Source organism: Amborella trichopoda, chromosome 2, assembly GCF_054954075.1.
Source record: "Amborella trichopoda isolate Santa Cruz 75 chromosome 2, AtrichopodaSantaCruz75HAP2 v2.0, whole genome shotgun sequence".
Lineage (NCBI taxonomy): Eukaryota > Viridiplantae > Streptophyta > Magnoliopsida > Amborellales > Amborellaceae > Amborella > Amborella trichopoda.
In genome coordinates this window covers 29,988,914-30,061,002 of record NC_142337.1, presented here as the reverse complement: position 1 = coordinate 30,061,002, position 72,089 = coordinate 29,988,914, and the positions used below count along the sequence as shown (strand labels likewise).

The following is a 72,089-nucleotide window of genomic DNA, read 5'->3' as shown; positions in this document are numbered from 1 at the left end:
CATATGGTTGGAAGATAGTTGAAAGATATTGACTAAATATTGACTTGATATATCTTTGAAAGATTTTGTGGAAAGATTGAGTAGACTTGTGCTATTTTATAGTATGCACAATATGTTGATTAAATTTGTTTTATCTAATTCCTATTGATGAAAAAATGGTTTAGGAAATAGGGATAAGGGTTATAATGTTGATGGCCCATCAATGGAATGGATGGCTCAGATCTCTCACCCTATAAGTCACCCTTAACCAACAGTCCATGTTCAATCTCACAATAAGCGGCAAGCCAACGAAACTTATTGAAGCCTATAAAAAACGAATTGTCTCTACCTAAAATCTCTACACCATATCTTTTTATCTCTCTCTTAAAAAAAATTTCTCTCTCTTAAGAAAGTTTATTTTTCTCATGTTTGACTCGGTCCCACATTATGAAAAGGGCCTAAGGGTTTAGGCTATGAAGTTCTTCTCTCTCCTATCTCTCAACTATGGATTAATGGCTAAGGGTTTTAGGGTTAGCAAAAAGAGAATTCATCTTTATCAAACTAGGTTGCTAAGAGAATTCACTTAGGGTTGAAGTTTGCGATCAAAGGGGTTCATGTTCCATTGATGTGGTTTGACTTAAACTTGCTTTCCCGATTTGAGATTGAAGCAAAATCGTCGATCCCGCGCTATCGGATAGTGGTGACTCGGTGTGGGGTATAATAAGCCCGATTGAGGTAATCTCTGGCCCTCTTCTCTTTGATTTCTTGTAATCTTATCTCTTATTTTTAAGCATAGTGCATAATTATTTCAATGGCATCAAGTTTTAAGATCTTGGTTTTATTGTTATGTTGATTTTATTTTGAAGTATATGTTGTTGTAATAAGACTACCTGTAAGTGATCTTTTACAAAAATAAAGGGGGTGAAATTGAAAAAAAAAAAAAAATTTATTATTCCCCTGTAAATGATCACATAGTTCTTTTTTTTCACGTATAACCTTTTAAACTATATCTAATTCCAACTAGAATTGAACTGGGGTTAGGATTGTCTTTGTTATCATAAACTCTCGAACCATATCTAATCCTTACAAGGTTAATTGGTAGTAGAGTTTTGCGGACATTTATACAGAAATTGATTCAGGTAATGGGGAGGTTCTACCAAAGTTTCAATACAAATGGTTCAGTAAAACTAACTTGTCAAGTATTGGACTAGCCGATAAACAGGGCAGCCACAGTACAATGTTGTGATATCGAATATCATCCAACTGCCCCAAATATGCCCTCCCCCTGCCAGAGAACCCTACGATTCAATAAACCATTGTGGTATTGAAAGTATCGCATCTAAGGGCAACATTGGAAAAATGAAAAAGGCCGTATGGGGGTAGATCTCCACAAAAATTTGGCTTTTTTTTTTTTTACTTTCATGTAATTTCTATATTTTAATATAGTATAGACGTAATTTTTTTATAAATATATAAACTCGTAATAATTTTTTTGTTTTTGAGTAATTCAATGGAGGGAAGACATATTGTTTTTTCATATGGATTAGGGAGTTCGTAAAGTTTGAAGTGTGGGTAGGTGATGGTGAGGCCACCACAAGCAACGTCCTTTTTAAATTGTTCAAGTAAGTAAAAGAAGTCGCGCTTGTCAATGACTCTGTCACGTGAAAGCTGGCTACCCAACCTTTATATCTGTAGAATACAAAAAAGTTACACCTCAAAAACTGAAATACACAAAAGAAGAAAGTTGGGTACCTCAAATTCTAATTTTCGATGGTCCGCAAGGATGGAAGGCACTCCACGACAGATTTAGTTGATGAAATTATTGAAATGATGAAATCTTGGGAGCCCCACACCTCTCTCTTCGCACATCCTTCCACTCAGTTCGTGGTGGAAGGCATTAAAAACATATAAGATACCAACTTTCAAAACAATAGATCTGTTTAAGTTCATGAAATCAGTGAATGAAGAAAGCTTGGGAGCCCTACATCTGCCTTTTGCACACCTCCATCACCTCAATTTGAGGGGGACCATTATTGATGCCAAAAACATTAAAAATACAAATGATACTAAAAAGAACATGGAAAAAATTACATAAATATTCATTTTAGTTTTTGTTATTATTAAAATATCGAATATTTTTTGTTATTATTGAAATGTTTGTTTTTTTTATTTCATAACAATTTTTTTAAAAAGAAATGAAACTACTCATTTTAGATTTTTCAAAAATCAAAATCAAATAAAATTCGGTTTTTGAAAAACCAAAAGTTCTTCAAGAATGAAAACTTTTTCTCTCTCTTCTATACCTCTCTCTATTGACTAATCAAGTTCAAAAGCCGATTTTTTTTCTAAATTCGGATTTTGAAAAATCAAGTTGTTTTTAAATTCGGATTTTGAACAACTGAATTCTCTCTTTATACTCTACTTTTCACCCCACGCTTACCGAGACTTTTAACCTCTTCCCTATATTTATTCATTCTCTCTATGTACTTTACATTTCTCTCTATGTACTTTACATTGGGTGGATTTTCTGAAATGAAGCAAAGTAGTTATAAAAAACGTTCTTCGTTAATATTAGACGAGACAACGTACTAGTTCAGAATATGGAAAGAGTATTGGGAGAAGCAATGAATAATGGATGACTCTTTCTCTCTCCAGATTATTCATTGGGAGAAGTCATGAATAATCTCGACTGCACGCTCACCAGCATCTTGGTTTTCTTCCTCGCCTTCATTAACAAGGATCGAAAGCTCATAGCCTTCAAATTTGTTGACCCATCATAAAAAATTGACATCCAAAAACCTCTCTTAAAGGAAAACTAAAACTCCTCTTTCTCTCTAAAAAAAAGCTAAACTCTCTCTTCCTCTCTCTCTCCCTCTCCCTCTCCCTCTCCCTCTCTCCTCTCTCTAAAACATAAAGATTTAAGAGACGAGCTTTCTCCAATACTCTCTCTCCCACCTTTTTTTTCTCTCTCTAAAAAAACCTAGAAAACTTACATAAAAACTTAACCCTAGCTTAACCCAATACTTTCTCTCTCCATCATACACTCTTTATGATTTTATATCAGAAACACTATCTTTAATAAGAACCGATAAATTTTTTGTCAAAATTGTAAGTCCTAGGTCGCTCTAAGTGAGGACTTTGAAAACCTAAAATACTTGCAAAATATTGTGGAAAATGGAAAGTTTTGGTGTGTTGACAACTCAGCCTGTGATGCCATGCCTTCAAACTTACCCAAAAAGAGAAAGGGGAGAGAGAGTAAGGGATCTCTATGACTGCCACTTTGCTTCATTTCAAAAACCCACCTAATATAATGTACAGAGAGAGAATGAATAAACAGAGGGAAGAGTTTAAAAGACAGGGTAAAGCGTGGGTGAAAAGAAGGGTATAGAGAGAGATATTGGTTGTTCAAAAACCGAATTTAAAAATAATTTGGTTGTTCAAAATCTGAATTTTTAAAAAAAAAAAAATCGGTTTTTGGACTTGATTAGTAAAAAAGTTTTGGTTTTTGAAGAACCAAAAATTTAAAATGTTTGGATTTTTAAAAACTGAAATTGGTTTGATTTAGGTTTTTGAAAAACCGAAAATAAGTAGTTTCGTCTTTTTAAAAAAATATTGTTATGAAGTCTAAAAAATGGATATATCAATAATAACATACACACTTCGATATTTTGATAATAACAAGAACAAAAATGGATATTTATGTAATTTTTCAAACAACTTTTTAAAAAAAAAATATTTGAAAATAAAATTAAACAAAATACTTTAAAAAAAAATGGACTTTCAAAAAACATTAATTTATGATGGGGGTACTTCAGAAAGAAATGATTCTATCCCGTTCAAGAATAGCTCTTTCGTGATGCAATTACATAAATAGATGTACGATTCTTTTTACAGGATTCCAATGCAAATCCAAAAGATACAGTCGGTATTAGTGATTGATCCGGTTAAGGAAATTATTGAATGATGAAATCTTGGGCGCCCCAGGTTTGTCTCTTGCACCTGTTTCCCCTCAATTCGAGGTGGGCCAAGGCCAAAAACCATTAAAAATAAAAATAAAAACAAAAAACTTCAAAGAGAATAAAAAAAATAGAATTATATTTTTTAAATAAAATTAACCAAAATTCATCTTAATGAGGTAAAAAAAGTAGTAGAAAAATAGACCTTTAAAAAACATAAATTTACGATGGGATGCTTTAGAAATAATTCAAAAAGAAGGGAAAATATAAAATATATATTGGTCAAAATAGTTTTCAATTTTTACCAAAATAATAGAAAACATTAAAAAAACACATTGAAAATAAATTTCTTATTTTAAAAAAAAAGTAATAATTTTTTTAATATTTTTCATATCACCAAGTTGTTTTTCATATCACCAAGTTGGACACCTACTCAGGGTGTGTCCCAAGTAATAAAACACTAGTCCCACAGCTTCTCTCTGTTTTTTTTTTTTTTTATTGCCAATTGTTATCTCGATAGAAGCCTTACGTGAAATGAGTTACATCTTTAGAGATAGAAAGAGAGGACAAAAAAGCACCCTCTTTAGCAAGGCAGTTGGCCAAAAAATTTAGTCTCTCCGTTTCTTCCTTTGCAGTCGGCCAAAAAATTTGAGTCTCTCGGTCTCGTCCTTTTTGTTATTAGCCACATGTTCACGTGGCTGCGCAAGTGCTACTGTCCCCTTAAACGAACCATCAATCAACCAGTCTTGTCTCAGTGTCTCCCCTCCCTCTGGAGGACCATTTCATTTCATCACTACAAATAAACCCCTTGCCCTCAGAAACAGGTTAAATGATCCATGGAAACTTCAAAATGACCAGGACGAGAAGACTAATGATACACTCTAACGGTTCCTTGGTCCCCCCATAGAGGAGTGGACCACACACTGCTGGAGAGGGCATTCCGTCGCTGTAAGTATCTTGCCAAAGGGTACGGGTTCGTCTTCTTTACTGAATTACCTAAAAGGAAAAAAAAAAAAACTTGAAATTGTTATATAAGGAGTTTTTCTGTCTGAAAGCAATGTTTTAAATAAAGAATTTTGTTTCATGCAAGCCGGATTGCATTTTTATATATGTGGTCCAAAAAATGTAAAGCATTCATCTTAAAGATGGATACAAGTAGGAGTTCTATCTAAAAACCATGGAAACTAACGGTTCAAATGTTTTCTTATTAAAATTATTTTTTTCAATTTTAAAATTTATTTATTTTTTTATTTTCGTGATCTTCATGTTGTACATGTCTTTAAAAATTAAGTCTTAAAATCCATCTCAAAATTAGATTTATTAAGAGACTTGCATTTCTATATATACGGTCCTTTGGAAAAAACGTGGAGCGAGCTCAAGCCGTTTTCAGGGGTACCAACTTGCTTTCTTTTTCTTCTTTCCTTTCGTTTCTTATTTATTTTGGTTGCATTAAAAAAAGTCCGTGAGAACTAGTGAGCCGGCTTTAGTAACTCTAAGGACCAGTAGCGATGGGTTTGACCCACAAATCTAGCTTTTAAAACACCGTCGGAAAGTATTTGGTAGTTGAAAAATTTATCAAAATACCCATTAAAGACGCACTATTTATCATTTTACACATTTACAACTATTTCAACTCATAATCACGTATTAGGTATTTTGAATTAAATCAAACTATATGGATAAAATATTATTTAGTTAACCTCTCAGACCAAACCCTTGTTTATATTCTGCACGAATAAACGTCTATCAGCCATCCAACTTAATGTGAACAGTAGATAAGCGATAAAAATTGTCAATACTCCCCCAATCAGCACAAAAAGACACACCCCACCCAACTTTATTAGAATCAGTCTATTTATGTAGAATATAAAATTATCAAGCGAAAGGGTGTGGCTTGATTAGGGTTGAGGCCCTAATCAATCAAAATAAAGCGTAGCTTTAAATAGTGTTGAAAAAATGTTATTTTAGTATCAAATATCTTTATGATGGCCTAAACATGGCACACTAAATCAAGAAAAAAAGTTGGGTTATCCAAAACATGACTTTATGTAATCAAGAAAAAAGTTGGGTTATCTAAAACATGACTATGTAATCAAGAAAAAGGTTAGGCTATGAATTGGTTTCACGGGAAGTTGCTAAACACCAATTAAGGTGAGTTGTTTTCGCATGAAATGAGCTTTTCTTTCATAAGGATGTATTTTCACGTGTATTTTATTGAACCAAACATATGTAACGTAAATCAAGATCATCATTCAAACCTTATTACGCGTGAATCAAACTTACCCTAAGCTTTCCATGTGGGTTGAGTAGGCACAAGTAGGGGTGAACATAGTGTACATAGAAACCAACACAAATTGGTGTCCATGGAAATTTATTCAAAAATCGAAATAGATATACACGACTACGCATCTTCTTTTTTTTATCATTCAAACCTTATTGCTTTCCGTTTTTACAAATAAAATATAAAAAGTATACAAAGAGACAATTTACTTTTTTGTATAAATGATATAAGGAAGTCACAATCATTTTTGGCTATTGAAATTCAAATTGGTCGGTCGTGTATCATTGGCAAGATTCAAAGTTTTAAAAACAAATTATTAAAATTTGTGACACACCCTAAACTGATCAAGTTGAAATTGGATGAGCATGTTCGTGACATCTTTATAATAAGGACCTGGTTTTTATGCGGCCAAGCCCGCGTGTGTAGAAATGTGAGCCTCTTATCTGTTTTTTATATGGATTTTAATTCTTAATTTTTAGAGATATGTAATTTCTAACATAAAGATCGTGAATATGAAAAAATCAATATATTTTAAAAATTAAAAATAATAATTTTAGTAAAAAAACACTTAAACCATTAGTTTCCATTTAAAAACAATGAAACACCTACTTGCATCTCCTCTGTTTAGTTGGATGCTTTACACTTTCTCGCCGGTCGGCATGAAACAATTTTTCTTATGATAAGGACAAATAGTACCTCAACAATATCCAATGGAACAGATGGCGGTAAAATGAACATGTTAGCCTAAACTTAGCCCATCTAGAGTTTCTTCACGGGTCCACATTGATTCCTGATTATAACCATTTTCTCATGTGCGGACACACCAGGAGCCACGTTTTGGAAGCCCCCTCGGGATGGTCCACACGGGCGAGTGAAAGAATGAAAAATGCGTTCCCTCCGCGGATTGTCGATTATTACATGAAAATAGTTTATATAAGGCTGCAACCTCAAAATGTAGAACTACACATGCACCTCAAAAATCTATCAAAACAAGTTGTTTTAATATTGAAAAACCTTTTAATTGATCATCTTGACATAGAGATGTATGAATATGAAACAAAAAAAAAGATTTTGAGTTCCATAAATAGTGCATATTGCAACAAAAAAAAACGATTTCTAGATTTTCAAATGTTTATAAATCTACTTGATTTTAACCATTTTGAAATTTAACTTTTATAATTAGATATAAAAATTGATTTTCAATTAATTGGATTGTTTAAGGTTGTAACCCTTTAGAAACCGCACCCATATACTATTGGTGTATATTTCCTCTTAAACAACAGGTTGTCGTTTTTTTGTGTGTAATTAGGGGAAATTTATGTAATGACCAGTTTTTATCCCATTACAATAAAATTATCTAAAAATAAGTTGTTATTATTTAAAAAAGTTAGATCTTTAAATTTTTTTAATATTCTTTTTTAATTTGTTCTACATTCGATTTTTCAAACCTCACACCGATTTCAAACGGATAAAAAATCAAAACCCGAAAAACAAAAATATCAACGCCGTTTCTTCTCCCGCCCTCTCCCCTCTTCCTCTGCAACGAGTCTCTCTCTTTATCCATGCAACTTCGAAAGTTAATAGGGCCACAATATGGACTGGTTAATGGTTCATCTCTGGACACCAAATGACTGAAACAGAGGGATGGCAACCCGGAGTAACTACACTGGAGGCTACGAATCATTGAGCTCTCTACTCAAAACCACGTATTGCACAAGTGTGTCTTTTTTAAAAAAATTTGATGGGTTTCTCTCCCTCTTCTCTGGTTTGATAGAATTCATGGCCTTTATAGTGAAAACCCTAGAAAATTTCAGGGAAGAACGATAGAAGATTACATTTTCATGCCTGCAAATGAGGAGAGGATTAGGGAAAAGAAAAGACAGAACAATGGATTGAGGAGGAGGGTTTGGCATTTGGGATGAGAAAGATAGAGGAGAGGAGGGTGGGGCATGTGAGATGAGCAATAGAGAAAAAGACCCTACGAATAGAGAGAGAGTGAGTGAGATTTGACCTAAAACAACCGAGAAGAGTGACTGCCAATGGTGCTGGCATGAGAGAGAGGAACGGCACACGGTGAGAGAGAGAAGTGTTTGCAGTTGTTTTGGTGGGGTTTGTGATCGAAGGTTTCTATGGGGTCCTAAAGAGAGAGGTTTCTGACATTCGACTGTACACACCCATTACAAAACCTCTACCGCAAAAAAATTGAGAGTGACATCTCTTGGATTCGGCTTTTCTCCCCGAATATTAGTATTTTGGGAAACAATGACGATGACGATGAATATATATAAAAAAGACCCGAATTTTACTATTTTGGGAAACAATGACGATGACGAAAGTGAGTACGAAGAAACAGTATCGGAGTCGGTGGAGAGAATCCCATCTAACATCGAGGAAAAGACGGGAAAATGGTACCCCACAAGTTTTGTTTACTCAAAAAAAAAAAAAAAAAATTGTCGCTGCTATGGGATCGCAGCAGCTGCATTGACATGACTGCATCTCACTCTCAATTTGGACGGTAGAGGTGGAAGGCCAAACTTTAGACTAAATAATGGGTGTGTTCCCCACTATTACTCTTTTAGTTATGTGTGATTATTCACACCACCACGACGCTTCCCAAGACCATGTAATAATTGTCCTAAAGAAAAAGTTTATATAAGGATGCATCTTTATAATGTAAATGCTTTTCAAAAATATATCGAAAATGGTAGTTTTATTGATGAAAAACTTTTTGATAATCTCAATATCAAGATATATGACCATGAAAAATAAAAAACTTTAACTTTAAAAAATAATACGTTTTATAACATATTATCTACACCGTCTATTTTCAAGACCATCCATTTTCAAGATTTTCATATATTTATATATCTACTTGCTTTTAACTATTTTTAAAAATTTAAAACTTTATAATTAGATATAAAAAATAGATTTTAAGATAATCCTAAAAACATTTTATATCAAAATTATATACCATGATAAAGTTGAACGTACACCTTACCTCTACCGATACGGATGCATCCATATGCTAACTGCACCCTTGTTCTAATTGTGCGTCACAACAATGAGAGAGAGACTCAAAAACCATAAAAATAAAACTGGAGATGGAAGTTTGTTATTGATTACTAATTTCTTGAGAACAACCATATGAATGCCTCACCAACATTCTTAAGAAATGAATACCTGCTTTAGTCTTTTGCGCCCTTCTTCTGCAACTGCCTAGCATCCCCCTCTCTCTCTTTATGTGTTTGATGCGCGAGACATGAAAGAATGTTGGGCTGACCTATTTATCTATTCTCCTCACTTAAACTTTCTCTTAACATGTTCCAAGCCAAATGAGGTGAGTTGTGTTAGCTAGGCAGCTAATGTAAAATTTTATGAAAAATTTTCATGAATCTTGAATCTATGCTATCTTCGATGATGACACAAAACATGGGAGAGCAATGTTATTGGACTCAACTAAAAGTATTTCAATTCTAACGTAGTCGTATAGAGAGTGAGATAGCAGTGTTCGCTGTGAAGAGTCTCATGTTTTTCTAAAGAGACTCAGTGTCCATTAAACATATGAATATACAAACTTATCTTTTGTAGACATATTACAGATGACAACAATAGGAATCAATCCCAAATATACATATTACAATATGCAGCTTTCATATTAACTTAGTACTTGGTAGACAATATATACTTTTTTTTCACACTCCCCCTCAAATTCATGATGCTACGAGAGAGCAGCTGGAGTTTGAATATTAATTGCAGAAACAAGCAGTTGGATCTTCATGAAATAGAATAGAGTAACAAGAGCGAGAACTAGGAGGAAAAACCAGAGAGGGAAAAGTTGGGTTATGAGATTTTTTTTTTTTTGTTGGGGGGGTGGGGTCAGTTTTTTAAAAAGGTTTCAGATGGTCAATGACAATATTAGATGAGTGGCGGGGTGAGATTTCAGACAAATTTGGACCATGAGATCAAGATCCAGAGGCAAAAACATACATAGGTTTTTTAGATGAGGCTGATCGGCCGTTTTAAGAGACTATTTTTTAGAAGTGGATTATGTGGCGAGTTTTAGTTGATATTTTAGAGGGATTTTTCAGAAGCCGTTACTCAAAGCCGTTTGATTTATGAGGGAAGGCAGTGATATTAGATATTGCAATTTTCTAGAGGCTATTTTCAAACGCCAATTTTTAGAGGACAGAAAGGTAAATATTTTAGATCTAACAGTTTTCATGGTATTTTTCAATTTTTGTTTTTTTTTTAAAAAAATTGGTCGGCACAATTTACAAAAGTGGTCCATACAATTTTTGTAATTTACTGACACAAGCCTAAAAGATTCATATTTTTTTTCATTGTATCGAGCAAGAAATAATATTAATCACCAACCGTGGCAACACCAAATGACCAAAGTGGTCCATCAAAAACCAATATGGGCCACCAACCCTTATGCAAACCTCACTTTACTTTTAGTGAGACAAAACAAATATGCAAAACGTGCAAACAAAATATACTGTTGAGACGATGTAAAAAGAGAGCCCGAGAGATGAAGGAAAGTAAGAAAAAGATGCAAAGAGATAGTGAGAGAGGGATAGACCAATCAATTCGTCAGGGGTATGATCAGCATTTGCATATCAAACACGAATCATAGATCTAATGATCAAGACGAAATCCAGAGAAACTCGAAACCGTAACACTAGAAATCCAAAGACCAACAAAGAAAGGGAAAATTACTATTAATTGAGAGAGGAGAACGAGATTTAAAAGATGAGAACAATGTCTTTTAGATTCCATGGAAGAGATCGAAGAAAAACCTGAAAGAATTTGTAGAGAGTCGAAACGCGACTCGACAAGAGGGCACCGATTGGGTGAACAACAAACTCGTTTTGAAAATCAGAGACAACGTTTCAGGGACACTGACTAGGTGAGCAACAAATTCGTCTTGAAAATCAGCGACAACACTTCAAGGATGAGGAATGGACAAAGCGAAGATGAATCTTGCTCTAATACAACAAACTCATATTGAAAATCGGCGACAATGCTTTAGGGACGAGGAATGGACTCAACGAAGATGAATCTGGCTCTGATACCATGTGAAGAGTCTCGGCTTTTTCTGAAAAAACTCAGTGTCCATTAATGAATATTAATATATAAACTTGTCTTATATAGACAAATGTAGATGACAATAATATAAATAAATCACACATACCTATATTATACCCAGGCTTATCTTAAAATACAAGATATTATGTTTACCCTTCCTATATATTTTTTATTACAATAAACACATTTCGTATTAACCTGATGTACACTATCTTTCACATTCGCAAACTCGGCCAGTCCAATTTGGAATCGCCTGGTCAAACCAGAACCGGGCACTGGCCGAACTGGTTTTAGCCGGTTTTGGTGGGCCAGTTGGGTATTTAAAAAAAATAAATATAAAATACTAAAAAATAAATGATTTGTTTGTAATATGTTATTTATTGCTTTTTATTATTTTATCAAAGATTGAAAAGTGTTTTGATCATGAATATTTATTTTTTTATATATTTTCCAATGTTTTGAAAAAATCAAAAATACCCTGGGCACACATTTTTATTTTATTTAACTACTTTTTAATTCTAAAGGTGCTTTTTTTAATCATACTTTAAATATATTTTTCATATATTTTTTGATTGAATTGTATTTTTTATTTTGTTAACGCTTTTTGAGCGGTGAGCGGAGAGTTCAACCGACGTGCCAAAGGAAGACGTACATCACTGCTGATCCAAGTGTTTGGACAGTTAATAATTGAGGCCCAATTCAATGCATTGTTTTATATTATTACGCAACCCCAGTGCCCAAAGCCAATGATTTTTTTGTTGAATTTTGTGCTCCCTCAATCATTGAATTTGCTTCGTCGTCTACCATGCTATTGTCTAACGACTAAAGCAATGGTTTAAAAAACGGATCGGTGACCCGGATCGGACATCAAAAAAACCTATCCGGATCGGTGAATCGGCGGTCTGGATCGGGAATCAGGTGAATCGGTCAGAATAAAGCTTAAAAAAGATTCGAAAAAATTATTAAAATTCATTATAAATATTTTTTTTTAGGAATTCAATAAAAAATGAGGGTACTCCATTAAGAATTTTCATGTTTTTGAATGAATATGCGAATATTGATATGTTCTTTCCCTATATGAACCGCCATTCAGCATTTAATTTACATCACACAAAAAGATAAACATAGAATTATCATGGAATAAGTATATCATCATACATGGACTATAATAAAGCATAAAATTAGTAACATATGATCTAAAAATAAAATGATAGACGACGTTATTGTTCTTCTTGATCACGCTGGTGCCATTGATTGAATTCGTTTAACAATTCATTGATTCGATCTAAAAACGAATCATCGATATTACCAGGCGTCTGACTATTCTCAAATCCCTGAGTGTTAGTGTTTTGTTGTGTTCCCAATCTAAAATCCCCAAAGCTTGTCCATCCTTCATGCTCACCTGCACTGTCGTGCTCATCCCTACACTGTTGATGTTGGGACTCGATATGTGAATAATATGGCTGGGATAGGGTGGCCTCAGAATCATCATCTCTCTCATTTTCTCTTTGAATAATATGGATTAAAAAAAAAAATTAACAAATTTTCAAAAAAATCGATCATGGATTAAAAAAAAAAATCACAAATTTTCAAAAAATTCTATCATGGATTACAAAAAAAAATTTGATCATGGATTAAAAAAAAAAAATCACAAATTTTCAAAAAATTCAATCATGGATTACAAAAAAAAATTCGATCATGGATTAAAAAAAAAAAATCACAAATTTTCAAAAAATTCAATCATGGATTACAAAAAATTTGATCATGGATTACATAAAATTCGATCATAGATTACAAAAAAAAACAAAAAAAAAAAAAAAAAAATTCGATCGTGGATTACAAAAAAAGAAAAAAACAATTCAATCATGGATTAAAAAAAATTCAATCATAGATTACAAAAAACTCTATCATGGGTTACAAAAAAAACAAAAAACAAAAAATTCGATCGTAGATTACAAAAAAAAAAACAAACATTTCGATCATGGATTACAAGAAAAAAAAACAAACATTTCGATCATGGATTACAAAAAATTCGATCATGGATTACAAAAAATTCTATCATGGGTTACAAAAAAAAAACAAAAACAAAAAATTCGATCATGGATTACAAAAAAAAAAAAAAAAAAAAAAAAATTTGATCATGGATTAAAAAAAAATCAATCAAGTATTACTAAAAAATCTATCATGGATTACCAAAAAAAAAAAAAAAAACCGTATGGGAATCGCCGATTCTGTACAGTGAATCGGCGAGTCACTGTGCAGAATCGTCCGGTTCTCTCTAGAACCGGACGATTCCCGTTTTTTTCGCCAATTCGTTCCGTTCATGGCGATTCCCAAGTCGAACCGGGCGAGTCCGGTTCGACTCGGCGTTTTTTTAAACACTGGTCTAATGTATAAGGTGTGCCTGAAGAGTCATATTATATAATACTTGCAAAGAGCTCTTAGGGTCCTATTGTATAATATTTAAGTCGCTTTCCTTTGTTGTTCGTAGTTCATTGGGTCGGCAGGCCATGGCTTTTGTCCCGCTGCCATGGAGTATATGTAGTTGCAGAGGAGGCTCCAAGGCTGGAAGCTTGCACTGCATTTCTCCTCATCCTCCTCCTCCTGTTAAGAAGTATCGGTTTCCACGACCAAGGTGAGACGAGATTCTCTTAGTTTGTTCTTGTTTCCATTTTTATACTTGTTTTGTAGTGCCTTGTGGGATCGGTTTAGTTGCATGTTTAGCCTCTTTTGGCAGAAAGCACGATACTTGGCTTTTGCTTTAGCAAATATATAATATATCTAGTGGTGGTTTAAGAAAAATTGAATCGGAACGGTTAATTGGATATGGGTCAAAAGCCGTTCAACCGGCATAACTAGACAAGTCCCAGGTGATTAAAAAAATATTTAAAAAATATAAAATAGAAAAAACTTAATAAAATATGAACGATATATTAAAAGTATGATTAAACAATGCACATCCAAAAATAATTAAAAAATAGATTTTAAGAAATCCATTTTGTCTAGGGACATTTTTGATATTTTCAAGACATAGAAAAATATAAAAATAAATATTAATGGCCAAAGTAATTTCCAATCTTTGCCAAAGTGATAAATTACATTACAAACAAACAATTTTTTTGAGATTTTATATAATTTCTTTTAAAGTTTTTTAAACTACTCAACCGGCTCACCAAAACCGGCGGAAACCAGTGGCTAGTTCCGATCTAACCGGGTCTAACCGGGGAGTTAAAATTTTAAACCCCCAGATTTTGTTCAGGCCAAGTGCTCAACCCATACCTGAGTCCGAGTATATATATATATATATATATAGCGTAAAATCAAACAAAAGCATCACTCGTTCTCGGAATTAGCAAGGACGGCTAATCCTGGGTGACCGATAGCGAAGTAGTACCGGTTAAGTTAAATAGAACATTCAAGCGTACGCTTGGGAGGTTGATCTCTGACTGCGTGCATGCTTGTTGAAGGAAGAATGAGCGAGTCATAATTCAAACTAATAGGCGTGGAACATCTAACTGAGGTTAAAAAGTAGTGAAAAAAATGGAATTAAAAAAAATCAATTGGTGATGGGAGCATTGTAGAAATAATCCAAAAAGGAAAAAATATAAGAATATGTATTTATGGTTACAATACTTTCCAATCTTTGTCATAATGATAGAAAATAATTTTTTTAAAAAAAATATATTACTAATAAACTTTTTACCTTTTGAATTTTTTATAATTTTTAATTTTATCAAGATCCCCAAGTTGGACACCCAACTCGTGGATACTCCTAACTCGCCTAAGTAATGGAAAATTGGTCGAAAAGACTTTAGAAGATATATTTTCAATCTGAAATTTTGGAAACCATCTAAGAAATAAGAATTACTATATGATTATTTTCAAAAAAAATGTTTGAATTTTGAGTTTTTTTACACTTAGATTTCACCTTCCAAAAATTAGACAATCTTTATTCAATCTTAGTTTAGAGAGAGTGCAATTTCGATATTTTTTTATATTAAAGCTAGTCTTTACATCCGCATAATTTGATTTCTTAAAATTAATCCTGGAAAAGATTTTACCCAACTACAAGAGAGGAAATCTTCAGGAAAATGGAAAAATTCATAACAAAATTTTTAAAGATATTAATCCGAAAGACGTCTGGGTACCCCAATCACCATCTAAATCCAATTCCTTCTACGAATTTTGCAGCGGAGGTAAGTAACACACGTTGTGTTTTGGAGTTTGAAGAAGGGGAAGTACAATAAGAATAGCACCAGGCCGTCCTTACCAAGAAGAAAAGGCCCCATTTCCCACAAATGAATCTAACAATGTACGTTAGCAGCCGTGAGTGTCTCCTGCCCACAGGATTCGGTAAAATACCTAGTACCCATCCGTAGGGGTTGGCCGGCTGGCCTGCCCCAGGCCCTAAAAAGCTAGGGCCGCGCGACCACCGCCCGTGGGAGGACAGGGCTTGGGCCAATGCTGGCTGAGTTCTTCTTTTTTCCTTATTTTTTCCTTCCACTTTTTTTTTTTTTTTTTTTTGACCTGGCTTGGCCCAACTGGGCCTAGATTGGACCAGAGCCGGGCCTAGGCCACTGCATCTTTGGCTTTCGGATGAAGCTTGGATTGGCCCCATGGGGACTAGGGCTGGGCCAGGGCTAGGCCAAGGGCAAGGGCTAGCCAGGCCAAGTCCTAGCCCATTGCCACCTCTCCCCATTAGCTATGTGTATACCAAAGTTTGAAAAAATAGATAAGTGACCCTAATCGGCTACTCAGAAAACCGTATCGGATCGATCGATCGGTGATCCATTCAATCGACAGACCGACGATCTGGAATGGAGATCGACAAGATCGGCAAGAGCTGGCATTAAAAATATTTCAAAAAATCAATAGAATCACTTAAAAATCTAGTCTTTTAGGTTTCAAAAAGAAAAAGGGTATTGCATTATAACTTTTTATTATCTTACTAAAAATTCATAAATATTGAGAGCATGTATCATGTCTAAGTGTTTGTTATCCATTATATTCATTTTATAGGCAAAATAAGATTTAAATACAGCTCATTGCAATAAATAGATATCTCTAACTCAAAAATTTTATAGTAAAAGAAAAAAAGAATTGTACAAAATGGAACTTTTATAGTAAAAAATCTTCTTTACAAAACAATCTAATTGTTGGGCTTTTTAGAAAGAGAATCATATTTTAACACGGTACATTTGGGTTTGCACAGGTTTTTCACTTAATATGAAAGAAAAACATATTTCAATCAAGAGACCTATGGGGTTCACTTGAGTTTTTCGTTACGTTACATGGTCATTTAATCAAAGAGTGTGGTGTAAAGCGGCGAAAGAGCCCAAAGAAAATAGTTCTACATTGGGACTTCAAAGACTAAAACGTGTTTAAAAGCTTTATCCCCATTTTAAAATCCACATAGAGTTGAAGATGGCGTGGCCATGTGACGTGTGAAGCATTTGTTAGGCAAATAAAATAAAATGTGGGCCACACCGTACGTGGGCGGTGTTATACATTTCTTACCAAAAATACTTTCACTAAAAATAATTTTCATGTTCAAGGTGTATAACTGTCCAAAATTTATTGTTTACAATTATAAAATATTTTATCGTGTGCGCACCATAACATATATAGAACCCTTATAGGCGAAAATGGAAAGTGATTTTGTCTACCCTTATCACCATCCAAAAAAAAAATTTGAAAACTAAAAATAACAATTACATTAAAAAATATTTAGACCGTTTATTTTTAGTTGGACCACCTATTTGCATCCATCTTTAAAACGGATGCTTTATACCCATGGATCGCATGGTATAGTCATGCGATCAAGCCTGCATGAAACAATTGTTCTAAAACGAATATCTTATAACTCCTATAGTTAATTGTGCCATCAAATTGATGATGTTCATTATTGGGTTTGGGTTTCGTTTCTAATATTTATTCGTTTTACACATGAGAATAAATACGTGGTATTCTCCGGCGGCAGTATAAAACCTTTTGGCCAACTTAATAGCAAGTCTTGTAAGCATGGCTTTTCCGTTTGGAAAATGTTTTTATGTGACCCAGTAAGTTATATGCGACCCCACTTCTTAGCCGTTTGATTTTAAGATTGTTCATACTACAGTGTCACATCAAATATTATTTTATTTTTTATTATTTTTTACAAAACAGTTTTTTACAAAATTTTGGGCGTCCCATCAGAAAATTAGGGCAAACCTGAAAAAATATAAAAAATTCATTTTATGTAAAAATAGATGACCACATTGCCCCTAAAATTTTCAGGGATATTTTGGTAATTGTTCATAGCTAGAAATATTTTTTTAATGTGAGCTCTTGTTATATCTATGCATGCTCAAATTTTGCCTAAAATTTATTTGTAGGATAAAAATAAAAAATATAACATTATGAGCCATTTGATCAAGATCTAACGGTTCAGTGCTAACTTGAGACTTTGTGACTAAAGCCATCTCAGCTATCTACCTAGATATGATGGTTGATACCAGGGATCACATATGCCACATATGTAGGTGGGTTCACATAAAAAGCCATCCCATTGGTTTTTGGCTTGCAATAAAAGCATTGTTTTCTTTGGACGTAGGTGCGATTCGAGTAGTGTGAAGCCCCTCCTGTTGAGAACGGTATTGCTGGACAAGGCAAGCGACATTCTAACAAATATTTACAGAGACAGAGGGGAAAGCTATGGCACCATGCCCGTTGCTCGAGGTGCCCTTTCCGACCTCGTTGGTCGTCCATTGTTCCTCTCTCTATACGACTTCTTTCTCAAGGTCTCTCTCTACCCACCTTGTAAATAAAATAAAAGAGAAAAATTATATAGGTTTTGTTAGGCTACATCATTTGGTAGATTCTACCTTTAAAGTCTTCAACATATTTAAATACTTTGAATTGTAATACAGAATTTTTCAAGTAAGGACATTTTGGTCATTTAGAAGCGCAAATGTATATTTCTATAAAAAAATAGATTATTTTATTAGTAGTTAAAAAATAATTAATGTAGCTTGAGGGTGATATCATTATCCACTATTAGTAATAAATGTTTTTGTTTCTATTAAAAATTTCTATTTTACTCTTGACTAATTACTTAAAATACCCCTAGACAAAAAATTACTATAATATGATAAAGGTATCAAACTGTCAAAAAATGTTGAGGACTTTAAGGGGTCGTTTGGATACCCAGAAATTTATTGTTTGTGAAATATATTACTAGCGTAATACATTATTGCGTAATACATTACCTGTAAATGAATTGTTATTGTTTGGGTAGTATTTAGATGCAACCTGAGAAATACATTGCTATTGTTTGGCTATGTTTGGAAAAAACATAGGAAATACATTATCAACAGTTTACCCGCACAGGCCTATAAACTATCATTTCTTTTTTTTTAATCACAAAATTCCACTAAAGTGCAGAATTATCAGTTATGTCTTTTTTGTCACAAAATTCTACTAAAATATGGAATTAAAATCATCATCACACTATTCCAAAAATATTTCTAATAATAACATCATCACCATTCCAAAAAAATTTTCTAATAATAACTTGTACCATTTTACAATCATCATGACACTATTTCTTACTTATTTTACATACATTTGTCACTTACATGGAATCACATGTCTTTTAACATGACATTGGTTTCAACATGATAAGTCATTGGAACAATATGATTGGAATAACATAATTTTATTATGATAAGCCATATTTTTATTTATTTATTAAAGAATTTTTCAAATGTCTCTCTATATAATTTCAAATAAACAATAAATTTATGATACTAAATTCAAAATCTCTATGGTACGAATTAAAAAATAGGAAGAAGTTTGAGTAGTAAACTAGAAGGTTTAGTAATTGCATTATAAAATTTTGAAGTATTGGATGAGACTAAAATGTATGTTATTTCAATTGAGATTTTAATAATTTCTTATGAGAATTATTTTGTGTGAAATTTTATTATTATGATTGTGTAGTGTAATTTATCATTGATTATTAATTTTTATTTTTATTATTTTTGTTTTTTTATGATAACCAATGCCTTTAAATAAGGGGACGAGGTTAAAAATAGAGGGATCACCTATGCTAGTTATTATGAAGAAAAAGGGTTTACAAAGAGATGATTTTTTTAATCAAGATAGGGTAGACAACAACACACGCGAAAGATTTCCCAAAATTAACCATCACTCGTAATCTATACACCTCGAAGTGCAGCCTAATAAAACCCAATTTTATATTATTCATTTTATTTAGAAGAAGTAGATTTGACACTATCTTAAAGCCACACAACTTCTTTATATGGGAAAAGTTTCTATACTTTCCCTACAGCATAGAAGATCTATGCTTCCCCTACCATCCAGCCATCCAAATTTAATTGGGTGCACCTATAAAAAATATTAAAAATAATTTTTCGATAAAATATAATGGCCAAAATACCCCTTAGAACTTTCAAGGGTATTTTGGTCATTTCATTTTATTGAAAATATTTTCTTTATATTTTCGCTAGTGCGAGTTCAATAGAGGATTAGACATCAAAAATTTTGTGTCAAAATATTTTATAGACAAAAAATTAAAAATAAAATCTTGTAGAGACGTGACATTGTGATTGGGACAATCTTAGCCCTCTATTCAAAATGGATGGTTGGATAAGAGGAAGTATATAAGTTTTCTGCTCTAGGGAAAGGGGGCGGTTTGTATAGAGCCGAGGCTCTAAACAATCAAATTAGAGCCTACCTTCTAATAATGTCGAAAAATATCGTTTCAATACTGGAAATCTTTGTGATAGCCTTAAAATATATTTTCATTTTTATTTATAAAGTTTAAAGCTTCAAACATAGTGTAGATCGATAGATTTATAAAAACTTGAAAATCTTGAAAATTGACGGTCCAAAAATGTGTTACAAAATACACTATTTTCAAAACTTGAAATCCATTTTTTTCTCATGTCTATGCATCTTGATTTCGAAATGATCATTTTGATGATATTTTGGCATCAAAACAACCTCTTCTATTGAAATTTTTTAGGTAGGTTCAAATTTGATTGTTTAGAGCCTCGGATCTATACAAACTTTTCCCTTAGGGGAAACATAGAAAGCTTGCCCTTTTCATATTGTCTTAGAAGACATGTACCAATGTCCATCGTTTACCGGATTGCACCCTTACCCACGAAATTCCACTCTCCTCTAACTCACTCAAGTTCATAATTAAAATATAGAAAATTTTTCGTATAGAACCCTAATTTCTTGTATTATTTTATGATAGACCTTCTTTCTTTTTTTCTTTCAAGCGACATAAGAAAACTCCTAAAGATTTCACCATACCCCATCATCTTATACCTCCCTCATCATCTCTTACCTCCCCCTTTTGTTGACTTTTGACAATTAAAATAGTCCCAACAAATCTTTTTATACAATTTCAACCCAAAAACGTTTTTAACAGGTGGAGAAGGAAAAAGATGGTTAAAAATGTTTTTGAGATGAAATGGTATTAAAGGATTTGTTGGGGTAAATTTTTATAGTCAAAAGTCAATAAAAAGAGCAGATAAGAGATATGGAGGTATAGTGAGATCTTTAGGGATTTCCTCATGTCGCTTGAAAGAAAAAAGGAAAGAGGGTCTACCATAAAATAATATGAGGAACTAGAGTTCTATACGAAATTTTCCCTGAAATATATTGTCTTCCACAAATATGATTGCAACCTTATATAAATCTCACCTTAACGTAGTGTTGGGAAAATCCACACGGGCCGACTACTCAAATCCCCAGTCGAGTACTCGCCCGAGTTCGGATAACTCGGCCCCAGTATTGTAGCACCTGGAAATTAAAATAAAGAAAAAAATTTGAAAAAAAAAAAAAGGAAAACTATTTTCGAAGTAAAATTTAATAAAACACAATTAATTGTGGCAAAAAAAGTAGCAATAAATAGATTTTTAAAAAATGAGTTTGTGACCGGGGGGTATTTTCAAAAAATTTCAAAAATGACAGTAAAATGTAAAAATAATTATTCAGGGTTCAGATACTTTCCAATTTTGCCAAAATGATAGAAAACATAAATAAATATGTTACAAATACATTTCTTTTTTTAGAATTTTTTATAATTTGTATATTTTTTTTTTAAGATTCCCTAATTGGACCTTCAACTTGGGCTCAGCAAAGGCTCGAGCCTGAGTAACTCGGCCGAGTAGAAACTACTCAGCTGACTTTTGCGAACGTTGTCTTAAAGTGAATGGCCCATAAATCTTTCCCTAAAACAATTAAAGTCCGACAGGTTTTTGGGATTTGGTCTCTCCCTCAACCATGTCCACCATGCGTTTATATTCTTTTGAATTTTTTTATTTTTTTTTTAAAAAGGAAAAATATTAACTCAATTTGGGTGGACCAATGTTTTAAAATCTGGCAAATTGTAATTCGAATCGTCGATCTAAATAAGAATCTGTTGGACCGAACCGATTCCAGAATGGTATAGGTCTTGGCACGGTTCCCTCCCTAAACACCTCTCTTGTACATTATTTAATTATTTTTAAGGTTATCTAAAGTTTTCTTAAGTCCCCTCCAAATACCCACATCATAAAACTTATTTTGATTTATTTATTTTTAATAATTTTTTGGATCACCGATTCCTGATGAATTTAGACACAATTTGCATCACCAATCTAATGATGCGACATAGATTCGAGGGTGAACTATCCACCCCACCGATCCGGGGTTTGCAACATGGGAAATGTTTTTATGCTTTCCCCACAGCATAGAAGTTCTATCCGCCCCTTACCATTTAGCCGTCCATTTTTTATCAACAGAGCCACTCACCGTTTAATCTTAGTTCCGGCATCTCAAAGTATTTTATTTTTAGTTTTTTTATACAAATTGTATGAGTATGAAATTTGGTACGTGCCATCTTCTCATTGGGGCGCACCTATAAAAAATATTTAAAATAAATTTTCGATAAAATATAATGACCAAAATACCCCTTGAAACTTCCAGGGGTATTTTGCTCATTTTGTTTTATTGAAAATATTTTTTTTATATATATTTTGCTAGTGTGAGTTTAATAGACGAATGGACGTCCAAAATTTGGTGTCAAAACAATTTATAGAAAAAAACTAAAAATAAAATAGTGTAGAGACGTGACATTGTGATTGGGGCAATCTTGGCCCTCCATTCAGAATGATTGGTTGGACATAACTTTTATGTTGTAGGAGAAGAATAGAAAGCTTGCCCTTGAAACACTAGGGGAAGACTATGTTTTGCCAAACTTATATGGTAACTTTGTGAGCCATGGGTCAAATCCCCTTGTTTGCAAATAAGTTGAGTCTCATTCGAGGGAGTTTGAGCGGAGAAACTCTCAAATGTCCATATTTAACATCTAACGGCTAGGACGTAATAGTCTCAACTGTAGAAACCTAGGTATTGACATAGAATCGTTACGAATAAAATGCAAATGATATCAATGATTAATGAATAGAAAAATTTTATATCAGGTTGCAACTTTATACTATAGAAGTAAGGTGCATATCAAAATCCAGTAAAAAAGAATGCGCCGAAGTTGGAAATTTCCAATTGATCATCTCGACTTCTAGATGTATGGATATAAATGAAAATGAATTTTAAGTCTAAAAAATAGTGTATCTTAAGACAAGTTATCTAGGCAATCTATTTTCAAGATTTCCAACTATTTATAGATCTGCTTGATCCACACCTTTTTTAGAATTTTAAAATTTATAACCATGGTGGAACATAGAGTCTGAAGCCATCATGAGATTAAGATATTGGAACTCCATCTTCCAATAAAATAGGTGCCTTGCAAGTAGGCACGTTATAGCAGTGTCTGAAAAATCAAACTGGAACGGTTAGCCGAAAATGAATAAAATTATGTTCATCAAAAGATATAATTTTAATAAGCGAAATATTTTGTTTCTAGAAGAATTGATTTATCAAAAACCCCTAAAATCAAACAACATTTTGAGCAAGAAATGACCCTCAATATTGAGATAATAAAAAAACTCAACACACAAGCATTTTAAAGGCTTCAATAATCTTTTAAATGCACCAAATCTCTTTAAAACATATTTGGTATATTTAATTTAGTTAAAAAATGGGGGTAATTTCAGATCTATGAAATTTTCATGACATCGTGCAACAAAAAAATTCATATAATTTTTTTTAATCAATCATAAATAGTCATACCTATTTTATTTGACAGATGAAACATTGATGATCAAAATCCACATTTGAATTTAATAAAAAAGACCAATAAATTAATAAAAAATCTGTTTTTATTTTATTTTATCGAACATAGGTTCTGTGAGCAGCAATTTAATTTTTTGAACAAATTGAAACATAAATATGGTAAATACTTCGATTATCTATCAAACCCCCCAAATTTCTTCAAGAACCATTAGGTATTGAAGAGATTATTGAATAAATGGCGGAAACTTTCAAAAACCTAAAAAATCCTTCATTTCAATTCAAAAAACTCTTTTTTTTTAATGTTTCAATCCAAATTCCTTGTTTTATATAATCTAGATAGTGACTTACAATAATAAAGCACAAAAAAGACAAAAAATGACACGAAAATGAATAAACACATTTGTTAATATCAGTTAACCGGTTTGATCAGCAGAAAACCGGCCGGTTAGACAAAAAAAAAGGTCGATTCGACCCCTAACCGGTTGGTTTTTGGCCCGACATTTTAGAGGGTGTACCCTATGCTACTATACACCCAAAACCAGCCTTAATCGGACCCATAGCCCTAACGATTCTGATCTAACCAACTCGTTCCGATTCTAACCGACCGGTTTCTCTCACACTACCTTATACAAACCTCACTCTTCGTGAATTAATCTGATTGCCGCCCAATAACTAATCGTCCAATATTTGGTGTTCCATGAAAAGCACCAACTGGTTTCACGTGGCCCACTCGAAAACGAAACGACCCTATATCTTAGATTCTGAAAAGATACATAAGTGATATTATTTGACAATAAGTTCTTTTGAAAATAAGATTTGAAAATTTTACAAAAAATATTTTTTGAATGGTTTCACGCGCCCACACGAAAAGCAAAAAACGACCCTCAATCTCACATTCTGAAAAGACACATCAATGATATCATTTGACAATAAGTTCTTTTGAAAATAAGATTTAAAAATTTTACCAAAATATATTTTGATTGAGATTGCTTGCTTGTGAATTAATTCATGGAAAAAACAGTTCTAGGCTTCATAGGAAAATAAGTTTATGAGTAAGTATAGCATGCTACCGCAGGAGTATAGTGTAGAACAACTCCCTCAGGTAAAATAGCTACTTGGGTTAAATTTTTTTATTTGAAACTTGGGATCCAAGTATCGCTAGATGAACGTTATCAATTTTTCTAATTTGAAAATTGGGATCCATCTAAGTAGCACTAGATGATCATTACCAAATAAAAGAATTAGAAAAATATCATTAAAGGGGACGAAACCTCTTAAAATAACATTTGAGGGCATACTTTTTTTTTTCCATTTCATTTATATACCACTTCAAAAAAAAAGGTCTTTTAAAATACCCAAATTACCCTTATTCAATATTTGAACAAAAAAAATGAGAGGCATTTCAGTAATTTGACCCCAAAAAGTCTTCACCCAAATGAAAAAAAAATGTCCCTAGTTGTTCTCCATTACAAAAAATATATATATGCTTTCTTCGGTATATGTAATGTGAAATAAACAGAGCTATTTTTATCATTCTGCACTTAAATACATTTCATATATAAATGACAAAAACAACCCTAGTACGATATGTTCTTTACTTGTAATATGGATCAACAAGGGGTATTTTGATCATTCAAGTGAAGCTTCATAGGTCAAATTACTGAAGTGTTCCCCATTGTTTTTCATTCCAAGATAAGGCTATTTTAGGTATTTATAAAAGAAGTTTTTTAAAGATGTATCAGAGTGAAACATAAAAGGAAACATATGCCCTCATATATAAATAGAGATGATTCTGATTCCATTAGTAAAAAGCTCCAAAAAGATCGCGCTCAAGGATTTGTCTTGAACACCTTCCTTCCCATAAACCTGTCAAGGGGGCCCGTCTCCAGTTTGATTCTCCTCAGACAAAGCAGGGGAGCCCTTAATGATATTTTAATAGGTTTCATCCTCTTTAATGATAATTTTTTTTAAATAATTAGATTTTCATGGGTGTGCTAAGTAATTAAAACATGTTTTGCCTAGAACTTTGAAGAATCTTCCATAAATAGGAATGGAGTTTGCTATTTATGGAGTAATAGGAATGGAGTTGGAGTTTGAGAGAGAGAGAGAGAGAGAGAGAGATTCTTCAATGAGAGTGGGATGAAGAATATTTGCACAAATAAGGACAATTATGTTTTTTTTTTAGACAGATAGAGAGAGGCATTCATAAAAATCACAATTAATATCACAAAACTAGTATAGAAAATCACAAAAAAAATACTATAAAAAATCATAATTACTATCACGAAATTAGTATAAAAAATAAGAAAAAACACTTTCCCCCTCATTTCTTCACTAGAAATCACAAAATGAGTAATCAAATTTTTGTAAAAAGATCATATCAAAATTAGTATAAAAACTTAGTCTTAGAATTAAGATAAATAGATATTCCGACAAGAAATGATGTCTCGATATTCACCTATTTTTATAAAATATTAGAAGTCCATTATATACTATCCCATTTTTTTGGGAATTCAATAAATAATATTTATAAGAATTCTAATAACTTTTTGAAATTTCTTTAAGTCCAATTGGGCTGATCAGAACTGGTTCTCGCGATGAACTATCTGGGTCACCGATCTGTTTTTTTTTTTTTAACATTAATTTGGGCTGAAGACCCACTTGGGATTTTCACACAAATTGATATTTTCTTGTTGAAGTTCGTTGATATTCATATTGTTGTTTTATTGATTGTAAGGAAATAGTTGCAAAGAATAACGACTTACTAAATTTAGCCCAATTCCGAGACTTATTAATGATGGCCCATTCTATGTGTGGATTTAATTGTTGCAAAGCTTCTTGCCTTGTGTGTGAATTAGAGCCATTTGTTAGAATAGAAATTAATTATTTTATCGACAAGAAATGAAAAGGTGTGATTTGTATAAGGTTGCAATATTAAACAATTAAAGCAAGTTGCACCACCAAATTTTATAATAAGATATAATTTTGGCGTAAAAAATTCTTAAGATCATCTGAGAACCCATTTTTGTATCGAATTATAAAATTTTAGACTAAAAAAATGGTTCAAATCAAGTAGATCTACAGACATATGAAAATCTTGAAAATGGACATTCTAAATAATATGTTGCAAGACACTATTTTTGAGACTCAATTCTTTTTTTCTTTTTTTTTTTCATATTTATAGGTAATCAATTATAGGGTTTTCCAACTTTAAAATAGCTTTTACCTTGGATTTGTCAAATGCACCTTAATTCTATAGTTTAAAGTTGCAACTTTATATAAATATTTTCAAGAAATGAATGTACCGCTCATTTTGTCTCTCTTAAATTTTCCTGCAGCATGGATTAGTATACAAGGTTTCATTTGGACCAAAAGCCTTTGTCATTGTGTCAGATCCCATTGTGGCTCGCCATATACTTCGTGAAAATATGTTTGGTTATGACAAGGTAAACTCTTTTTTCTTTTAAACACACTAAAATTTCATTTATTTTATGGGCTGTATTTCTTCTTTCTATTACTCTTTAGAATTATGAATATTCTATTATTTGTAAACATGACACACTAAGTTGTTTACTGAAGTTATATTTTTTCTTTTTTCTTTTTTTGTCTTAACCGTATAATAAACAACAATACCAATAGTGCTTTTCCCAAACAAGAGTGCTCTATTTCAGCGTGACATTAATCATAGCACTATGGCTCAAACATAATTTAGATTCTAGAGAAAGAGCATTAGTTGTAGCAAATTGGTTCAGATGTTGTATCGAGAATTTTGTGATTAGGATTTTTGAATTTGTTGAAAAACTTCATGAGGTAATATTGAGAGGGCCTCTGAGATGTACAAAATGGGTTTGGTAATAGATGGGGAAAATAGATAGCTAGATGGCTATTTGCATTTTTTATGTATCTTTATTAATGGTTTCCCAAAAGGCTGGTTTGAAAAAAAGTAAACTCACGTCTCGAAACCTCGTGCAGAAAACACTTAGGGCATGGAAAATATCTATGGTGGCTCTAAATTCAATGTCCACTACTGAACTAAAAAAGGTGCAAATCGTGAGGATCAATAGACACTTGAAAATTGACGGTCTAGATTATGTGCTATAATATACAATATTTTTATGGCTGGAAATCCTAATTTTTTCACAGCCATAATGTTCAAGGTCATAATTTTTTCACAGCCATATCAAAACTATAATTTTTGGTGAGCTTTGATGACCGTTTATCCATAAGGCCTGAGCTTTATTTTAACCTTTTCCAAAAGTTAATTGCAATATTGATGGAGGATCAAGAGCTTGAGAGCTTGGCCTTAGAGTGGGCTATGGGATGGATGAACTCCTAAGCAAGTATTTAGGTCCCCCAAAAAGGGCAATGGGGTAAATTCATTAAAAGATTCCACCTAAAATTGGCTTCTTGGATGACAAAGTTTCTTTATTGGAGGAAAGATCGCCTAATAAAATCCGCTCCTTCAAATCTCCTAGTATAGTCAATGGCCATCTTCTTTATGCCAAGGTCAATATTCAATAGTGATGGGTAGAAGGAGATGAAAAAGAAATTGTCAAACGTCCCAAATCTTGATGGGTAGTGTTGTTGGATTATATATCAAAGAAAGCGAAGGGTTTTCTAGAATGATTGAGAATAGCTCTTTTTTTTCTTCATATGTTCTTATGGCTATGAAACCATGTTTTATAAAGAGATGAAAGGAAACTATTCTCCAACGTTCGGCTTTCTTTCTTAGAATCTCTAAGAAGTGACTCTCAATTTCTAAGAGATAGGAGAATTATTCACAATCTATTAGATTAGAGATTAAAATATCTCTAAATTATTTTTTAAAAAATAATAATTATATAAAATATTTTTATAAAAATATTAATTAGATAAATAAAAAAAATATATGGTAAATATAAGGCCCCATGACCACATATGTACCAATATCTCCCACTTGACCACGAGAGCTGAATATATAAATATCTATTAAAGTTTGTACCGCTTAAGGGATTTAACCTTTATGAGCATATTTTTGTCATGAAGTTGTTATATACCAGTACAATTATATGTCTCATGATCCAAAAATTATCCAAGGTCTTGTCATGGGTTTTTTTATGCTAATGTGGCTTTCCTCTCATGACCAAGAAGTTCCTAAGTCCCATTAAAGTTACGTGCTTTGAAATATTTAAGCACTTAGTCCTTTTGTCAAACGGTCTGCAATTATACCCATTGATGGTAAATAACTCACAGTCATCTTATTCTTTTCAATTATTATGATAGTCAATTTAATGGACTTGCCTTGGAGCTATAACCTCCATTTCTAATTAATTGGCAGCCTAATTATCACAAAAAATGTTAATTGGTCGGTAGGCTCTATCTAGCTTCAAATCTTTTATAAAGCGTATATTCTAAATGCTATAAAGTAGTAGCAATGCTGTAAGCAATATACTCAGCTTCCATAATATGTCGAGCTGCACAACTTTGTTTCTTGCTTGACAAAAAAACACATTCGAAGAGGAATTCATGTCCTGAGATTGATTTTCTATCATCTGGGTCTCTTGCAAAGTTTGCCTCGGAGTACTCAATAACCTATAAACTTTCAGCTTAAAAGGTAAAGTAATTGTAGTTATTGTGTTATGAAAGGGAAAGTACCACTGCATAGAAGGCTATGTTAGACAATATAATGATTTCTTAAATTTGTATACTTGATCGTTTTGCCCTTTAATTACATATCCTTTTAGTTGCTTCATATAAATATCTTTTTTAAATTCTCAAATCAAGAAAGCGGTTTTAAAATCTATTTGAAATAATTCTAAATTATGCAACTAATACCAGGATAATCTTAATATATGAAAATTTGGTTAGAAAATAAGTTATACATAATCTATACCCTTCCTTTGGGTAAATCTCTTAGCTACCAATCTAGCTTTATACTTTTCTATGGATCCATTTGCATTAAGCTTTTTTTTTAGATCTATTTGCAACTAATGATTTTTCTATCCACACTTGATTCCTTTTAATATAATCAATTTAATTATTCATGGCTAATATCCACTCAGTTGAGTCATGTAAGCTAGTACTTCATTGCAGCTTTGAGATTCATCTATGTTATCCTCACTTCTTAGAGAATAATTATATTCATTCATGATTACACAAAATTCCTATAATGTAGTAGATGGGAATCTAGTTCTTTCATGTTAATCTGGTAAACTATATTATAATGAACCATTCTCTCCAATTGTAGACCGAGACTGAGTAATAGGGTCTTTTATCTTTATCAATTTCATATAAGTCAATAGGCTCTTAATGTATATTCATAATCAATATTTTATAAAAAATGAGCATCACGACTCTGTACTAAGGATGTAGTATCATGGTTATAAAATCTGTACCTTTTAAAATTTTATAAATAACCTGTAAATGAGTATTTAATAGTTTTATTTTATAGGTTATCTTTATTTTGTGGTAGTATGAGTACATGTGTCCAAGAATCCTAAATTTTAAAAATACTAATTCCCAGTTTCCTACCAGTCCATAACTCATAAGGAATCAAGTCTATGGCTTTAATTGGAACACAATTAATAATATATGTTGCAATGTTGAGAACCTTACTCCTAAAATAAGGTGATAAATCTGAATGACTCATCATAGACCTAACCATATCCATTAGAGTTTCATTTCTTCTTTTAGCTACACCATAATATTATGATGTATATGGCATAGTATTTTGGTAAATTACAGCATGCTCCTTATAAAACTCGATAAGTAAATTAGAGCACCATTCATCACCCCTATTTGTTCTAAGGATTTTAATATGCATTTCTAGCTAATTTTCTACCTTAACTTTATATTTTTAAAATGTTTCTAACACATTTGATTGCTTACTAATTAACTATATATACCCATAACGAGAATAAGTATTTAAAAATGTTATGATATATTCCATAACTCTATGTGTTTTTATATTTATGGCCTATATATATCAAAGGTTTCTTAGCTAATTAAACATAAATATGATGCATCTGCAAAATACATGGCTCACATGTTTTGAAAACAATTTCCCTTAACTTGAAAAGTAAGCATCTCTTAACCATTTTGTTCTTTTTATCTTTATTTACGTGTCCCAATCTTAAATGTCGTAAATACAAATATGAGCATCAAATTAAGCACCCATATAACCAGAACAAGGGGAATTTTCATTAATATTCAATCGATACAAATAGTTAAGTTTAGTATAATACACAAATGCTCGACGATGTTTACCAATGGTGATACAACCAGAAGTGAACCATAACGCATATCCTTTGTCGTCTAGCTTTGGAACAGGAATCAAATGCAATAAAGTATTAGTAAGTAGGACATTCATTTTCCTAGGTTGACACAACTTGTAAATACCGACGTCAAGCATATTATAATTATCATTCTCCATATAAATCCATTGGTTACTAGTTGTGATCTCCCTCAATTTTGTGAATCTATCATTGGTCCTTGAAACATGTCATGTGGAAGCTGAGTCGACCTGCTATTTCTTCAAGTCATGGTCAACAACCAATGATTTTGATATTATATAAATCAAGTCATATATTGTTATTTTGAGTATTGTTGTTATTCTAGTTCCTATTTTTATTTTTCAGCTTAAGACAAGTAACTTTGATGTGTAAATTCATGTACAATAAAAAAATGTCTTATCAATGTGCTTCCTTTATTTTTAAATATTTCGATATTTCCCTTGTTTCTATTGTTATTGCTCTCATTATTATTAAGTTTCATGGGATTTTGGGGAAAAAGAATTTTGAGCAAATTAGAGCTCATTTGACTTTTTTCTCATTCTTCTCTTTAGTTTCATTGTTGAGGTGCACGAGAAGATTCAACATAATCATCTATTGTGCAGAGTGATTCAAAGCAATCATAATTCTCAAGATGGATAGAGATTGTTTAGGACAATGGACATTTGCATGTGATCAGAGCTAGATTCCCATGCATTGTAATTTTGTTGACATGCTCGGTCATGGAGTCTATTTCTTTCATCCTACAACTATTATACTTTTCAAGTAGGAGTTGGACATGGGTCTCAAAAGTAGTCTCATACTTCTCAAATAGGGTATCCATCATACTTTGAGCTATAGCAAAAGATTAAAGAAAGCAGAGACACATTATCCACTTGCAAACCCCAGTCACCTCCACTGCTTTCCCAGCCACCTTCACCTGTTGCAAACCCCAGCCTTCTACACCTCCTCCAAGCTAAGCCTTCACCATTTTGCAAGGTTATCTTTGCTCAAAGCCGCCTTCATTGCTGCTCAAAGGCACTGGTTGTAACCCCTTTGCTTTCCTCAAACACAACGGCAACCACCGGAGTGCATTGAGGGCAGCGATTTTTTAGCAGATTTCAGCGTTTCTTCCTTGGATATGAGTTTTCTTATCAGCTCTGAGCTTTCCTTAGATTTATCATTTTGTTTCCTTTTTATTCCCTTTGTTTCTCCCTTCTTTTTTTTTTTTCCCCTCTCCTCTTTTGTTTCTACTGTTTCTTTTGTTTCTTTTATCATTTTTCTCTAAGCTTTCTTCCTCTTTGTTTTCTCCTACCTTAGGTTTTTCTCGCTCTTCTTCTTTCATCCCTCTCCCGTCTTTCTTTTCTCTCCCTTCTCTACCCCTTTCCTTTCTCTGTTCTCTTTTTGTTTGAGTTTCCAGGGAGTGAGAAAGAGCTAGACAGAGAGAGAACTCCTTGGTGATTGGTTGAGGATGGGGATCCCTCTCCCCCTCCCCTGCCCCTTTCTTCCTCCTTTCATTTTTCATCTTTTCTCTCCATTTCCATCCTCTCTCTTGTGCCATCTCTTTCATCCCTCGTTTTCGTCTTGGCTTCTGCCTTCTTCTTGACCCCTCTCTTTTTGTCCTTGTCTCATCCTCCCTAACTAGTTTAATGCCTAAGTTGGGGTGTGCCCTTGGCTTTGGCACCATGTCGTGGATTTCCTTAGGTCCTCAGGGTTTCTTCTACGGATTGGAAAATCCTTGTATTAAGCTACTATAGGTTAACGCTTAAGATGAGACTTTTCATTGGGAACCTTGTCGCGGAGGTTGGAGTTCCTTTGGGGCTCTAATTTTCTTGTTTGTGGCCTAGTAGAATTTTGGGGAGATGACTATGATTCTCTCACCTCTTTCGTGCTTCTCTTGGTCCTCTCATGTCCTTACTCAAGCATTTTTTTTTCTTTGGCCTCCTTTCCTGCTCTTTTCCCTCTTTATCTTTTTTGTCCTTTTGATGGGCCACGGTTTCAGTAGTAGTACCCTAACTGCAGACTGGTGTAGGTTGTTGGTTGTCACGACTATGTGGAGATCGTTGATAGGGATGCACACTCTTTGGGCTACTTGTTGGAAGTTGGAGCTTGGAAGTTTTGTTTTGAGAAGTTGAGGCTTTTGTGAGTTTTGTTTGGATCAGTTGGTACCTGTAAATCTGGTGTAAGATTGGTGTGGGTTTTGGGTTTGGTGTGTTCTAGGAGTTAGGTTTGGTCAATCTTGGATCTAGGGAGTGCTCCTCCCTATTTCTTCATCTTGTACTTTTGTATTTAGGAACTTTACTCCACCATCTAATAAATATTACTATTACCATTTTCAAAAAAAGAAGAGACACTGTCTTTTTAATAGAGAGAGAGAGAGAGAGAGAGAGAGAGAGAGAGAGAGAAGACCCACTTTCTAATACTGAGCCATTTCTTGGAAGGGGCTTTAGGATTGTGAGGCTTTGCAAGAACGGGAAGGCAAAACACAATTTTGAACGTTGCTCTCTCAGTTATCAGCTCTGCCACATATCTTGCATATATATATATATATATATATATATATATATATATATATATTGATATTGTGTGTGTATCTGTGCGTGCATGTGTGTGGTTGTTTGTAGGCATGTGAAAAGACCATAATTTCTTCACAAGCCTTGGGGTTAAATAAGATTTTAGGAGTGCGTTATTATAAAAAAGATGAATATTTACCCACACAATGATTCTAAGTGTCAAACTATTAATTATTTGTCTGTGCACGTGCGTGTGTGTGCATGCAAACGTGCATAATTATACACATATACATAACTTGTCGAGTTGATGCGTAAGGCACATCCTCTTCTTTCTTTTCCCTTTTTCTTTTTTTCTTTTTTTGGTTAAGGCTGCAGTTTGTATAGAGTCAAGGCTCTAAACAATTAAAGTAAAGCGTACCTTCAGATAGTGTCGAGAAATGTGGTTTCCATACTGCAAATCTTTGTGATAGCCTTAAAATATATTCTCATATTTAATTATAAAATTTAAAGCTTAAAAAATAGTGTAGATTGAGCAGATCTATAAAAACTTAAAAAGTCTTGAAAATTGACAGTCAAAAAATGTGATGCAAGATGCACTATTTCTAAACCTTAAAATTCATTTTTTTTCTCATATCCATGCATCTTGATGTCGAGATGATCAATTTGAAGATATTTGAGCATAAAAAAAAAATCTTCTTGTGATTTTTTTAGGTGGGCTCTAATTTGATTGTTTAGAGCATCAACCCTATATTAACTTTTCCCTTTGGTTAATACCACACTTCATCTTACTTCCAAAGTTTTGTTCATGTATTTCAGTTCAATCATGTCAAGGGTTAGGTTCAATTCTTCTCCATCAGCATCATCGTCAAAGCCATTCCTAACTAATTGGGTTGGCTACACGAATCCTGATCTATCATTCTACTTTATTAAGAGTCATACCCCTAGTCAGGTTATGTCCCTATATTTTTTCTCACTACTCTACTTGAACTAACTTGCATCTTCTAACAGGTGTTGTACTGGGTTTGCGTTATACATGGTCAGCTCACTTAAAGTCTACATTTTCTCATCTTATCGCCTATTAGTGCCACACCTAAATTCTCCTTAATAAATTTTCTTCGAATTTTATCCCTTATTGTCTTGTCACTCATCCATCTCAACATCCTCATCTCATCTACACTCAATCTCATCTCATCTACACTCAATCTATAGTTATGTTGTTTCTTGAATGTTTGACATTTTGCCCCATAAAAGCAAAGTTGGACTCACAACTATCTTTTAGAACTTGCCCTTCAGCTTCATAGGTGTGTGGCACTTACATAAAACTCCTGTTGTATATATTTACTTCGCCCTTCCTCATTTTTTCTATTTTTCTAGATTATCGATCCAAGATATTGAAAATGAACTCTTTTTATATTTCTTTACCATCAATATGGAACTAATTCAGTATCCATTCAGAAAATATTAAGTTCCTCGTATTTGCCCCTATTATAATTAAGGGATTGTATACAATGAGACCATTTACCTTTAATACAAGTGGTCATAATTACTTACAACCATTCGATGTGAAATTTCACAATATCTTTATTTGTCACAAAGTTAGAGAAATTTTTTTTTTGAAGTTTGAGCTTGATGAATAAAATAATTACATTCACCCAATTTTACATCCTTAATGGTCAAGATCAATGTTTAAAAACTTGGTGATCCAATCCGAAATTGGCCGATCCAAATCGAGTATCAGCTGGATCGTTCGTTATCTATCTACAAAATAGGATCCGGCTATTTTTTACTAAAAATATTACGAAATCGATTGATGACATCAGGAACCAGTTTTGTGACATCACTAATCAGACACATCATCAGTCATGACATCACATTTTCTACCTTTTGATTGACATTTTTTAGACACATCAATAGTGATGATGTCATATTTTCGACCTTTTGACCTACTTTTTTTTTCTTGTTAACAAAGATACGTAGTGTACTACCACCAAAAAGTGATTTTCCACCTTTTAACCTACACTTTTTTTGGTTAAGAAAAACGTGGTGTACTACCACCAAAAAGTCATCCAAGACATATGTGTACTTCTCTTTCTCCCGCATAAATTGTTCCACATTATTCAATAAATTGGAAATCTAAATTTAGTGTCCAAAAAATTAGAAACACTTGTTGGGGTAAATAAAGTCCGACCATTGAAGTATAGGGTTAGTAATACTAGCTCATAGGGATATTTAAAAACTAAAAAACTAATACTAGTTTATGGCACATTTAAAAAGTAAAACTTAATACTAGTTTACTGGATATTTTAAAACAAAAAATAATACTAGCTCGTGAGATATTTTTTTATTAAAAAAAAATAGTTCATAGGGCACCTTTAATCCTTACACCCACTTCATAATTTATTTTCAAGTTGCTTTATCTATTATTCCATATTGTAAATATGAATTTATTTATTTATTTTAATTTTATTAAAATATGACTGCAAACCTGAGTTTTTTAAATTCTATATTTTTTGTCTATACTAATTATTACATATTAGAATTAGTTTTTTTGAGGGTCGTACCTTTGTTTTCTCTCTATTAATCAAAAGGTCCAAAGTTATTATGCACTTCTTTTTTTTTCACTGTAAATTTGAGTAAGAGAGATTCTTTTTATTGCAATGAGTTGCATTTTATATTTTATTTGACTATAAAATTAATTTAATGGATAACATACACTACAATACGATACAAGTTTTTAGTACTTATGCATTTTCAATAAACTAATAAAAACTCTAATGCAATACCACTCTTTTTTTCTAAAACCCAAAAAAAACCAGATTTCAAAAAATTGTAATAACCTCTTATAAAATTCTTAATAGAGCTATTTTCTAATTGCTAGTGGAAAAATATTTTTTGAAGATTTTTTAATATCATAACATTGAAATTAATGTCACTGATATAAATGAATGGTTAACGCAACCGACATCTAGACATAAAAATAACATCTCAGATTCTAACTATTCACTTATTTTTACAAAGTAATGAAAGTACATAATGCACTACTTTTAATTTCTTTTAGAAACTAAAAGAACATTATTTTTAAAAATTTCTAATAATTTTTTGAAAAAAAATTTGAGATAAAAATTATCGATTTTATCTATTCTCTGATCCCATCCGTCGATTCTCTTATCCGACACCCATCCGTTTTCTTAAACCTCAGTGACCACCTTGTACCAAAGGTATTGGGTGTTATTGTATACTTTCCCCTCATTAAACTTGCATTTTATATCCTCGTATTATTGTGAGGTTTGTACTCTTGCAACTATGAAATTTGAGAGTTCGTGCATAGCCAACTTCTAAGCATCATGTTCCTTACTTGTTTTGTTATTGTGATATGCAGGGAATTCTTGCAGATATCTTGGAGCCAATAATGGGAAAGGGACTTGTACCTGCTGATCTTGATACTTGGAAGAAGAGGAGAAAGGGTATTGTTTTTTCTTTTTCTGTTTTCTCAACTGGAGGAAAGGTTGTCACACATGAAACTTTTTAGGCTGGACAATGATTGTTCTTCCAAGTTCTAATATTTTTTACAATATCACAAAAGCTGTGGATTTGTTGCTTCTATATATTTGATACATAGATCACATTTACGAAATATTAGTTTGGGATATTCATTTTCTGTTGGTTCTAAACAAAATTTATTTTATTCCTGCTTGTGCAAGAAAATGTGGTTCTTTTACTGCTAATTGATTGGATCACAAGCTACTGCTAATTGATTGGATCAGCGTTAAGTGTCATGGAATTGGTGAATGTCTCAAGTGATGGGGAAGTTTAGTAATAATGAAGACATCTTGCAAGAAATGTTGATACGAAAATTCAATTTTATGAATTTTTGATGAACTACAAGGTTTAAAGTCTTTTGAAAATTTAAGTCTGATAGGTTTTTATACTCTAATTGTTATGGTTTTTATTCCGAAAGATTTTGTGATAACTGTATGAGAAATTATGTTATGAAAAAATATAGGGGGGCTCGAGGAGCGTCTGTTTGGAATTGCTTCCAGTGCTTTTGTGCCTGTAGGATACTCCAATCTAACTTTTACAAATTATACTGCATATTACTTCTTATAAGTAGAACTGTACAAAATTACTTGAAAAAAAACTGGTATTTAATTGTTATTTGAATAAGTTAGGTATTAGTGATATCCTTCTGTTCCAGCTTAACCATTCTCTTGGTATTTGTTCTTCTTAATGGTGGTTTATTTTCTTTTGATTCTTCTTTTGTGCATGTCAACAATGGGAACTCAGGGTTATGGTGGTTGTAAGTGGGTAGGCAGAGTCCCCTTCTATCCCTTTATCTCATGTTCAGTTAGAGGGCGAGGTCATGATCACTCCAACTCTTATGAGATGCATGTCCCATCTTTAATAGAGTAGTTATTAATGTATCCATGTACTTCTAAATAATGAACGATTTTTGCCTACTATTTTACACTTTATCTTTCTGGTTTTGCGTTGGTCCTTTAGCTGTGATGACCAATTCATACTTATACAGCTCATTAGCATTACACCATCTTTGTGTTCACCTATGCTCATTACAATGGGATGAATTTTACAAAATCAAATCCTATATCTGTAGCATTGTCAAAAACCTGCAACATGATTTTGCTCCAAGGGTAATATTCATTAGCCACGATAGGGTATCGGATGGGTGGAGAAGCATAGGTTTGATGGATAGAGTTCAAATGAATGCTGCTTTTTTCTTGGGAATTTTAATCAGGCGGTTTTCTTGGACATGTGGAATGGGGATGCTCCTCTCAGGCTCATCGTCCCTTTGCTGGGGAGAATAGCTACTCTTGGCTTTGCCCGTTCATCTGATTGTGGGAAGCTTTGTATTATTTTACGTGACAAAGTTGCTTTGAGTGGGAGATGACAAGACCGTAGGAGTCACTGCATTGTGTATTTGAAATCAGCCATTTTTCAGAAAGTTTAGTTAGGGTAAATTAAGTGAATGCATGTAACAAACAATTTTCTTCATTGCCAAGAGATCCACTGGAACATAAGCAAAGCTTTGTTGGTCATCAGAAAATAGTTATCTAGTATTTGAAAACTTGTTGGTTGGAGCTTTAAAACAGGTGAGATCATAAGAAATGAATTGCAGTAACAAGCATGATGTGCAGTTTTTGAGGTTTGTCTCACTTCTTTGAAAAGTAAAAAGATCATGTGAGATTTCCGAAGGGAGCTGCTGCCTGGTTCAAGGTAAATTAAATAGGCAAGAATGGAGGTAGTAACAGGCACATGGTGTTAATGATCCCAAGAATTGCATGTCAAATAATTGGTGGCATTTAGGCTGGTACAGTCCCATGATATTATGCGTGCTTTACATGAGCTGACTTACTATCACTGAAAAGTGAGAACAACCATAGGTTTGTTAACCATCAACAAATGCAAGAATCTGACTGATAAAAAAAACTTTAATAGCTTTGCCCATTCCATAGGATAATATTGGAGGAATCATGTTAAACGGTAATCAGTCATTTGTGGAAGAGTCATTTCAGAGAACCATGGTGGCAGGAAATTAGGGCATGACTTGAGATTGGAAAGGGATTACCTGGATAGGAAGATGGAAAAATGCTTGTCTTTTTTGTTTATGAATGAAATCCAGTCGATCATTTTATTTCTTCAATGCTAATTTTCGTTTTTCTTAATCTTGTGACTGTATTCATATTTGACATTTGTGAATCGCATATTCCAAAAAGTTGGAAGAAAGCTACGTACATCTGATTGTGGCCACTTATGTTGTATTCTTTTACATTGATAGCCACACATTTTGTCCACCATTCTTGGCAATAACTGAATTCTTCAAGATGTATCATGGCATAAATCCTATGATTACTATGAGCTTGTAAACGAGAGATGGCTCATGAGGCCTTTAAACCCGTTACCATTTCTAGATGGATGTCAAACTGCTATCACTACTCATTGTTCATTAGGTTATAATACCTACGACCTTGAATACTGAGGTTTCATGTTACCTTTTGTACTACATGTGAGCAATGATCCATCTTCAAGGCAACTAGAGCAATTCCTGGCACAACTCTAATTTTCTCATAAGAGTTGAATGACCGAAAAGAATAAAAATTTCTCAGAGTACTTTATTGCAGTATGAGATATTTGGTGCATTTTGACGAGTATCTCTAATTTACTTTTCTAGCCTCTCTTTGAAGTCCTTTGTCTCTTGTTCTAATGCTGTCCTCTGTGTCATGCTTCACTATGGCCTGTATAAATTCATATTAGTATGGATTTTGGCAGAAGATTCTGTGGACTGAAATTTGTTCCATAATGTTTTTTTGTACTTTGCAAGAAATTTGGTGTTGGTATATATGCTTATTCTAATCTTCACATTCTTTATTCATGTTTTTCTGTTGTGGCCTGTTATATTTTTTCTTTTGTGCTTGTAGAAGAAAACATTTCTGATGCCACCAAATAAAAAAAAAAGGAAAAATAAAAAACTTTTTTAATGCGGTCTTCATCATACTTGCAGCTATTGCTCCTGCTTTTCATGTTATGTACTTAGAGGCCATGGTCAAAACATTCAAAGGATGCACAGGACGCACCATGGTGAAGTTTGAAGACTTGTTTCATGGAGATAATTTGTCTGAAGGGCAATTTATTGAAGTGGATCTTGAAGTTGAGTTTTCAAGTTTAGCACTTGATATTATTGGGTTGGGCGTGTTCAACTATGACTTCAGATCGGTAACAAAAGAATCACCGATTATCAAGGTTGTACATCAGTTTTGTATCTATCTGCTTCGTTTTTTTGAGAGGAACTATTCTGCATATAATTTTTAAAGAAATCTAAGCCTGTTTGTATTTTTTATTCCTATTCTTTTCATTTGGCAGCTTGATTCTTACTCTTTATTTTAGATATTTCCTATGTTGGATTTTTTATTTACATATTAGGACATTATCTTAACACTGTACAAGAGTGGCAACGGTATTGTAATTTTGTATCATGTTGGAATGACTATCCATTAATAGTGTCCTTTATTCTATAATAATAGAAGCAACTAATTAATCTCTACTTTTATCTTATTTACTTGATTCTATTGCAGCTCATAGAATTAGAGCTAGGTGGACGAAGTGGGGATGCGCTTCTGGAGTCTTTTGTGATCGTCGCATGCCAATGAAACTGAAGGAGAAGTTCTATAAAATGGCTATAAGACCAACCATGCTTTATGAGATTGAATGTTAAGTAGTCAAGAAACAACATATCCATAGAATGAGTGTAGCTGAGATGAGAATGTTAGGATGGATGGGTGGCAAGACATAGAAGGATAGAATTCGAATGAATACATTCCAAGGAACTTGGGGGTAGCTCTAATAGGCGATAAATTGAGGGAAAATAGAATTAGGTGGTCTAGTCATGTGCAGTGTCGACCTAGAATAACATTGGTTACGAGGGGTGATTTGATTCAAGTGGAAAGCTTTAAAAAGCTAAGGGAAATGCCCTAAAGGACATAGATGGAAGTAGTGAGAAGAGATGTGCTGACTTATGGCTTGATTGAGGGTATGACCTTGACAGAGAGGAATGATAGAAATGGATTCGTGTAGCTGACCTCAAATAGTTGGGATAAGGCTTTGATGATGATGATGACGACGACTTGATTCTATTGCACATTTTGAATATTTGCAAATTGATGACACTTCTTTTATTTTGATCTTTGCAAATTGATGATGCAGTCAATTGATTGATGTTGCTCCAGGAACATGAAGTGGGCTTAGGAATAGTTTGGAAATTCTATCCCACATTCTGACTTTTTGCAAATTGATGACACTTCTTTTATTTTGATCTTTGCAAATTGATGATGCCGTAACTTGATTGACTTTGCTCAAGGAACATAAAGGGCCTAGGAATAGTTTGGAAATTATAGCCATCCTTTTGTCAAACTGCGAAGCTGAAGCTAAGGTCTTTTGACATCTTTGGGTGATGTAAAAGCAAAAGATGACAAGAGCTTTCCAAGAAAGAAATGGAAATAGGCTTCCATGCTTTAGGTACCAATCTACTTTAGTCGTGAATGATAAGGACAAAGCTCTAGAGCTTGCCTACCAATTCCATTTTTCTCGAAGTGAATGATTGTTCATTGGGCATTGCACCATGTGATTTTAAAAAGAAAAATAAATTGGGTATCATGCAGGTGATGTTTTACTAACTTGTCACTGAGCATATTGGCAGGTAGTGAAATAAATTTCTCTAGTATGATAGATTTATTATCACAGAGAAGTTCATTTGTAGTTGAAGAGGGGAATTGAGAAACAAAAGATGGTGCCTGGATTGCAATTGTGGAGTTTGCAATGTTAAGTACACATCACATTGTGGTGAGCAGGTTTCTTGTTCTTGTTCTAGTGAGGAATGGTAGTAATTGCATGTATCTTTGAATTTTTTTTGGCAGAAAAAGAACGTTAGAACTGAGAAGGTGGGGTTCAATTATTGACTCAAAAAAAAGGCGTCGAGTCATTGAAACAAAGGGGCAAAAAAAAAGAAAGAAGGAAAAACACTGGGTTGGCAACATGAAAGGGCAACTCTACTTTCTTATTCCTTCTCTTTCGGGATTTTTCTAGTGTGTAAAGCGCTTTGGGACCATTTTGGACTATGGTGATTTAATTTTATGTGAAGGATATTAACTAGTTATGGTTTAATGTTGAGATTAGACTAAATGGATGGCTAAAATTTTGTAGGAACCTCTAGAGCTTTCATTTGGTGTTTTAAATCTCTACCTCAGGCGAAAAAAAGAACTTTTGGTTTTGGAAGGTTACTTTGAGAGCAAGGTTTCCAACTAGCTTGGGTTTGAGAGATTAGAATTGAAGATGTTGAAGCCTAATCTCTGGATCACCTCACTCACATTGTCGCAACAAGTTGGTGCACAAGGACTTGTCTTTTCCTTCTATTGAACTGCTGTTCTCCTTTTTCCAGCAAGGATTTGAAGGTATTTGTGTGCTTTCAAGTTGAAAACTGAAGGATCTTTTTTTTGAGAAATTGCTAAGTACACGTACTGTTAGTTTTTGCATATTTTGTTGTTTGTTACTATTCTTGCCTTTGATTCACATCAAGTTCATTTCTTGCGGTTATTCACTTCTCCTTTTTCTTTGAGCATTTCATACTTCCAATTGATGGCTGCAAGAGCTGTTGGTGGGAACTTGTTGGGGTTTGTGGCTTTTAAAAGCCACAAGATCATGTAAAAAGACATTTATAGTGGATTATACACTTCACTTGGAATGTATATTATTTGACTGACCAAGGTTTAGGCGGTCTATTGCTCTGGTCATGACCAAAACATTTACCCTTGTGTATGTGGCATTATCAAATAGAGTTTACAATGGATCATCCCTTGTTGAGGTTTGAGAAATGCCTAAAGATGGTTTTTGGGCCAAAAGAACTGTGTGGTCTCCTATGTGCGAATGTAGGCCTGTAAGAGCGAGGGCTAAATCGTCAACAAACCTCTGTATTAGTATGTACATATGACAACTGCATTATCGGGAAGCAGCCTTGAAAGGGATTTATTGGAGTTTCCAGCTTCTCACTCTGGGATTTTGTTACCAGGATGCAAGTTTACTGAGGTTCCTTGTTGATGTAAGGGGGGAGGATGTTGATGATGTCCAGGTAAGAAGGGAATTCCTTGTAAAAGGAATAGAACTCCTTGTTGCATGAAGACTAACATATGTTAATAATTAAGTTCTGAAAGGGGATTAAACATCATAATGCAATTGTAATGCTGTGCTCAGATTATTATCTTATGTGGTTTTGTTTTCATTTACTTTGGGACAAGTAATCTTTTACTAAATCTAACCAGCATTCCCCTACAGCTTCGAGATGATCTGATGACATTGCTCATTGCTGGACATGAAACTATGTCAGCAGTTCTTACATGGACAATCTTTCTACTTGCGCATGCGTGTAACCAACCCTTTTTGTTATTTTAAGTTTTTTAAATTTTTTTTTGGTGAAGCATGTCAATATGCCTTGAAAATCACTTGTATATTTGTTTTCTTATTTTGTGGTTATTAGCATATTATTCCTAATAGTTATTGTGGCTTCTATGCAGCACCCCTCCAAAATGAGGAAGGCTCAAGCAGAGATTGATGCTGTACTTCAATCAAGTGGATTGAATTTTGAAAGTCTCAAGAATTTGGAGTAGGTGACTAATCTTTGAAGATCAACCTACATTGCTTGTTGGGAATCCTTTGTCTTTGAACTGAAACTATATATAATATATGTTATTGTTTTTAAAGATGCAGCAAACTTCTAAGTATAATGAATATTACAAATTAGAAACATTACCTAAAGGACCTAGTAAACATTGGATATTTTCCATGATTTCATTTTCTCATATATTTTTGAGAAACCTCTCTTACTAGGTTCCCAAACTTCTTTTTTGATCAAATAATTCCTCAACTTCTATCTTGTCTTGAGACCTCAGGATATCCTTGAGCGTTTGCGTCTTCTGTTTTCAACATGTAATCCCTAAAGCAATAGAATGAGTGGGTTCTGTTTTATGATGAATTTTGGGATGGAAGAATCAAATACTTGAACATGTCAAATCAAACTATGGCTTGTGATTTCTTAATGAAGAACCACTATTGAAGAGGGCATAATTCTGAGATATAGAGTTTGAGAAATTTATTTTGAGGACTTTTTGGGTAAAAATGGAGGTGCTGAAGGACGCTTTAAAACTAGTGAAGACTTTTATGAGGACTAAGATTCGAGGTATCTAATGAGGTATAATTGGTACTCAGAGGGGCCCTTGTATCTTCATTTGTCCTTCGTTGTTGTATATACAAGTATTCAACATTTTTATCCATTTGTAAGCCACTTGTGATTGGGATTGTGGAAGAGGATATCAGAATAAAGATGCTTGGCTAAAATTTGGATTGTAAAGGTATTACTCTATAAAGATAGAGGAAAGAAGCTTTCTTAGGTAGGGCTATCCATCCTAGTCCTGGAAATTCGGCAGTAAACATTTATAATTATTGGACTACCATGAGTGGTCAGTACTGATCTAAGCTGTAACGTAGTAAGTATCCATAGGTGTTTAGTTTGCTAGGTTTCTTCTATTGTATGTTGTGGCTGAAAGGGATTGAGATCCCTTGATAGATTTTAGTTGGATGTGTGAGGATCAAAGCTTAGGATCCTTCTAAAGCTGGATGAAGAAAAGACACTGTTAGAGGAAGTTGCAAATAATTAGGCTTGTGGATATTTGTGGAACCATCTTGTAAAGGATGGGATTATGTGGAATGATCTCATGCATGGCTTCTTTGAAGCCTCTCTAAATTTCCAAAAAAACGAAATTCAGGCCACAAAATTTTTTAGTTGCATTTTATGAGAGTACAAAAGAGTCTTGCATTAAATTTCAGCACAAAATATTTTGTGCGAAAAAATACCCTTTTATTTTTTTATACTTGAGGATTAAGGGATAGAAAGTGGTATATGTTAATTATTGAGGTGTTGTGCAGTAAGTTTTAAGTAAGATAATTCCACTACCTCATTGCAGTAGTATAGAACTTGCAAATGATAGTTATTGGAAGGACTCCATAAAAAATTAGGTTAACATCTGGGACCTCTAGAAACTCTCTTTTAGAATGGCTTAGAAGGAAATTTTTCATGGATTGTGTGACTCAAGTAATAGATTCTCTATTGTTGAATAGAGAAAGAGCAAAAGATAGAGGTAGTCCACATACTAAAGATTTGTAGATTTACACTTGAACGTTTTAGCCATATTGGGACTGGGTGATGGTCTAGAGCCTTTTCTGTTCCACACTAGGGCATAAGAGTTCTAAGACATGGTGAACGCCATGGCCATTAACTTTATTGCCAATCTCCTTCCATATCTCTTTTTCTTCTATCTCTATGTATTACATGTTTTTGTGGTTGCCCGTTAGTTTTCGCGTCTTGATGTAGGACAAGATGCCTCTTATTTTTGGATTTTTCGTGTTTAATTTTAAAAATTTATTTTTGAAATTTTCTTGGGTACGTTTTTAGGATATTTTTAGTTTTTAGGTATTCTAGGGATTTTTATTTTTAGAATTTGGGAGTTGTTTAGAAAAGTGGTTAAAAGTGATAAACGAATTATTTGTTTTACCTAGGGTAAAAATGTAATTACAAATTTTATTTTAATTGGGGTTTTTATTTCTATTAGAAATAGGATTTCTTGGGTTCGAAGTAAAGTTTGTTATTATCTATGGGAGTTTTATTAGGGTGTTTTCCATAAAGTCTTGAGTTTTGAGATTTTCTTGATTTTTATTTTCATTAAAATTAGGATTTCTTGGGTTCTAAGTAAAGTTTGTTATTATTTATAGGAGTTCTAATAGGGTGTTTTCCGTAGAGTCTTGAGTTTCGAGATTTTCTTTTTCTGGTTTAATAGCTGTAGAGCCAATGGAGCCTGACTTATAAAGTTCCTCTTTAATTTTCCAGTAAGTAGATTATTGGATTTTTTTCCCCATAAAATTCATTCTACTTCACATCCATGTTTATTGGGTTTAGTTTTTCATCTGGGATTTCACATATTATTTTCTTTCAAAGAAGCAAGGGCTAGCATTGTCTATTGGCCCAATAGATCTCAAAATAGGTGGTCTGTGCTTGGAAAGGAAATCTACAAGTTGAACAAGCCCCATGAGTTGGTTTTCCAAGCTCTTGCTTGTTGGACATAATATGTTCTGGACACATAGTGGGCATAAGTTGTTAAAGAGAAGGAATTGTAGTTGATTGTAAACCCTTAGAAAAGTGAGGTCAATTTTTTCCCTTTTGTAACTTTGGTAAGTCAACGTGATTTAGCCAAGTTCATTTCTATGCGCATGTGAACTCAGGTAAGGACAAAGCATGTTAGACAGTCTCTGTAGGGGCTTTCTATAGATTGAAGAAGGTATTTCTAGATCTTGAGATGATTTATTCCAAACAGGATATTGTTAGCAATGGCTCCAACATAGGGCATTTGAGATGATTTACTCCAAAAGGGACATGCTGAACCATGGCTCAACATTGAACATTATTGATCAAGCTTTCGCTTAACAATAAGAAATATTGATGGGATTTTCTTCACATGGGGTCTTGACTATGTCTCCCATCATTTTCACCTTACAAACAAATTCTAGGTAGACACCATTTATCTTTGCAATTGTGATATTTTTGTCTACTTGTGTGTATGATGGACTAAGGCATGACTAATGGAATCCAAACAAGATCCTATAGTTACTATAGAATCTACAGGTTGTTCCATAGGGCTGTTACCTGGCCCAGCCTGGCCTTTGGCTTTTGAGACTAGCCGTGTTTTGGTTTGGTACGGGCCCTATTCTAAGGTTCGAGGATGGGCTTTGCAGGCCTAAAACATTTTCAGGTTGGGCGTAGGCTAGCATTGGGAAATCTTTTTGAGTATATTACATGTAATAAGCAACTATTTTCCCATAATTGTATAGGGCCGTGGCCGTTTTTTTCCAGCCTCGCCAAGCTCGAGCTCAAGCTCGGGCTGGCACGGCCTGAGCTTATTAACAGCCTTAATTGTTAACCTTTCTCCTAAAGGACATAGTTGTCTGAACTCCATGATGTCATCTAGGGACTCTAGTATGAGTTCCTTAAGGTCCTAGTTTTCTGTCAAGAAAGTGGCACTGAATCATAGTCTGCAGATCAAGATCACGTTATAAGAAACTCCATCATATGTGTTGAAAGAGGGAGGCTCAAGGAGGTCAGAGAAGCTTGGTACCCAAGAAGGCTAGATAAGCAGACTTGAGAGAGGATAGAAGAGGATGTGTTATTTCATGAAGCTCATGGTTCCCTTGAAATCTTGAGATGCTCTAGTTTATGCAAATAAGGATGAGCAAGATCTGGGATAGAAGTAATGGAACAGAGTGAAGTAAATCAAATCCACTCTAAACTACTTGATCAAATTTGGGAAAGGGGTTGGGGCATCAGTGGTTAGGAAGGCGGATGCCTCAACGTAATGTCTCACCCTCCATTCCCACCGTTAATATTTAAAAAAACGAAAAAGAAAAAAAAAACTTGACCAAATTTTCTTTCTCATAAGAATCAGAGGAAATTGAACACTTGGTTTGATTTGCAAATTCTCCATTGCAGCACCTTTGTGTATCTAACAATTATTAAAATGATTGAATGTTACTTTACGAATTAAAACAAAATCATAAAATTGTTTTGAAGAGAATCATGATTACAAGGATATTTCATGAATAACATGGCAGCACTAAATATCGTGGAAGAAACCCTTCTTATATTGTCATGGCAACTTGTCGTAGTGATATGAGTCATTCTACATAATCATGTACAACCCTCTAACTCTAGATTCTGTGACATAATTGGGCATCTAATAGTCGAAATTTATATACTTCATCCCTATGCCTCTGTTTTGTACTGCCTAGCATACTGCATAATTTTAACTTCATGATTGCAGTACATATTTTTATGCTAAGATGAGGCTGAGCTGTGTTGTGGAAATTTTATGTTGTATCTGCAGCAAATTATGACTATATATACGTTCCAATTCTCAGGTATATTAGGCATAGTGTTGTGGAGGCTCTGCGTTTGTATCCTCAACCACCACTACTCATTAGACGTTCACTCCGGCCTGATATTCTGCCAGGTCAATCCCTTCTCTGAATCCACAAGTTGAAAGAAATGGAAATTGTCATAAGAATCAGGTTCACTGTCATGTTTAATGTATTAGAGTGGTAATTTTTAAGTGATAGGGATTATATGTATCATTAAATATTTTGTTGCTACATGTTTCTCATAGAAAGTTCAACATGTAAAGTAATATTGCTGAAGATCGTTTGCATGCAGAATAATAGTCTGAACACTGTCGCAAGATGGAAATTTTGCATTCAGAATTATTCAGAAAGAAAATTTTATAGGCAAATTTATTCAGTTTATTTATATAAATCTTTGTGAATAATTTGCAATCCAATTTTTTTCTTTTAACACTATTTTTCTTTTGTTATGATCATGGTAAACCAACTATTGCATCTGTAGCTTTTTACATGTCCTGATTTACACATGCACTCTAATATTGTAGGTGGATTTACTGGAGATAAAAATGGGGTATCCAATTCCTGCTGGGACAGAACGCTGTCTTTCTGTAAGTATAGTATATCTCTTGATGTGTCTTTTATGCAGTTTGATGAAGATTTCATATCTAATATGGAAAAATATTTTATTGAACTCAACTAATTCCATTAATGAAATACATATTACTTCATATCCACTTCTTTCAGCTGAAAGTCCATTTTTCATATTACAGTCAAAAGTTCCTTTTAAGTTGTAATATTAGACTTGATCTTACCAATTTTTATCTCTTATAATAAAATATGATTTTTGTTTCAAAATAAAACATATATTAGACTTTTTGCATGTGTTTTTTTTGACTTGTATATGCATACAAGAGTTTAAAACTTGAATTATTGGAGACCTAGAAGATCAAAACTTGAATTAACAGAAATCTAGAAGATTGCAACTTGCGCAAACTTGAAAGTTGAACTTGAAAGTTGAACTTGAAAGTTGAACTTGAAATAAAATAACACTCACTTCCATTCATCCAACATTGTGAATATGGATTATGGACCATATGCTGCATAAGACTTATGGATTATCACAAAAACAATGAGGCAATAAATTAAATGCCAAATTGCTAATTGAGATTTATCGTCAAGGTCCACATCCTCATCACGAGTATAACCATCTCCATCATTACTATCCCTTTCATCTGATGCTAACTCATCACCATCGGAATGATTCTCCTCCTTGACATAATGCTCTTCTTTCTCTATCTCCTCTGACTGTCCGCTTCTCCTCCTCTAATGTTCTCAAGCTCTTCCTAGAAGATCTAGTGGCCCAAACATGGCTCGATGCGTTTCCAGCTGCTTCATGAACTTGGTCCCAACTCAAACTCCCTATCAGGATGGCATGATCATTTCCAGCATCAACCAGCCGTTCACTGAAATTATCCATATCTCTCAACAGTCAGGTTGATATAAAAGTGCTTGACAATTATAACAGAGTATAATTATAATCATAAAAGAGTATAATTATAATAGTAATGTAGTATTGTCATATAGCTATATTACTACTTGACAATTATGTAAATCAATTACTCAATTCACAAAGTCATAATGAGAAACTATGAAGATTATGTGGATGATGTTTGACCCTCTGCCTTATTGAACTATCTGTCCCAAGAGATTCTTATGAGAACTTAAACAAATTCACGACATTTTTATGAGGTCTTGGTGTTCCATGTTGGGGTTGTCATGTTGTACTTATTGAAACTATCCATGATGCAACCCCTTGGAATCAATCTCATAATAAAAAAAAAAAGGAAGCACGGTTGAGAAAATACGCTGTTGCATGCAAAGGCCTATATAAATATGAACGAGGGGTAAATGCTTTTTTCTCATGATACCCATAGTTTTTTCTTTTTAATATATCTTGTTCTTAGAACCTCCATTGCTTTGTGAATATGACCCATGGGTGGTTCTTACCATGTGCAACATCTTCACCCCCAAATGATCAAATGCTTGGTGGGAGGAGACCACCCCATTCCAAAACTCGGGTTGTAAAACAATATGAGAAATGGTCTTCCCTTTGTGATGCAAAATTGAATAAACAAAGAAAAGACTCCCAAAAGTTTGATAATTTGATTGAAAATAAAAAGGTTGAACCGTTGAAGCTTAGGCCAAGCTTCCAATGTCCTTTGCTTCCAACTAGGAAATACCAAGCAAAGTATCCAAATCTCTGAAAGCAAAAGCCTATACCAACCTATATTTATGATCAAAACTTAGCTTGAATATTAAGAAATCCTAATTCTAATATCTTAGCTTGAACTTTAACAAATCCTACTAGTATAAGTTGAACTCGTAATTTCTACTTTTTTCGTAAGGACACCTTTGTCCTTCAAAAAATAAGATAAGATAAATTTGTCTTGAAAACAAATCTTGAGTGGTAGTGTAACATCTAGAAGCCCTGATTTTTGTTTTGATGTCAGAATAACTATTATGACCCCATTCTTGAAGTGGTAACATGAGTTCTATAATGCAGATTTTGCCCAACTAATTTGGCCAAAATATGCGTGGGAAGTTTGTTGCGTGAGTCTCACCTGGTTAAAGAGAATTCACCCTTGAGTTCTGATCATCTGTGAATTTCTTCGATGCTTCTTCATCAGTTTGCTTTAGCGCCTCTAAATTCCATCAATTCTATGGCTCAAGGTTCCATTGGACCAACTACTGACTATATGAACATTAACGGGAAGTAATGGTTCAAATGTAATTTTTTTTTTGGATTTTCTCTCCCCCTGCTTAGGTACCACTTAACAACTTCTGCATCAACAAGCTCTCCATCAGAGATAGGAGAGGCTCCATACCATTTTGGAAGCTCATCTTACAAGGTTACTATTCTTCTAGATCACTCGACGAGGGCCAATTTTCTTATACTTGAGCTCCAGATATGTACTACTAGGGAAGTGCTCCTCTAAAGTCCATGAAATCTATGACTCAAGTTTTCCCTTCCATTGGACCAAATATGGACTTTAGGATTAACTAGGGTGGTGGGGTGGGGGGGAGTAATGGTCTGAATGAGGAGAGTCTTTTGGATTTTTTCACCATCCTTCTTAGGCATCCTTCTGAAGGTGTTCAGTTTAGTCTTCAACATCATCACTTACTTTCTCTTTCTTGGGTAGAGGAACCAAATATAGCACTTTGTGGGGTAATTGCATATGCACTGTCTCAAAAGTTGACTTTCTTGTGTATCAATTGACTATGCTATTATAAGAAAATTCTTCTTGAGGCGAAATTTGATCTTATTATGAAGGCTTATCTCATGCGAGGCTCCTTAATAGATTCATACTATTAACAACTTTGGTATGATCATTAGTCTGGGGATTACAAGCATTACTATACTGGAGCCATGTGCCTAACGCCTTCCTTGGGGTACAGTAAACGTGCTTCATAAACCTCATAACTTGATCAAAAGTAATGGCCATAAACCTCATAACTTGATCAAAAGTAATGGCCTTAGGAATTCCATGTAGTTGAACGGACAATTTAGCTACATGCTTGCATCAAGAGTGTTCTTGCAAGGTATAAAGTGCTCCATCTTCGAGAAATGATCCACCACCACAAGTATGGATCCTAGGAAGTTCCATCACAAAGTCCATACTGGCATTTGTCATGACGCGGTACGAATTGATAGAGGGAAGTACAAGCTACGAGCTTTTGATTAGCTGATAGGCCCTACATCCTTCTACATATTGGCTAACATCTTTCTCGAGTCATGGCCAATAATGTTTCTCATGCGCCAGGGAATGGTTTTGTCTAGCCTTAAGTGTCCATTGATGCTTCCCCACACAACTCGCCAATGCTTTGAATTCGAAGAGACCCCTGTAGAATACATAGCAGGCTTCCTTAAGCAAAGGTTGGTGGCATTTGATTGGGGAAGACTCACTATCCAACCAATGAAATCTCAAGAAAGCAAGATCTCTTCCTCAATGCATCAACTGCTCAATGCATCAACCGCGTTATTTCTACCGCCCAATTATGCCAATAACAAAAGAAAGCCTCTACAAATAAGGAAATCCATTCGTGTGACGCCTGTTCAACCTTTCTTGAACACTAAAAAATTTCGACGCCTCATGTTATGAAAGATAAACTCCCTCTGGAATTCTGGATGAGATAATGTCACCAATGCCTGCATAATAGCATCAAATTTCATGGCACAAGTAGAGCACTGAGTCTTGGATTTATGCAACTTTTCATGAAAAGGGCTATGGCCTTACCTTCTTGGCTAAGGACAACCCCAATACTCACATGCAAAGCATCACTCTACTTGGAAAACAACCTAGGAGATCCAAAACAGAAGCAGTAGTCATCTTGTCTTTTATAAGCTTGAAGCTCTCTTCAGCTACACTTGCCCCCTCAAATACTTCCTCATGCAATTAGTGATAGGTGCAATGATAGAGTTGAAATTTTTGATAAACTTCCTGTAAAAAGTAGACAAACCAACTTCTCACTTCTCGTGTTTTTTGGTGTAGATCAATCCATAGCTTGATCAATTTTAATCCCTTTGATTAAAGCAACAAATCCCATAAATACCAAGCTGTCTGTCATAAAAGAACAAGTTTTGAAGATTCACGAATAACTTCTCCCTGCAAAGCTATTCTCGCTCCAAAACTTGCCTTAGATGGTCCAAGTTCTCAATATCACCAGAGCCGTAAATAAGAGTGTCATCAAAATATAGTACCACAAATTTACCAAGAATAGGGCAAAGCACTTGGTTAGTAACTCTCATAAAAGTACTTGGGGCATTCGACAATCCAAATGACATCACAAGCCAAACATACAAATTCTCCCGAGCCTTAAGAGCTGTCTCCCACTCATCCTCAGGGAGATTTTGAATCTGATGATATCCACTTATCCATCAAATTTGGAAACAATGACAACCCATCAAGCATATTATGTAGACAGGTAATATGAAAGCAGTTCTTGACTGTAATCTTATTGATGCCCGTACTATCCACACGCACACTCATGCTCCAAGAACCATATTTCTTTGGAGATAGAGGGTATCGACAAAACATAGATGAACTCTCTTGAATTAACCCCTTATTTAAAATTTTTAGTTCTCGATGCTGTTCTTCATGGTCTTTTGGACTCATACTGTTAATATGACAGGTTAGGAAGAGTAGCACTAGGGACAAATCAATGCGATCTTGTACCATTAGGCAACTCCTTAGGCATAGCGTCTACAAACTCCTCAATTAACGGTGTAACAGGGTTTGGAATAGAATTAAGACAAGAGTCACCCTTTTCTACTATAGATATAGAAACTGATTTAAAGAGAATATTACCATAGTTGCTGGGATCTTCCCTCCTAGGTGACGATCCCACTCTAGAATCTCACTCCAGCGCTTCAGGAAAAGGATCTTCAAGGAATCTCGATTTTAACTTTTGGGACATTGATCCCTACTGTTAGGTATCTCAATCCCCACCTTGGAGACCATGACAACGAGCAAATTGATAATCTTTTAATTTATAATCAGCTAGCAATACAACTATACATTTTATAGTGTTGCATTGCTTGATGGTTCTAAGTAAAGAGATCCTTACTTTAAAGAATACATATAGTCATGGACTGTATATACTGTTTATGGTTGGCAGCATGATCCCCAAAATGTTGAAATTGAGATGCCAAAGGTTGGGATCAAGGCCCCTAATAATTGGGGATCTCGATCCCTAACATACGCATTGTATCCCAAAAATGTTGAAATTGAGATGTTAAAAGGTTGAGATCGAGATCCCTAATATTTGGGGATCTCGATCCTTAACATATGTATTGTATGGGCGGCAATCCCAACCATAGGGATCTTCTAGCCTTTCAGGATCCCTTGCTATCGATCCCAATCCCGATCCCGCTCCTGCTCCTGCTCCCGCTCCCGCTCCCGCTTTTGCTCCCGATCCCAACAAATGTGAATATGGCCTCTCCCTCCACCTTCGATGCAGGCTGATTGCCCTCCTTTGTTTTTTTTTTTGGGTAATTCAGTGGGGGAGACAGGCCCCTACCCGTTTTTTCAATAGATTAGGGATTACATTTTGAAGGAGTTAATTGGGGGTGTCGGCGGTAGGAATGGATACCACGATGTGGTAACTGGGTGTGTGGATGCTAACACCACGACCCCAGCCCCTTTCCTGATTGCCCTCCTTTAAAAGTTGAGAAGTGATCTTAACCCCCATTCTTCCAAAAAGTATGTGTATTATGTTTTCCATGGTGTATAAGAGATTGATCATTATGCCATGGGTGACTCAATAATATATGAGTTGCATCCATAGGCAAAATACCTTGCACCAAGCAGATCCGTCATCTGTACTATGCAACATGTTCTTTCCTAATCTTCATCCCCTTAAAACATTTTCTTCAAGAGGCTCTTCATCATAGATAGACCCGCATCGATGCCTACTTCATATTCATCCCCTCTTCCGGAATTTGAAGATGCTTGTTTTCAGCAGGGCCTTTATTGTCTTTGGATACATCACTGAGCCAATAACTTGAAACAACCACTCTCTGTTTCTTTGAAGACGACCCCCAACCAGAGAAGTTATTTACAAAGCTCCTCTTGAACTTTGTTTCAACTTTTAGGGCTGGTTGATATGTGTATTCGAGATTGAAAATTCAATGCAAAATTAACTCATCTCGAATCTGGATTTTCATGCGACTCACATACCTTGCAACAGACCGTTCATCATTCTGTTGATATTGTTTTCTCATCAATAGGTAACTCATTTCTGTACTCTTGCATGCTCAACTCTTTTTGTAGAAGATGTTCAAATATCTAAAATATATTTTTTGCATAATCAAAGGGAACAAACTTTTCCTAGCGACTTCATCTTCCTCCAAGTTGCGATTTTATCCTTCTCTTTTCAAACTCGACTTGTAACCACTACCACCAAATTAGGCTCTAGTCCTTCTAAGTAGCCACGAATTTGACCTTCTTCTCCTTTGATATTTCTTTCCACTAAAAGGTCTTGATACTAGCAACCCAATTTAGAATATCATCAAGCTAAAACTTTCTTGAAATTTTAGGCACATTTACCTGAATATTGTTGTAAAATTGGGATACACAATTACCCCTTTTTGAGCAAATCAGGATATTTCAAATCCCATTAGATGTGGTGAGAGCTCCACCACAATGATTTCAACACTCAAATAACATGCCCAAGATGTAATTACAAGTGCAATATAATTGGAAAAAATAAATAAACAAGAAAGCAAATAATATGGGAAATCATCAAAGTACAATACAAATGAAAATAGAGAGGGACACGCACATTTACGTGGTTCACCTAAGATGGGCTACGTCCTTGGGCAAGACCGGAAAGATGTATTCACTATCAAGAGGAAAAATTACAAGATTGGAGTTATGTAAAGTTACCTCAGACAATCTCAAGGAAATCTCAAACAAAAGAATTTCCCACTACAAAACCACTTACAATCGACTCATTTTTTCGATTCATCGATGCCGCGAAGAAATGCTGACAAAACAACCCAAGATGAGCCCCAAATGGTGGTGCTAGGGTTTTGTTGCAAAGTTTCCAAGTTCCAACCCCAAGCTTTTCTCTCTACACGTTTCCTTTTCTCTTTACAATAGCTTCCTCACTCACCACACACGTTTCTCTCTCTATCAAAACCCTTTTAAGAGCCTCCACTAAAAAGGTCTATTTTTAGTGACAAAAATACCCTTTAACAAGAGGGAGAATACCATAGGGCCATAAGGTGTGATCTTTGCATCACATCTCAATAATCTCCACCTTGATGCAAAATCACATCCTTGCCTTGCCAAACCATCACTTCTTTCCTTTCTTGAGATTTCGAGAAGTTAGTCTTTGGTCTTGATCTTGACCAATGAAACTCTTTAACAACTTGACGGATATAGTGATATTGAACCAATATGTGCCTTGAACCAAATGGATAGCACTCATATTGTCACAAAATAGTTCTATGGACTTGCACGTAATGCCCATCTCACCTATTAACCCTTGAAGCCACACGACTTCTTTTGATGCTTCCGTTGCCACCATGTACTCGACTTTGATAGTTGACAATGCTACCGTATCTTGGATCCTTGACATCCAACTAACTGGTCCATTTGCAAACCAAAAAATAAATGCAGTAGTCGACCTACCTTTATCAAGATTACCGACAAAATTTGCATCCACAAAACCTTGCAATTGGGTTGAGACCTTGCCAAATGTGATTGCATAACTAGTTGTGCCTCTTAAGTACCGAAGCACCCATTTTGTTGCTTCCCAATGAACCTTTCCAAGGTTTGCTATAAACGGACTTAGAACACCAAACCGCATGCGCGATATCCAGTATTGTACATACCATGCCAAACATTAAACTTCCATTCGCATTTGCATAAGGAACCTTAATCATGCTTGTTCTTTCTTTTTCCTTCTTCGGACTTTGCATTGAAGTTAATTTAAAGTGAGGCGCTAACGGTGTCTTCACCGGTTATGCATCTTTAAAGCCATATTATTCAAGCACCCTATCTATGTAACCCTTTTGAGATAATGACAAAATTCCATTTTTTCAATCCCTTTCAATTTCAATCCCAAGGATTTGCCTTGGTGGTCCGAGATCCTTCATCTCAAATCTTTTGTTCAAAGAAGTCTTGAGCTCATTAATTTTTGCCTTATCTTTGCACACCAAAAGCATATCATCCACATATAAGGCTGAAATCAAGTATGTACCATCATCAAAGAACTTTAAATAGATGCAATGGTCATACTTGCTTCTTGTGTGCCCAAGGCTCATCATGAACATATCAAATGTTCTATACTATTGTCTTGATGCTTGTTTGAATCCATACAAAGACATCTTCAATTTGCACACAAGTCCTTCTTTACCTTTCTCTATGAAGCCTTCCGGTTGTTGCATCTACACTTCATCTTCGAGTTCCCCATGCAAAAAAGCCGTCTTCACATCCATTTGCTCAAGTTCTAAAACATGCATAGCAACTAAACCAAACACCAAGCGAATTGAGACCTACTTGACAACCGGTACGAAAATTTCATTAAAGTCAATGCCTTGTTTTTGTGAAAAACCTTTTTCCACCAATCTTTCCCTATATCTTTCAAACTTGCCATCGGGCCCCTTCTTTATCTTGAGTACCCATTTACAACCAATGGCCTTTCTACCTTTTAGTCGCTCCACCAAATCCCAAGTCTTGTTTCTTTGAAGGGCCAATATCTCTTCTTCCATAGCTCTTTTCCAATGCTCGGTACCACTGCTATCAATGGCTTCACGGAATGATGTTGGCTCTTCATTTTCGGCTATCAAAGCATGCAAAGTATTTGGATCCACATAATCTTTGTGCCACCCGGGTGCACGAGTTTCTCTAGTAGAACGCCTAAGTGCCAAAGGCACAACTTCATCATGATGGCCATGTGGTTCTTCATCTTGACTTCTTAGTTCTTCATGCTCTTCACTATGATCAATGGGTATATTCTCATAAGGCATAGTTGCACTTGGTGGAAGTATTTCGCGGTTGCTTTCAAATTCTTGGCTCTCTTGTTGTACTTCTTGACTATTGTCCATCATCATCCCTTTTGCCAATACCTTGGATTCATCAAAATGTAAATCTCGACCAGTGAATATTTTTCGGGTACTTGGATCGCATAACCGATATCCCTTTATACCCTTGTTATAACCTACAAAGATGCATTTCTTTGACCTTAGATCCAACTTGTTCCTTTGACAACTTGGAATAAGTGCATAGGCATCACAACTAAATGTTTTTAAATCGAAGTAGTCACTAGGAGTTCTATACCATACCTCGTTAGGAGTTTTGCTTCCCAATGCTACAGAAGGTAATTGGTTGATAAGATAACAAGTTATTGATGTGGCTTCCACCCATAATTCTTGTTCTAGGCTGGCATTGCTGAACATGCACTTCGCACGCTTCATCAAAGTGCGATTCATCTTCTCGGCCACACCATTTTGTTGAGGATTGTAGGCATTTGTACAATGGTTAGTAATTCCCTCGGCCTTGCAAAAATTTTCGAACTTTTTTGATACAAATTCTCCACCATTATCGGTCTGATGAACTTTGATGTGAGCCCTGTAGATTTTTCAACTTCGGCTTTAAAATTCTTGAATGCACAAACCACATCACTTTTGAACTTGAGAGTTTTGATCCATACTTTTCTTGAGAAGTCATCAACAAATAAAACAAAATATAATGCACCTCCATAAGATGTAGTTGGTGAAGGGCCAATTCATCAAAGTGAATGTAATCAAGTTTGCACTTTCTTGCATGCTTCCCGACCTTGAAAGGTTGTCTATGTTATTTCCCATAGACACAATGCTCACGAAATTCGGATCCATCAATTTTAAGTGTAGGAATAAAATTTCTAAGTGTAGGAATAAAATTCCTCTTCATCAAGACCTCCATACCTTTATCACTCATATGCCCTAATCTTCTATGCCATAGATGAAATGGAACTTCCTCACCTTCTACCACGGTTTCACTTTATCATTTATTATTGTGTTTCCCAATAACTTGTACAAGCTCCCAACTAGGACTCCTTTCATCACAATTAGAGTCCCTTTGGATATTTTAATTACTCCACCTTGACAGGTAAACTTGTAGCCTTCCAAATCTAGAGAAGAGAGGGACATCAAGTTCTTTTTTAGTTCCTGCACATGCTTAACATCCTTAATTGCCCGAATAGTCCTATCAAACATCCTTTGACGAACCGAACCCATTCCAACCACCTTGCTGGTGGAATTATTACCCATGAATACCAATCCTCCTTCACATGACTCATATGAGTCAAACCATGATCTATGCAGGCACATGTGATGGGTGGCTCCACTATCAAGTATCCAATTTTGATAGAATATTGAATTATATGCCACCATGCATACTTCATCTTCAATGAACCCGGATGTAAACTCTTTTTGAGCAAATCGGGATATTTCAAATCCCACTAGATGGTGAGCACTCGACCACAATGATTTCAACACTCAAGTAACATGCCCAAGAAAATAAATAAGAAAGAAAGCAAGTAATATGGGAAATCATCAAAGCGCAACACAAACAAAAATATAGAGGGACATATATATTTACATGGTTCACTCGAGATGGGCTACGTCCATGGGCAAGACGGCAATATCAAGAGGAAAATTTACAAGATTGGGGTTATGTAAAGTTACCTCATACAATCTCAAGGGAAGCTCAAATGAAAGAACTTTTTAACACAAAACCACCTACAATCGACTCCTTTATTCGATTCACCAATGTCGCGAAGAAATACCGACAAAAACAACCCAAGATGAGCCCCAAATGGTGGTGTTAGGGTTTTGTTGCAAAACCCCCAATTTTCAACCCCAAGCTTCTCTCTCTACAAGTTCCCTTTTCTCTTTACAATAGCTCCCTCACTCACCACACACGTTTCTCTCTTTATCAAAACTCTTTTAATAGCCTCCACTAAAAAGGCATATTTTTAGTGACAAAAATACCCTTTAACAAGAGGGAGAATACCATAAGGCCATAAGGTGTGATCTTTGCATCACATCCTAACAAATACCACGACCCTACCCTTAAAGAACCCAAACCAACCAAGCCTTTAATGTGGGATTTTCTCTTCTCTGTTTATTGAACGGGTTCACCTCCTCTGCAGAATTAGACCCATCCATCATGAATGGATGAACCTCAGTTAGAGCTGGTGTGACGCACCTCTTGTGCCAGCTCCTCAAATCTCATCAGATTATTGAATTCTCTGTATAGGTTTGGATCTACCACCTCAAGCATGACCACCTCACCCTCCTCTAGCTATTGCCATGCAAACTTGCAGCATCTCGGGCCTTTTGGGATTGACATGCTTTTCTACCGTATGATGCAAAATTGAAGAAAGAAATAGTAGACTCAAAAACTTGGATAATTTGATCGAAAATATAAGAGTTGAAGCTTACACACGAAGCTCCTATTGTCCTTTGGTCCATATAAGGAAATGCCTAACAAAAATCCAAAATTTTTAAGCAAAAAGCTTATAATGACTTATATTTACAATCTGAAACTTAGCTTTAATTAGTAGTGTCACCTTTGCCCTTGATAAAATAGTAAGACAAATTCATCCTGATAGAAGAAAAGGCGGGGGGTGGAAAGGATACCCCAATTTCTAGAAGCCATATCTTATTGCTCTGATTCTAGAATGATTATCATGCCCCTTTCTAGAAATGATAGCATGAGCTCTATAACACTAAAATTTAAGAAGCTGATTTAGCCTCTGAAGTCCTAAAGGTAGCTCTTGGATCACTATGTGAAGTCCGCCTACATCACTTTGCATGCTTGGATCACTTGCTCTTGCTCCATTGTTCAGAGATAAATATTGCCTTGAGTTTGTCTTTGTGGGCCAGTATATTATTATATATAAAGCGAGTGGATGACCCTCACGCCAAGTGTCTTTTTTTTGTTTCTTCATTTTGCCCTTCTTATTTGTACATATCTTGTTTTTATCATTAACTATTAATTAAGGAAAAAATTTATACAAGGTTCCAACCTTAAATGTAGAACTACGGATGCACTTCAAAAATCCATCGGAAAAGATTGTTTTAATGTTGAGAAACCCTCTAATTGAGCATCTTCACATCGAGATGTATGATTATGAAAAAAAAAGGATTTTGAGTCTTAGAAATAGTGCATCTTACAACACATTATCTTGACCGTCCATTTTCAAAATTTTCATTCATTTATAGATCTACTTGATTTTAACCATTTTTGAAGTTTAAAATTTTATAATTAGATATGAAATAGATTTTAAGATAATCCTAAGAATATTTTACATCAAAATTATATGTTATGATCAAATTTGAAGGTGCGCCTTAATTGGATTGTTTAAAGATTGCCACCTTATGGAAACCACTCCCATTAATTAATGCTCACAATTACCATCATCACCATTCTCTCTCTCTCTGAATATATTCCCTCACTTCTTTATCTCTCCTACATTAAGGGAATCAAATCTTTATCTCTCCTACATTAAAGGAATGTATAAGCCTCCCTCCCCCTCCCCCACATGCACGCCATCATTCTCCCTCTTTGTCTCAATGTATTATCTCTCTACCCTCTATGTATATTAATTTTTTATATTAAAAAAAATTATTGTTTTTAATGATTTTGATTATGATTATTGTTGTTAGATGTAACTATTATAATATTAAAAATTGCAACTATTTCAATATCATTAACGATATTATTATTGTAATTATAAAGCTATAATGAATATTATTTATTTATATCAGTGTAGAATATTAATTAAATTTATTTATATCAGTGTATAATATTAATTAAAAATACAAAGAAAGAAAACAAAATAATAAGTAATGTAAATGCAAATTATATAGGTGAATAATATAATTGAAATTTATCATCATCATCATTGTCTAGCCTTATCCCAACTATTTGGTCCGCTACATGAATCCTATTCCGCCATTCCGTTCTATCAAGGCCATACTATCAATCAGATCGTAGGTCACTTATCTCTTCCACTACTTCCGTCTAAATCATATAGTTAAAATTATATTTAGAAACATAATTACTTCAAAATTCAAGTTATAAACAGAATTATAAACTTTTTTTGAAGCTTTATGTGATATGTTTTTGTGTTTTGATTTTTTATTCTGCAAAATACTTGATACTTATAAGTGAATTATATATTTACTAAAAATTAATAATTAAAATATGAAAAAATGATTATTATCTAATAGAAGTCCATACGTGAAGATGGATCAATAAAAATCTCTTTCTATAGACTCTCTATGATTGAATATGCCTTTTGATAATTTTATTTTAATATTAGAATTTTATTTTAATAAGTAATATTTAATACACGTGCAATGTAAGTGCATATTACTAGTAGAGCTTAAGAGGCAAATAAGAAGTTGCAAATGTCTTCACCCTTGGCCTCATAAACTCCCTCTTCTCAATGAATTTCCTCATCATGACCAGTATTTGAGTGTGGTTGTACATGGAAGCAATAAGGGTTTTCGTTTCTTTGTTGTTGAAGTAAATAATTTTCAGCTTACTAATGCCTCAAGTACGAGCTTGATACAATGCGTCTTGTATGGAATCCAAAGACGATGTTGCCTCCTCCCTCAATGGTGTGGCAACCAACATTCTAGCTACACATATTTGTAACTACCCAAATGATATATTGTTCATCCACCTGCTTTATACACTTGTCTGCTATGTCTAAAGTGAACTCTGTATTGTGTGTTTTCTCAGATACATCAACGGAAAAGTTTAACAAATCAAAACATAAATTTGAATGCATACAATATGCAACAAATTATACTTTAATCTTGAATGAAGTAAACAAACTACAAACCCACTATTACATAAAGTTACAAAACCAATTCTGAATCTCCAAAAAGGTCATAATGCAACTCAAACCCATACTAGGAAAAATTTACCAAAAGTTCCATAATCAAAATTCAATAGTAAAAGAAATCATAAAATCAAAATCCAAGTATTGTCATAATCACTCAACCAAAATAAAATCATGAGAAAATCCATCCGGAATCCCAAACCTATACTAGAACAAATTTACAAAACCAAAATTTCCAAAAATTGAATTTGAAGGTACAAAAAAGATCACAAAAGTCAAAACTTATTGGAAAAAGTGTCTAAACCAAAACCGAGTGTTGAAAAAAGTGATCAAGAAACCCAAACTAATACTTAAATTTTACAATATCCAAAAGGTGCAAAATAAAAAATCGAAACTATAAAAAAATACAAAAAGCTAAATTGAATATTAAAAAAATAAAATAACTAAAAATGATAAACACATCCAAACTCAAAACCCAACTCCAATACCAATTTGTAGAAAAAGTAAAAGAAAACCAAATCTTGTAAAATATTAATAAACACAAGCCAAAAATAGAAATAAACTAACCCCTCAAAATCTAATCAAAGTTGGCTCGAATTGGGCGACCTTTACCTGCAAAAGCAGCCCCTTTAACCTGTCTTTGATCTCACAATCTCTTATGAAATAATTTGAACCTTTGAAAATCACTTTTTAATCTTGGTTTTTAAATGCGTTTCTCTATCTAAAAACTAAATCAAGGATTTGGGAGGTTAGAAACCTCCCCAAAATGACCATGTTTGGCCCTGCACGAGGGCCTATTTTGGTAGGGGTTGGGGGGTGACTGCCTGCCGGCAAGGCAGGTACCTCAAGTAACCCCATCCTCGGCTCCTATGCTTGCCTAGGCACCTGGGGCCTGCCTCAAGCCTCTAAGGCGGGTGAACTTTTAACCTTGGTAGTTAATACAACTTATGAACCTTGCTCCGAAGAATCAAGATAGTTACGTGACTATAAAGTTTATATACAAACTTATTGTTCTGCTGGAGTCCTTGTGATCAAGGACATATCTTATTGCAAGAATCTCTTGAACAAACTGTGTTCTTATTGCCTCCATGGACTTGAGGCTCTCAACAAGGTGAACCTTGAGGATCCAATTGACAATGACAATCATGTCTTACCTTTGTTTAACTGTGATATTCTCAAATGTTAATAACTTGTAATAAGAAATTTTTTTACAAACCAATGAAAAAGTTGACTTCATTTTTCAATGAAGCCTAGTTTTATTTGAAGGGGTTAAGTATTTGTTTAAAATTATATGAAACAGAAATTTATATAAAATCATAACTATGATTAAAGAACCATTGTGCAAGTAATGTATTTCAATTGCCTAAAACATAAAAGTAGTGTATTGCATGGTCAAAACTGTGCTCTATATCACATGCCTAGGGTTCCTTCCCTTCGAAGAACTTTCTAGTTTTCTACCCTTTTCCTATTTAATTTTTCAATAGAACTTGTCTCTTCTCCTATATTCTTAGTTGTTAGATGGCAAGGCCATAGAATTATTAATGATGGAGTCATCGACAGGTTTCTAGTGCTTTGTCTCAGAGTGTGGACTTTATATTCATGCGAGTGTCTCCTTTCAATGTTTCACAGTTCCATCTTCTTGGGTAAAATAATCTTTTGTTTATAATTATTCTTATACTTGCAAATTTGCCTTGTTTTTCATCATCATCCTCTTGCACCATACCTTGATCATTTTTCAGTTAAAATGTTCCAAAGCTACAATTATCATGTAGTCTTATTTAATTTTTCATCTGAAAATGACTTGTAGTGAGTGTCTTTCCCTGCCTTCAAGTATATAACCTTCACAGGTGCCACTATTTATGGGATCGACCGTATGAATTTGAGCAAGAGAGATTCTTGAGACCCAAGAAAAGTGAAGTCGAAGGGTGGGCAAGGTTTGATCCAAAGCGAAGCCTTGGAGCCTTATACCCAAATGAGGTTAGTTCCCAACTAAAAACCCAACGTTACAGCTGAGATTATGAAGTTCACAAATACCACTGCTTTCCTTGTATTAGAACAGTGATATCTCCGTGTTTTGCATGATGCCACAGATCATCTCAGATTTCGCTTTCCTCCCATTTGGTGGTGGACCACGCAAGTGCCTGGGAGACCAATTTGCCCTCATGGAGTCCACGATTGCACTAGCATTGCTGTTGCACAGGTTTGATGCAGAGCTGAGGTATCCCCCAGAATATATGGAGGCAGTCACTGAGGCCACCATCCATACAAAAGATGGCCTATGGTGCAAGTTAAGGAAAAGGAGGCCTAATGCCGTGAACCGGTAGCTTCTGCTTTTATGTCTATATTATGTAATTCTTTTATGCCATTTCTTTTCGTGTTTTCAAATGGTAAATGGAATGAGAATGTCTGTCTCTCTTGTTTCATTGTCTGTAAGTGATGATGGCTATGTACCTGTATTTAACTTTAGATTCTTAATTGACCTCCTCAATCGTAATGTCTTTATGACGAAAGCACTCGAAGCTTCTAGATCCTTAATTTCTTTCAATCAATGTTCAATAGTTTATCAATTCGGATCAGGAGTCGCTGGTTAGTATGCCAATTCTCGGTTCGTATTGGTGGTTCTTTAATTTCATGTTTAACAGTAGAAAGCTACAATGACTAGGTGGTATTCTTGTTTTTTTGACTGCATGTTGGAGGATCCAACCTATGGGGTAAAACTTTCATTCTTTTAAGATGTTAGACATTAGAAAAGATATGTGCAAAGTCTAAACAAATGTAAAAAAATAAATAAAACAAACAGTTTATTTTATACCACGTGCTTTTTTCCCCATACGGCCGAGGTGTGAAAGTCAAAGGGTGCAGCTTTAATTTATTCTAAATGTTAAATATTAAACTTTTAAGTGTTAAAAAACTGATTACATTGTTGACTTTGAGTTCAAAACCTTGATGTTGTGGCTCCCCTCTCTTGCTGATCCTCTCCCCTTTTCGACAGTGGATCAAAAATAATTAAGATAGAGTTAGCTTAGATTCTCTTCTCTCTTGAAGAAGGTGAAGACTCCACTCGATAGTCTTATTAGATGGAAGACTTGATTCAAATGTGGCTAAGGGAATGAATGGTCCTGAAATGAAAGAATTCTCAAGGAAGGGTTTAGTCAATGTGAGAAGACCTAATGTTAACATTCAAGGAAAGACAACTGCCTAGTCTCTATTCATAGTATTTATCACTGACTTGTCTGGATCCTAGTGGTGTTGATGAAGCCTACACGTGTAGATTGATGACAAAGCAAGGAGAGGAGTTTACTACACATTGGTCGGCCTTGGTTTGTCAATTTGCGAAAACCCTTTATTAAAACCTCAAATTCTTCCCTTTTTTATGTTTCTAAAACAAAAAAGAAAATGTGTGCCGCGCCCCTCTAGAGTGCGTGCATATGTATGCATGAGGGTGACCCGATGGCCATTAAGATAAGGTTTGGGTAGTGCGGTGTGTGTGGTTCGAACCAAGAAAAGAAAGATTTGAGGTAAGGCTTACCTGGTTATAGAGGGGGCGGATGCAACCAGATGACCGTGCCCTCTTAGATCCCAGTGCCTTAGAGTGCACGCGAAAAGTCGCCTTGTCACACGACCTCGCCCTCTGACCCGTATCGTACCAGTCGGAGGGGGACATAGGGCGGGATCGTGACCAAAGGTAGCGAACGTCACTCAGGTGGGAGTGGCTCAATGCGTTTAGAAATACGGAATCAAAGCAAACCACGATAGAAAATAAAAACTCATTCATCAAGCCACATAAAATTGCACAAATTAAAACATTAAGTACATATAAAATCTCCAAAGGTTCTTTACAATTATGTCCAAGACACTACCGGCCGGACATAAACAAGACAGTATACATTAAAACAACATTGTGGCCCAGCCACGTGACACGTACTATCAAAAAGTTCCTTGATCAGTCTCGAGCTTCAGCCGCCTGCCACCACTGTCCAATTGCCCCCTCAAGGATGGTCGGTTAACACTCTACACAAATGGGTAAATGAAAAGAATGCGCTAAACGCCTAGTAAGTAGATAAGTGCCCTTGCATTGCCACCTACATGCATATATATATAATAACATGGTCTACGGTTCAACATAAATCATACCGGCATTACAGAGTAGGATCATGCATCAGATTATATATATTTGTCGTATATAAAGAGAGTAACATGCAGATATCAGAGTATCCATTGTTCTCGAGATGGCGGATACATCTATGCTTATTACAGTCAAAGTCAGATGTTCACATGGAAAGCCTAAGTCAGACAGACAGAACATATCTATTTACTCTCGAAGTAGAAGCCACATCAATCAGGCTAAGCCAATCCTGTATTTGGAACTTCTACCCTCATTCAGGAGGGAGGACAATGATAAATGGAGGTCCCATTTTGTAATGTCCTCACTCACGCACATAATCCCTAACGCGCTTTGAGGTTTTCGATAGGCTGAGGCATTGCAAGACAAGGTCATCTATTTACGCCTTCAGACGAGAGTGCGTTACACTACCATTGGAGGGCCTAATGCATAGTGCCTATAATAATTTAGGGGGCGCGACCCACCCTGTTATTCACAGTCACTCCTCGACTCCACCCTTATTATAGGAGTCAAAGTACAATATACCTGACTACCAATGGGGGACCCATTGCGTAGTGATCATATCACAAATATCAGTTTTCAGTATGGCAGAATCACAAATCCAACTATGAATGGAGGACCCATTGTGTAGTGGTTAGGGCACACATAGCAGTCTCACATATAACAGAATCACAATATCTAGTACCAATGGAGGACCCATTACGAAGCGATCATGACACATATAACAAAATCACATATAACAGAATCACAGTATCCACTACCAATGGAGGACCCGTTGCGTAGCGGTCATGACACACATAACAGAATCACAATATCCATTACCAATGGAGGACCAATTGCGTAGCAGTCATGACACATATAACAGAATCACAGTATCCACTACCAATGGAGGACCCATTGCGTAGCGATCATGACACATATAACAGAATCACAGTATCCACTACAAATGGAGGACCCATTGTGTAGCAGTCATGGCACACATAACATAATCACATATAACAAAATCACAATATCTTATTTTTCTGCAATTTTAGATAGTGACTTCCTATCACATACAAGCCCATAAAGCTCGATCCATTTGGAACCCGGAAATGGTTTCGAAACCAAATGTTCACTAGATACGCGTATCTTTCAAATGGGAGTAGTTTGAAAGTGTTTGGACCCCGTTTGACCCTTCAAAAGCTCATTAGAAAGGAGGCATTCCATTTGTAACCTGCTGTGCAGTTCGGACAGTGACATGTCCCACTTAGCACAGTTATAACATTCAATCCATAAGGCATTTTGAAGTGTTTTCAAAATCAAAATTCGAACAAAACATGTATTTTTCAAACAAGGGTAGTTTGAGAACATTTGGACTCCATTTGGGCATTCAAAAGTTCGTGACAACCAAAGTAATGGTTCTGGATTTTTATGATATCTATCCACAATGACATATCTTCGTAAATAATTGTATAACTCTCAATTTAGGAGGAATTTCGAAATATGTTCAACATGTGATTTCAAGCATACTCATAGATCTTTCAAATGGAATTGATTTAGAAGAAAACAGATTCTTTTTGGTCAGTCAAATTCGTGACAACAGAGACATCAGTTCTAAAATTTTACTAAAATTTCACATTTTGAAGGATAACTCTTCATGCATAAATAATTTGAGCAAGATTCAAACATGAATATTTTAGTAGACACATATATCTTTCCAATGGCAATGATTTAAGGTCATTTGGACCTCATTTGATAAGTCAAAAGTAGATTACAAAAACATAGAACCTTATAAGAAATTACAGTACAGTTGTAGCATTATCCAAAATGACAACCAATTAATCGCAAATTTATGCTACATCTTAACATAAGGCCTTTTTTTTGACCATTAGATACATATAAGAACTTAATCATAGGTTTTCCATAGAAAGCAAGGAATAGTTGATACTCATTTTGGGCATGCAAAGGCAAACTAAAGTGCTGGAAATCATGGTATAACAGTGTACGCAGATATCCACTATTCATGCATCTACTCATGCTCATTCTTATACTTAATTCATGCTAAATCCATGCTTAAGGACCTACAAGATAGTTGACCCACTTACCTTGTCTGTGCAATGGTGTTCCCATATTTCGTCCCACAACTCACTCCTCAAGCTCCTCAATTTGGGCTCCAACAAAGGTTAAAAAAGGGGGTTGCAAATGCTAAGTGCTTGTCTTGTAAGAGTGAGAACACGACGTGAGGGAAAGAGAGAGAGGCTTATGTACTTCAAAAGTGTGAGGTGGCAGCTTGGGGTTTCCATGTAGCTGTAGTTTGAAAGGTGGCTGCTGTGGCAGTATGCAGTAGGCAAGTGGCATCCATGAGTCACGCACAAGCTCGACAGTGTAGCGCACTTTCTCTTTTTCTTCTCTCTTCACCGTCGTGCGCACTTTCTCTTCTTCTTATCTCTTCACCGCTGTGCGCACTCTCTCACCACTGTGCGCACTTTCTCTTCTCCTTCTCTCTTCACCACCGTGTGTACTCTCTCATCGTCGTGCGCACTCTCTCACTACCGTGCGCACTCTCTCACTATCGTGCGCACTTTCTCTTCTTCTTCTCTCTTCACCATCGTGCGTACTCTCTCACTGTCGTGCATACTTTCTCTTCTTCTTCTCTCTTCACCGTCGTGCGCACTCTCTCATCGTTGTGCGCACTCTCTTTCTTCTCTCTTCACTGCCGTGCGCACTCTCTCACTGCCATGCGTACTCTCTCACTGCCGTGCACACTTTCTCTTCTTCTCTCTTCACTGCCGTGCTCACTCTCTCACCGTCGTGCACTCTTTCTCTTCTTCTTCTCTCTTCACTGTCGTGTGCACTCTCTCACCGCCATGCACACTTTCTCTTCTTCTCTCTTCACTGCCGTGCGCACTCTCTCACCGCTGTGCGCACTCTCTTCACTGCCGTGCGCACTCTCTCACTACTGTGCCCACTTTTTCTTCTTCTCTCTTCACCGTCGTGCGCACTTCCTCTTCTTCTCTCTTCACTGTTGTGCACACTCTCTCACCGTCATGCACGCTTTCTCTTCTTCTTCTCTCTTCACCGCTGTGCACACTCTCTCACTGCCTTACGTACTTTCTCTTCTTCTTCTCTCTTCACCGTCGTACGTACTTTCTCTTGCCGGGAAAGTTTGGGTTGTTTCATCATCCCCCTCTTAAATAGGATTTTGTCCTCAAAATCGTGTCTTAGTTAGTCAAACAACCCGGGGTACTTATCCCGAATTTCATCTTCTCGATCGCATGTCGATTCTTAATTTGAGTGATATTGCCATAACACACGGACTTGAGGAATTTCTTTATTACGTAACACTTGCATTCTCCTGTCCATTATTTCAATCGGTCGTTCAATATAAGGCAAGTCTTATCTGATCAGAATTGGTTCATACTCAGAACATGGGACGGGTCCGGCTGATATTTCCTTAACAGTGATACATGGAACATGTCATGAATATTCGCCAACTCAGGTGGTAGGGCAAGTCGCTAAGCCATATTCCCAACTCTTTCTTGAATTTCAAAAGGTCAAATAAATCGTGGGGTCAATTTTCATTTCTTGCCGAATCGTATAATACCTTGACGATACTTTGAAGAAAATTTAATCACCCACCTCAAACTCAAGATCTCTCCTTCGATTATCAGCATAACTCTTATGCCGACTCTGAGTAGTCTTGTTTCTCTCCCGAATCAAGGAAATATTTTTTGAGGTTGCAACAGTTCGGCGGGTTTCTGATGTTCAGCTTTTACTTGCTGACACGTCAAGCACTTAGAGACAAACTGTGCCACTTCCTTTTGTGCCATTCGAATTTGTTGAAAGAGCTAGGGCTCCATCCTCATACAAGCAGTCATTCCTACCCCATCGCTAAGGGGTACTGTTGGGTGCCACTCTACTGCATCTTCTAATAGTTTTATCTCTCGAATCATCAGATGTGCCATTGATACCATGGGCTTTCGGCTCAAAGCATCTGCTACTACATTGGTCTTGCCCTGTTGGTAATTGATGGTACATTTATAATCATTCAGTAGGTCCATCCATCTTCTTTACCTCATGTTTAACTCTTTATGAGAAAATAGATACTTGAGGCTCTTATGATATGTAAATATCTTAAGTTGAGCCCCATAGAGGTAATGTCTCCAGATTTTCAAGGCAAACACTACAGTCTCGAGTTCCAACTCATGAGTTGGGTAATTTTTCTCGTACGACTTTAACTGTTTGGAGGCATACGTTATGACTTTCCCTCGTTGCATCAGCACACATCCAAGCCCTTTATGAGAGGCGTCAGTATAAACCACAAAATCCTTGTTCCCTTCGGGTAAGGCTAGTATCGGGGCCGTGGTCAGTCTCTTTTTTAGTTCTTGAAAACTTATTTCACAATCATCTGTCCATACAAACTTCACTTCTTTTTGGGTTACGCGAGTCAAGGGGAGTGCTATATTTGAGAACCCTTCTACGAAGCGCTATAATATCCTACCAGTCCCAAAAACTGCGAACCTTAGTCACATTTGTCGGTCTTCCCCATTGAAGTACAACTTCAATTTTACAAGGGTCAACTGCGACCCCATCCTTAGATACAACGTGCCTAAAGAAGGCCACGCTTGGAAGCCAAAATTCACTCTCCACAATTTAACGTACAACTTCTCCGTCTTTAGAGTTTGGAGGACCATTCTTAAGTGTTGCCCATACTCTTCCAGGTTCCTTGAATATACCAGAATATCATCTACAAAGATCACCACAAAATCATCCAAAACGGTCTAAAAACTCTATTCATCAAATCCATAAAGACAACCAGAGCATTGGTCAACCCGAACAGCATTACCAATAATTCATAGTGTCCATATCGAGTCCTGAATATAGTTTTAGGGACATCTTCTTCCTTGACCCGCAGTTGATGATAGCCTAATTGAAGGTCAATCTTAGAAAACACTTGGGCTTCTTGAAGTTGGTAAAAAAGATCATCAATTTTAGGCAAGGGGTATTTATTCTTTACAGTGACCTAGTTCAACTGTCTAGTCTATACAAAGCCTTAAAGACCCATCTTTCTTTTTCAAAAATAGGACTGGTGCACCCCAAGGTGACACACTGGGTCGAATGAACCCCTTTTCCAACAACTATTGCAATTGTTCTTTTAGTTCCTTTAATTTGGCTGGGGCCATCCTATAAGGGGCTTTAGAGATGGGAACGGTGTCTGGAACAACATTTATCTCAAATTCTACCTCCCTGATTAGAGGCAAAGAGGTCAACTCCTCAAGAAAAACTTCGAGATATTCCCTCACCACTAGTATCTCTTCTAACTTGGACTGGACATCTCGATTCTCTACTATATAGGCCAAATACCCAACACATATTTTGGCCAACAGGCGAGAAGCCCGAAGGGCCGAAATAAGGTGTAGAGGGGAGCTATCCTTAATGCCCACAAATTTCAACTCAGACTGATTTGGGCATCTAAATGTTACAATTTTATCATAGCCATATACTGTTGCATAATGTGTGGACAACCAGTCCATGCTCAAAATATCATCAAAATCTTGAATGTCTAACATTAGCAAGTCTATAGGTAAGACACATCATTCAAGCAAGACTCCACAGTGTTTATAAACAATATCAATTCCTAAAGATTCTCCCATAGGTGTACGTACTACCAAAGTCAGTCAAGAAGTGCATGTCTAGCATTCATGTGGCATGCAAAGTGAGATGATCCAGGGTCAATCAGAATTTTAGCTTCCATGCCACAAATAAAGAGCGTACCTCGGATTACAGAGGCAGATGACTTGGCTTCTCGTTCTATGAGAGAAAATA

General features: G+C 35.0%; 1 non-coding gene across 1 annotated transcript; it reads left to right on the top strand.

Annotated features, from left to right (window-relative positions):
* The first annotated feature begins 13,761 nt into the window (after positions 1-13,761).
* LOC18426315 (cytochrome P450 97B2, chloroplastic) lies at positions 13,762-64,671 on the top strand. The gene is made up of 17 exons (XR_016050410.1): positions 13,762-13,939; positions 17,897-18,083; positions 26,832-26,939; positions 36,633-36,717; positions 39,771-40,009; positions 40,342-40,395; positions 41,966-42,055; positions 42,201-42,213; positions 42,339-42,432; positions 42,758-42,887; positions 43,091-43,177; positions 43,330-43,418; positions 47,777-47,868; positions 48,301-48,363; positions 63,722-63,804; positions 64,009-64,138; positions 64,252-64,671. It is a non-coding gene; the product is annotated as a cytochrome P450 97B2, chloroplastic (transcript).
* Positions 64,672-72,089: the final 7,418 nt, after the last annotated feature.